The 72089-nt window shown below is 40.1% G+C and overlaps 1 protein-coding gene across 1 annotated transcript; it reads right to left on the bottom strand.

Moving 5' to 3' along the window:
• Nucleotides 1-16055: 16055 nt before the first annotated feature.
• On the bottom strand, nt 16056-62950 carry BACH1 (BTB domain and CNC homolog 1). Its single transcript, XM_079923002.1, has 5 exons — nt 62821-62950; nt 38442-38735; nt 33780-35117; nt 31178-31384; nt 16056-20014 (listed from the first exon to the last, which is right to left on the bottom strand). The coding sequence occupies exons 2-5, from the start codon at nt 38673-38675 to the stop codon at nt 19559-19561; spliced, it is 2235 nt and encodes a 744-aa protein (XP_079779128.1). The 5' UTR covers nt 38676-38735; nt 62821-62950; the 3' UTR covers nt 16056-19558.
• Nucleotides 62951-72089: the final 9139 nt, after the last annotated feature.

Below are 72089 nucleotides of genomic sequence, written 5' to 3'. Positions count from 1 at the left end.
GAAGATATATTTGATCAATAAGGATCACACTTTATTTTTTATTACTAAGAACTCAATTTGGAACAGGCCACCCAATATCATCTTATAACAGTAGCTCCTGTTTAAGGTATTCACTTTTTCATTTACCTCGTGTGAGAAAAATGAGGCTGCATAGCAAGGGTGCCTTTTATTAACGATTACATCAGAATGGTACCAGTCCTTATTAAAGATGGTTTTCCAAGTGAGGTTTTGCATATGCTCCATGCAGATCAATCATGGGTACCTTAGTGAGGTCACATCAGTGTAGATGGATTTTGTTTTATGAAATGCACTGGGTTATAAATACTCTGACCTTGTTTATAAAGGAAGCCGGTTAGTTCACTTAATGAAGACATTAATTTGCCAATCAGCTTGGACTGATTATTCATTAGCTGCTATTTCCTGACCAACAGCTCTGACTTACAAACGCAGCCGTTTGTAGGCAGTGGTGTGCTGCCACCTACGGCTGGAAAGAAAAAAGGATAAGGTGCAGAGAGTTCTGAGAAAGCCACAACTATTGAAAAGAGTCAGAGTATGAATAAAAAAAGGCTAGAACAAAGTATACTACTGTGGACCTTTCCCCATGTTAAAATCATTGTAAGACATTGACTTATTTGCAAGCAAAATAAAACCTAGATGAAGTAAGCCATAAATGTCACAACTGCAAAGTCTTAACCCAATTATTCTTGGTGGGGCTGGTGTCATAAGATCAACAGTACTGATAAGTCAAACAGTGTAAGATCTACTATAATCACTTTCCAAGTAGGCCACTGCTTGTATTTCCCAGAACTCACCTTGGGATCATTTTTTTTTTTTCACTCTTCAGGCCTTTTCTCTACTCTAGGACAGCACCTTTGGCAACACTCCACAAATATTTTTGGATTCCAGGCATTGTCCTGGATACTTGAGATGCAATGTGGACGAGGATTTGTGTGTAAATCTCCTGCCCTTGAGATGCTTACATTCTAGTGGAGTGAGACAGGTAATAAACATGAAGCAAAAGAAATAAGCCAATTCTCTAGTATGTTGGAAGGTGACAGGTGATATGGAAAGAGAAAATGAAGGACAAGATACAGAGGTTGGAGGTGGGATGGTAGGATGGAGGTAGGGTGCAATCTTGACTAGAGGAGCCTCACTGAGAAGGTGATACTGGGTAAGTGTCACCTGGAAAGGTGTTCTTAGAGGTAGCTGCAAGAAGAGAATTCTGGGAAGAGGGACCCCTTGGACCAAGGCCCCATGGAGTGGCAGTGTCTGGTGTGCTGAGAAAGAAGAGGCTTGTGGAGCTGGGGACACAAAAGAGGAGGAGAGCTGGGGGATGAAGCCAGAGGGGAGGGGAGGGAACCCATCACAGCAGGCCTTGGGGACCACCATCAAGATCTCAGCTTTTAGCTGAGTGAAATATAACTTTCTGCTTTTTTTACATTTCTGGCTGACTTACCCTTAAATTTTTCTCTTTCTGGTTTTTGTTTTTAAAATCATGTTTGATAGTTTTATAGTGGTGGTGGTGGTTATTGTCTCAAGATTCATGCGTACCCATGAAAGCAAATTGGAATAAATAAGAATGTGTTCACCTTTCACGGACTTCTTTTCATTATTTTCTATTCTATTCATTATTTTTCTATTCACATTATTTTTCTATTCATATTTCTTATGCATGGCTATAATCATTCTCGATACATGTGTCTTGCTTTTATGTTTAGTATGTCACGAGCACTTTTCATGTTATTCTATGTTTATTATAAACAGCTTATTAGCTTACTAAAACTCCTAAAAGAGGATAATATCTACCTTTTGAGGTTATTGTGAAGATTAAGTGAAAAAATCATGAAAAGAGCTGAATGTAGTGTCTGGCACAGAATAAACCCTCAATAAACTTAGCTTTGAGTAGATGTACAGGGATTCACTTTTTTTCCATTTCTAAAGGTTTATTCACTACTATTTACTAGGCTAAATAATGCTATGATGAACTACTTGGTCCACAGAGGAATTTGTAGGATTAATTTATGGCTAAAGTCTATTAGATCGCAAACTGCTTTCCCAAGCCTTCAGGACCTTGAGAAAATAAATTTCTGTTATTTATTTTTATTATTTATTTATTTCTGTTATGTAAACCTCCTACTCTGTGGTCTTTTGTTATGATAGCCCAAGCTGACTAATACACACTTCTTCCCATTCAGGAATGTGGTACAGTGCTCCATTTATTTAAATTTTCCTTTACAACTCTCTAAAACAGGTTTTCAATTTATTTTGAGTAAGTTCCAGCCATTTCTCACCAGAATTTTATTTCTAGAAATGGCTATTTTGCTTTTATCATTATGTATTGGAAATCCTTTTTATCAGGATATTTTCTAGCCAGTTACTGGAGATAAATAGAAAACCTTCTCATTTAATATATCTCATATCTAGCCAGCCACCTTACTGAACTATTATATGTCATAAATTCCTGTAAAAGCTAACAAGGAATTGGAGAATAAATTATTTAACAGAAATTATATTAAAAGCACATTGCTCTCTACAGTTCTATGTAGTCAGAATTAGGCCTCAAATTTTCTCTTACAAGCAAAAAATATTAAAGGAGGAAACAAAATCCATTCTAAGTTAGTATAACTAGTTGTAATTAATTCTTCCTACTTCTAAAATCTTCCTTACTACTGAAAAGCAATTTCTCCAATAGAGCCTCAATAAGAGGACACAGCTTTCTCATAAAAGAAACTTTTTTTGTTTGTTTATTTGTTTGTTTTTTTAGGTGTTCACTGTGGCATTGTTTAAAATAGAGAAAAAACTGGACACAATTTATATATCCATCCACACAACCGCATAATTTAAATACAAAGTACAATGTAATATTATGAAGCAGTTGCTTAAATTAGATCTCTCTATGTAATATGTATATATCTTTATAATATAATGTAGGGACTTCCCCAGTGGCACAGTGGTCAAGAACCCGCCTGCCAATGCAGGGGACACGGGCCGAGCCCTGGTCCAGGAAGATCCCACATGCCTCGGAGCAACCAAGTCCGTGCGCCACAACCACTGAGCCCAAGCACCACAACTACTGAAGCCCGCACGCCTAGAGCCTGTGCTCCGCAACAAGAGAAGCCACCGCAATGAGAAGCCTGTGCACCACAATGAAGAGTAGCCCCCGCTCGCCACTAGAGAAAAGCCTGCACGCAGCAAGGAAGACCCAACGCAGCCAAAAATAAACAAATTAATTAATTAATTTAAATAAATATATATATATAAAAAATGTAGAATGAAAAAAAGCAACAAGCAGAACAATAAGAAAGAAACTGTTTTTTAAGAGCCCATGACCTAACCCCTTCAAACCAAAGGACTACAGTATTTCTTTTTGAAATTTCTAGTTATCTTGGAGTTTCCAGGGAAAAGCTAAATTCAGAATCTTAATTCAAAACAAAGTTATGGTATACATATACACCACCCAATTTTTCTGTAATAGGAGGTTTTTCTGTAACTTGGGCTCAAAATATTCAACTTACTCAGCTCCTACATAAAGAAATGCCTAGAAATTTTAGCTAATTCCTCTACCAAATCAACTAGTCCACATTTCAGTTGCTTTCTCCTGTGATGATGCAGTTAGTAGACATTCCATCAACTCCCTAAAACTACACCCACACTCCCTCATTCCCCCAAAATGGAAAGCCCAGTCTTACAAACATCATGGTGGTTTCCTGGAGTCATTCAGCTCTCTTCCTCCTTCCAATGTCATGAGTCCATGGGATGGAGAAGCACATCCATGCAGGAGTCTTCCTACAGGGACTTGTCTATGTTTGCAGCAATTGCAGTGCCTAAAAGTGGACACAAATCCCCTCTCCTGAAAGGATGCAGGAGTTAGTGGATAAGAATACATAGCAATACAGAAGTCAATGGAGAAATACACGTAACTGCTTTTCTCCTTATTTTAACCCAATAATTCACCCTGTATATTCATTAAATTTACTCATCTGCACCCCATATCCCCCCAAAAAACTATATTAATTTGGATTTTATTTATAATTCCCTATGAAAGACATACTGATGTTTTTGTTTTGTTATCTATACTTGTAACAGTAAATATATCATAATTTTTTAAGTAATTAATACTAGAACCACCCTTATTTTAAAACCCCATTGAAATAGGAGAGAAATAGGTGAGGGAGATTAAGAGGTGCACACTTCCAGCTACAAAATAGATGAGTCATGTGTATGAAATGTACAGTGTGGGAAATACAGTCAATAATAATGTAATACCTTTGTGTGTTGACAGATGGTAACTAGATTTTCATGGTGATCATTTTGTAGTGTAGGGGAATATTGAATCACTGCTGTACACCAGGAACCGTGTAGTGTTGTAGGTCAATTATACTTCAAAAACAAACAAACTCGTAGAAAAAAGAGATCAGATTTGTGGTTATCAGAGGCAGGGGGCTGGGGGTGGGGGAATTGAATGAAGGTAGTCAAAGGTATAAATTTCCAGTTATAAGATAAATAAGTGCTAGGTATGTAACGTACATCATGATAAATATAATTAACAGTGCTGTATGTTATATATGAAAGTTGTTAAGAAAGTAAATTCTAAAAGTTCTCATCACAAGGAAATTTTTTTCTTTTTCTTTTCTTTTCTATCTCTATGAGATGATGGATGTTCGCTCGATTTATTGTGGTGATCATCCCATGGTGCATGTGGGTCAGGTCATTATGCTGTGTACCCTAAACTTACACGGTGCTGTATGTCAATTATATCTCAATGAAACTGGAAGGAGAAAGAAGGAAGGAAGGAAGGAAGGAAAAAGAAAGAAAGAAAGAAAGAAAGAAAGAAAGAAAGAAAGAAAGAAAGAAAGAAAGAAAGAAAGGGAAAGAAAGAGAGAAAGGAAGGAAAGAAGGAAGAAAGAAAGAAAGAGAAAGAAAGAATGAGAGAGAGGGGAAGGAAAGAAGGAAAGAAGGAAGGAAGGAAAGGAAAAACTCCTCCACTGAAACAAATGAATGGATAAACAAAATGTAATATATACATACAGTGGAATATTATTCAGTCTTAAAAAAGGAATGAAGTTCTGAGACATGCTACAACATGGATGAACCTTGAAAACTTAATGCTAAGTGAAACAAGCCAGATACAAAAGGACAATTACATGATTCCACTTATATGAGGTACCTAGAGTAGGTAGTCAAATTCATAGACAGAAAGTAGTCAAATTCATAGACAGAAAGTAGAATGATGGTTACCAGGGCCTGGGAGGAGAGGAGATTGGGGAGTTACTGTTTAATGAGAAGAGGGTTTTAGTTTGGATGATGAAAAATTCTAGAAATGGATAGTGCTAATGGTTATACAACATTGTAAATGTACTTAATGCCACCAAGTTGTACACCTGAACATGGTTAAAATGGTAAATGTTATGTATATTTTACCACAATAAGAAAAATGAATTTAAAAAGTGAATTCATTGTAATATACAGGGAGTCCCCTATGCTAAGCCCTTTGGCATCCTACCATGATACCACCATCAAATACATTTTTAGCCAAGTGTTTCTAACTAGACCATAACATCTTGAAAAATGTTGTGAATAAATCTTTAGATGTTATCAAAACACCACTAGGAAGTTTGTACCAATTTACCTCTCAACTGGTAGTGTTCACTTCTTCACTTACTTGTTGACATTCAGTTTTGATTGGCAGTCATTTAAATCTTTGGCTGTAAGACTATAGTTTTATTTCAACTTCCCTTATTATTAGTTCAGTTGGAAGATGTTTTCACAAGTTTATTGGCCATGGCAGAACAAGCATTCTCTACACAAGCTGTTTTTGCTTTTCCACCTCTCACTTACCAGGTCACCTAGCCCCCTAGACTTGGTCATGATCAGACTCACCCTGAGCACCTCATCACCAGTGGAGATGTTCGTTCCTTATCTGACAGAAGGAGTGCATCTCCTTCCCAACACCACTCTTCCATGTTACTCTTGTCTTTCGATTTTCCTTCTCCTCTGGTGTTCCTTCTTGTCCCCTTCTTAGTTTCTTCTTTCTTAAACATCATTGTTCCTTTGGGGTATGTCCGGGACTATCTTCTCTGCTCACTGTACACACTCCACTCACATGGCTTCAAAAGTAGATCATATGTTAATGCATAAATGTAAAGCTTGGGTGCAAATCTTCCTCCTGGGTACAAGTCTTATATATCAACTACCAAATCGACCTCTCCACACAGAAGCACACGTTGTGCCTCACATGCTGTACATTCATCACAGAAATCAGCATCTGTTCCTCAAACCTGCTTTGATCTTGTCTTCACCACCTCATTGAATAGCAACATCTTCTACTCTGTTATTCAAGAAAGAAATCTGGGAATAGTACATGATTCTTCTGCCCTTTTTTTACCAATCCTTCTCCCCACCTCAAGTCGGTCACCTTTTTCCTACCTGTTTCATGAATCTGGCTACTGTCTTGTTTTCCCACTAGCACGTCCTTAGTCCAGCCCACCATGATCCCTTGTCTGACTTTTATTTAGCTCCCCAATTCCACTCTTTGACTCTACCATCTACTCTATTGGCCACAGCCAAAGCAAACTTCCTAAAACACAAGACTGATCATATCACATCTTTCAGAAGTTTCCCATTGTCTTTAAGATAAATTCCAAATCCCATAATATACCTAAGGAGGGCTGGACTCTTCTCACCCTTCTCCATCTCATGCCACTCCTCCAACCTAGAGTCATCATCACCCTGACCACACACACAGAGCACTCAATCATGCTAGACACATTTCAGGTCTACAAATAAATCAGGCCCTCTCTTATCCCTCAGCTTTTGCACATGCAATCATTTAGACTCAGGACACTCCTCCCCAACTCTTTACCCAACTTCCTGCTCATCGTTCAGACGTCTGTTGGTTGGCTATTTGCAATCCCTCATCAGCTCCTGTTCCTGAGGGTAAATCTCAGCTTCTTCCTTTTAAAGCTGCCTCACCACCTGGCAGAAGCCCTCTTGCATAGGATCCCTTTGGAAATGACCCCAGACAAATAGCTCTCCCTTGGATTCCACATTTAGCAGCTAGAACCCTACAACTCTGACCCAGACCAAACAGATCCCACTTCTTCCCAAATGCAGCCCTCTAGTCTGCTGCCACAGGTGTTCCATCCATCTTCCACCCCAAGGTTATTTTTGCTTTTTGTTTTCATGAGTAAGATACCAGTCCTTTGCATCCCCCAAACTCCAGGTCACTTATGTCAAGGTTTACCTGGTGGGTCCCTCATAGTCCCTCTCACTAAGCTTAAGATGGTCAGATTCCCAACACAATAATAACATTTTCTAAAGAAATTCTCTATCTTCTCAAAAAAATTCCTGTCAGTCTTCTCAACCATCTTTTTAGGCTGGAGGTGGGTGGTCAGCTAAGGGTACTTAAACCAGTTCTTGGCCAGCTCCTTTCAGATGCTGCAGAGGAGAAGGAGGAAAACTTTGGCAAGTTGAAAAAACAGAGAGAGGACCTCTCACTGAAAGGTAATGACAACAGAGGGGAGTGATATGAAATGTAATCAGTGGGATAGAAAGGATGCAAGACCATGGTAGATATATATATATAGATATATATATATATATATATATATATATATATATATATATATATATTTTAAAGGGAAACCACTGAAGCGTTTTGAGCAGAGGAGAGACATGACCTGCTCATATGTCATAAAAGCCACTCTCTTTCCTTTGTGTAGAATGTAATGTAAAGGAACAAGAGGGAAACTAGGAGACCAGTTAGAAAGCATCTCAGTGCTCAGTGGCTCAGTGGAGAGATGGGAATGGCTCAGGTGAGACTGTTGACATCAGGTAAGAAGACCACTCAATCAGATTAAAGCTACTTTGTGTCGGAGAACTAACAGGTATTGCTGGTGGATTGGATATGAGAAATGAAGTAAAAGGAGAAAAGAAGGATGGTTCTAAGGATTTTGCCTCCAGCAAATGGGATAATTTACTGAGGTGGAAATGACTGGAAGGGGAGCAGGATTCTGGTCATAAAAGAATATGTATTCAAAAGTCTACCTTGGTTATGTTAAGTTTGAGATGATGATTAGATATCCAAGTGGAGAGATCAGGAGGGCAGCTGGAGTCTAGAGTCCAGATGTTCTACCATTCCAGTAATCTATTGCTATGTAACCACCCTCAAACCTTCGTGGCATAACTATCATTTTTCTTTATGCTCATGGAATCTGTGAGTCATGGACCAAGATGGCTTGTCTCTATTCCTTGATATCTGAGACCTCAGCTGGGGAGACTCAGACAGCTGGACATGGCTTGAATGACTGGGGATTAGGATCATCTGGACGCTTCTTTACTCACATATCTGGCACTGAGCCTGGGATGACTTGAGGGCTGGGCTCAGCTGGTACTGTCAATGGACATGCCTACACAGGGCCTTTCCATGTGACTTGGGCCTCCAAAAGCAAGTATCCTGGTAAAAAACAAACAAGCAAAAAACCAAAAACAAACAAACAAACATCCACAAGACCTTTTGAGAGCGAGGTTCAGAAACCTCAGAGAAAGAGTTCTACAGTGTTGTTCTATTGGTGATGAATGCAGTCACAAGTCCACCCAGATTCAAGAAGAGAGGACATAACATAGATCACACTTTTCAATGGAGGAGTGTCAAAGAATCTGTGGCCATCCGCAGGATACTCTCAGAGTCCCTGTTCGATGGTGGAGACCTTGAAGAATAGGGAAGAACAGATAATTGTAGAGTGAATCTGAGAAACCAGTTTCACGAGAGGGAGACGGAGAGAAAAGTCAGACCACAAGGGCTTCCCTGGTGGCGCAGTGGTTAAGAATCCGCCTGCCAATGCAAGGGACACGGGTTCAAGCCCTGGTCTGTGAAGATCCCACATGCCTTGGAGCAACCAAGCCCATGTGCCACAACTACTGATACTGCACTCCAGAGCCCGCAAGCCACAACTACTGAGCCCGTGTGCCACAACTACTGAAGCCCGCGCGCCTAGAGTCCGTGCTCCGCAACAAGAGAAGCCACCACAATGAGAAGCCCTCACACCGCAAGGAAGAGTAGCCACCACTCACCACAACTAGAGAAAGCCCGCGCGCAGCAAAGACCCAACACAGCCAAAAATAAATAAATTAAAAAAAAAAAAAAGTCAGACCACAAGACTATAATTAGGGAAGAGAGAAAAAAATCTGCACATTTAACTAGCAAATGCCTCTGTGCAACAGTATATACTGGACCTTGAAATAGAAACTGAACCTTTCAGTTATATATTGTACATACCTACTGTATTAAATGGGCCAAATCCCATAATGGTTTGGTTTTTCTTCCATTGCTTCTGATAGTCTCTGATGTCTCTTCCCTACCCTCTGGTGGTAGCTCGGGCAAATCTCAAAACTTTACCATTGTTTGTGACTAAAAGAATAGTTTTATTTTCAGGTGTTCAAAAACCAAGAACAGAATCTGTTCAAAATATGTACTGTATTTTGAAAATCGCATAGCTGCACACAAAAATCCAGCAGTCTGGCTTCTTTTGAAAACCTGAAGATCTGGTAACACGGGACCTGCACTGCAACAAATGGTAGAAGCTGAGTAGCACCTGTCCCTTTTTGGACAAGGTGAGTGCCTCTGGCCCACAGCCCTGCTCGTCCTGTTTGTGAATTGCATTAACCTCACCTGCTTGGTCTCATGGCTCTGGGACCCGCCCCAGGGACTGGTCATGTGGTCTGCTCTTTCACTCCCTGGCTCTGCTTCCTCCTCACTGGCCCCTAGTTTAATTTTCTCTTTACTGTTGATCCCTTTCGAGGCAGGCAACCAGATGTCAGCCTTCCCTTGGGAGGCATCTCTGTGGTCTCCTCAGAGATCTTCCACAGCGACATGCCTGAGGCACATTCCAACTGACATCTGACTCCACCCAGACACTTGCCTTCGCCATACAAACAAAGACTTTGTCCCTTGTTATGAAGGCACGTCCTTACATGGCTTTAGCCTACCTACGCACTGTGACACATACTCGGCACCAAGGTGGGCTCCTCTGCTTGTGGTGGCCACAAGCAGCGGGGCAGGCTGTTCTGCTCTCTCTCCCCAACCCATTCTCACAGGCAACGCAGCCAGCCTCCCCATGATTAGACCTCTCCACTGAGGCGCAGTTACCTCTGCGTTCACACAGAACCCCTCAAATTCTTAAGAACACAAACCAGGTTCACCCAAGAACCCTTTCCTACTTGCCTCTGAGAGCAGCCAAGGGGGGGGTCACACAAGTTTCTGCAGCTCAGACACATCTAGCCGGGAGTGGATGTCAGACTCCCCTTCCACCAGACACCATATCTCTGTGTGAGGTTCTCCCGGCAGCCCTTCACTTGACTTGTAGGATCAGAAGCTCCCCTTCTACACTCCACAGCACTCTCTGATGAATTCACTGGAAAGAATCTAGTCTCTCAATGAACCCTGAGGCTTCTCTTATCCAGGCTGGAGACCAGAGATTGTCTGGCCAAAAGCCTCATTTGGCTTCCACTAGTAAGCCCTGCACAAATGTGTCTATGTTAATATCTCTCTTTCATATGTGGGAGCACTTGTCTCCCATTGCCCTCAGCTATGAGGCTTGAGCTGAAATTCTAAGACAGCAGAGTCCCATGACACTCCTGTTATATATAAAACTGTATTTTCTTTGATTTATCAACGTTAGATAGTCTATTTAGCACTATGCCATAGAGCTTTCTACAATGATAGAAATGTTCCACGTCTGTACTGTGCAAAATGTCAGCCACCAGCCACATGTGACTATTGAGAATTTGAAATGTGACTAGTGAGACTGAGAAATTGAATTTTTAATACTATTTAATTTGAATTAATGTAAGTTAAAATAGCCTCTTGTGGCTAGCAGGTACCGTATTGGAGGGCACCAGTCTATATAATAAGACTAAAACTTATTACATGCTAGCTATGTACTAACTGGTCTTCTGAAAGGAATTATTCCATACATTGTTTCATTGGATTTTTACTATAGCCATACTAGATTGGTATTTTCTCTAATTTTTCTTTATAACTTAAGCCAAAAATAATCTTCAATGTATAACCAACTAAAACTCACTTAATGCCCTTCAGTTCTTTTTTCAAATGTCATCTTCTCGGGTAACTTTCCGTTGTCAACCTGTGCAAATCTGCCACCCTGCTCTTCCTTCTGTGCTTATTTTTCTCATGCCCCTTTTCATCATCTAATACACTCTGTGCTTTATAATTCTGTTTATTGTCCATCTATCTGGACTAGAATGTAAACTCAGTGAGGACAGAGGTTTTCATCTCTTTCTCTGATGGATCCCTGGAGCCCAGAACAGTGTTTAGTCATTCCTCCCGGAGCTTTCTAGGTTTTTGTCGGGTGAATGAATGAGCTGCCTTCTAGACGAGACACATCCCGCTCCACGAAATGCCCTCTGTTCTGCTGAGCCCTTGTGTGGCTTTGTAAGTGGAGATGGTCCAAAGCCATCCTCAGAGGCTGAGACTGGAGAGAGCTGAATGGGGGCTCCCCAGGGCAATCAGGAGGAGAAGGAAAGAGAGGGGAGCCAGGGGTGGCATGAGGCTGAGACCCAACATGAGGCTGGGCAGGCTGTGAAAATCCCCCAGTGGTGGGGAAGACCTCAAGACAGAGCTATCTCACAGCGTTCACACTGAAGCTGTCTGTATTGCTGTGAAATAAATGTATTTCCCAAATTTTCAATAAAGCCTACTCTACCCATACAAGTCTAGAGCTAGAGGTAATTTTTTTATTGAAGTATAGTTGGTGTGCAATACTATATGCTACAGGTGTACAACAGATTCACAATTTTTAAAGGTTATACTGCATTTACAGTTGTTATAAAATATTGGCTATAGTCCCTGTATTGTACAATATATCCTTGTCTTTTATTTGATACATAATAGTTTGTACCTCTTAATCGCCTAGCCAAGAGGTATTTTCTTTGTTTGTTTGCTTACTTTACTTACCTGCTTCCTTATTCATTGGGGTGAAATTAAAGGAAGTTATTGAGTTTAATGGTTCCATCAACAACGTGTAAAATGCAGCACAAGAAAAGATAAGCTGAACTATTTGGATGGAAGCAGGTGCCTAAGACAGGGTGACCATGAGACTCTAAGCCAATTCAACCACAGATACCCACGCTCACTCTCCAGAAATCCACCCCTCCTTCCCAATTTAAGGACAGCATTTAATAAATATGTGTTGAATAGCTGATTAGGACTTCCATAGGGTGTGAATGAGTTGGAGTCAATCTGACTTTGATCTCAAGGGCCAGAAGACGCACAGATAAGGAAACTATGGGAGAAATTAAGCGCAATTTCCTATGGCTGTTCAGTGATGAAGTGTCAAAACCAGGCTTCAAAACTATGTGTCTTAACTCCAGGTCCATAATCTTTCTATTCGTCCCCATTGTCATCTTTCTGAAAAGGCCTGGATCTGTGCCTGAGTCATTGCCTAAACTTGTGCAATTCCTTTAGTCGTTAAGTGCATACTTCATTTTTTAGCCTATTTAAAGTATGTTTGCAGCTGTTGGCTTTCCCAGACCCTAGAGAACACAAGGCCAGTCTATGAAGTGCTTGGAGTAGCCAAATTCTCTTGCTTATCTTAGCAGCTTGATCTCCTTAACTTATATGTGCTCCACTACTCATTCTTTTAAGTTTCAAACCCCATCCTTGATTCCACAACAAGCTTCCCTCCCAGAGGCTACTCATTTATCTGGTTGGCTGAAACAGGGATGTCTGAGCAGATACCCAGATTTCTAGGAATGGTATGGAAGACTTCTTGGCCGGTTAAATTTTTCACAATTTCCCACAACAGACACCTCAAATATCAGGTGTTGAGCACAGTAGGTGAGGTCTTCTAAAAACACAGATAAAAATCTCTGACAAGCCCAAAACATGGTGTTTAAAAAGTTATTTTTTTTAGAAAAATTTATTTTAAAGGCACTAGTAGTCGCCCTGTTCATTTAAGGTTATCATTTAAATCAAAGCAAGCAAAACAGAGTATACTTATTTCACAGAGGAAAATTCTTTGAAATTAATAGTCCAAAGCAAAAAGACTCTAAGTTTCTGAGATGGATCAAAGAGGTCATTACTTTAGGAAGATTAAATTATAGTGGATAGTTCCATATTTAATAGTGCTCTGGGTATTATTCACAGGATTTCCTTGCAAGAGATTAATACCACACCAGAAACCTGCTTAACAAGACAGTATCTAGAAAATTATTTAGGTCTAGTCCCCTGAAAGAAGGAAATTAACTGTTTAGAAAACAGCTGGCTTTCTGGACAGTGAGTAAATGTAAACTAAGCGGGGAGAAGGAAAACAGTGTCTGCTGGAAAGACAGTTATTTTTAAATGAAAAAGAAATATGCGATCATCAATTTTTAAAATGTTTTCCATTCTCTTTTCTTTTAAACTTCTAGAATTGTGCAAATAACAGAGGTGAAGGAGAGGAAAAAGAAGTGTTTGGGCTTAAGCACAAGGTAATACTTTGTTTTTATTTTTTAATTTTTTAACATCTTTATTGGAGTATAATTGCTTTACAATGTTGTGTTAGTTTCTGCTGTATAACAAAGTGAATCAGCTATACATATACATATATCCCCATATAATACTTTGTTTTTAAACCTGAACCTATGTTCCCACTAGGGGTGGAGTGGGAGGCTGGGAGGCTGGGAGGCTGGGAGGGTGAGTTCATGACCTTCATCACAGCCTGCTTCTCTTTTGGATACCTTGCTGTTTCTCTCCTTGTAAGCTTTCCAAAGCCCAGACTCACTGCCTCCATGTAATTCCTCTCCACATTTTCCCGTTAACCTCCTACGCTCTGGCTTCTGGGAGACCCTCCCTTAACCTCTTTACTCACTCTGTCCCTGGAGAGGTGGGAGCTGATTGATGAATTTGGGAAAAAATAACTGGCTGTTCTCCACTCGGCATGGCCCTTCACCCTCTTGGGGTACACCTGTAGCACCACTTGTACTCATCCCTGCCACCATGCTGATAAGAGTAGAGGCAGTATAGGTGATGTGGTGCTGCTTAGAGGAAAATCTCTCTTCATGGAAACCAGGAGTAGGGAAACGCTAATTCCCTCCAACAGGAAACAAACTGATAACATAAACGTGCCTCACTCTGGAGTTCACATCAGGCTCTCTAAGCTACTCCTTCGACTACTCTTTACTGAGGTTTTATATTAGTTTTCCACCCACCATTCCTTCATTTTATTGCTCATAACCCAGGAAGGGAATATGAAATGTTCCTCTGGAAACCCAGAGGAGCAGGGCAGGGGGTTGGAGGGGGGGAAGTGTTTAGAGATACTGAGAAATCAAAACCATAAGAACAGAATTTGGTAATGAAGCATACATGTGATCTGGAACTTCGTGGCCCCATGGTACACACTGGAAGCCAGGGAATTTTAACTTTGGTGTTGCCTGGAGGCTTGGACTAGGACCAGTGGGTTTTCACAGTAGCACAGGTGGCCTAGGTGAGAGGTATTAAACCAGCCCGTGAGCCTTTTGAACCTGGAGGGTCATTGTGGCTTACGGTATTTTACTCATAAAACGTGACTTTCTGTGGGGTCCCAACTGCCCTTCTCGGGCTTTTGAAAAGGCTGAGTGGGCATCTTTAAGCCACAGGCGCTAGGGCCTCAGCAGAGGTGTGGGTTGCCCCTCACAGGGTCAACGTCATTCCTTCAGGGACTCAGAAGTAATGGCTCCATGCCAAGAGCCTAAAGTGACTCAGTTAATAAGGACACACACATTATCACAGTACTTGTGCCACCTGGTTTGAAAACAAGCCAACATCCAACCATCAGAGCAGTTATCCCAGGAAAAGTCACATGCCCAGAACACAGAACCCAGTGTACCCAAAGGCCGTGGAAGATGCTCAGTGGCCCGCAGAGATTCCTTGCGTCAGTTTTCCCGATTCCAGTCAATGCCCACTTGCCAGAATCCCCTGCCTATGACCTTAAAGTCAGTTGGCAGAAACACCCTGGCACACGCACTCCGGTGGACTGCAAGAGGCCTTGGAAAATGGGCGCAATGTGGCATAAATTAACTTGCAGGCAGCAGGCCTGTGAGTTCCTCTCCAAACAGCTGCAGCACTGCAGCCTTACAAGCAAAAGCCCAGCAGCAGCCAGCCTTCAGCCCAGGCAGGTAGCCTCAAGGCACCACTGCTGAGTTTCCAGGGAAAAGGACTCCACAGCGCTGTTAGGCATAACTGGGAAGAATATGTGTTGCTTTCCTGCTTTTTTCAAGGCATCTGGGTCCCAATGCCCTAGAGAGTACTGGTAAGGTTCTAGCTTTTAACTGGTAGTGCCAGGCCAGTGTCACCCACACTGCACTTACTGCCCCAAATTCCATTCTACATGCAGGCCCAAGGAGGGAATGCAGAGGGACCAGCTTTGGATCCACGTGGCTTGTCTTAGTTGCCTCTGGATTGCTTAAGTCCACGTAAAGGAAAAAATATCCCTGGGAGGCAGCTTTCTTAGGTCTAAACATTGCTTTGCAAGGGGCAGCCTGCACATCACTGAGGCTCAGGGCTGAAAATGCTTGTTCACACAGGAGTACGGCCCCGGAGCCCCTAGAGGGAGCCCTCACTCAATCCGTCCTGGGTGCCAGAAGTACCACTGGAAGGGGAAATGTAAATGAAGGCATTATGCAATGGTGAAGTCTCTCCCCCAGAAACGATCAATGCATAAGGCCAAAATTAAGCCTCCACACAGGATGCAATATCACCCCCAGATGAGACTCACAATTATGGGATCAGAAGACCCTGATCTGGATGCAGATAGCTCTGGGCAGTTGCTCGAAGCTTGATTACAAGGGCCTGGATAGAAGTTGAATGTAACATGGTAGAACTGACTCCACAGATAAATTTTTTAAAACTGAGGACTGAAAAAGATACTACCCCTTACAAAAACCCTACAGCTCTAGCCAAAGACTAAAATTAAATCAGAAGCAAGGCTAAAATCTGTGCTTCCTTCAACACCCAACTGCTGGGAACTTTCTTTTCATGCATGATTATCAACTAATGAAAGACTCTCTCATACAAATGCCAGAGTCATACTGTTTATTGATCAAAAGACCAAAATTAGTAAACTCATATGAGAGATGAAAAACTGGAAATGGAATGTACAACTCTAGTCAATCAGAAGCAATTTCAGAGAATTTTATTGAACTGTCATTTTATTACCAACATCTAACATTTCTAACTTTGCTACATTTGGATAAGCACATTAGGAAGAAAATGTAAATTAAATACTATGAAAGTTCACTTTTAATGAAACATGATCTTAACAGATATGGATATATTAACTTAGTGGTTTCATTGCATCGTTAGAAAATTATATTATGAAAGATACAAAAAAAAAATCAATAGCCGTTATTATTTCTGTTTATTTTACAATCAGTATGCCATCTTTGCCATTACGGCTTTAAAATTTCATTCTGCCCAACAAGTTTCAAAGAATAGTTTATTACATGCCTTAATAAAACAGTTAAAATATTTACAAATTCAAAATAGATGTTCCATAACTGAAAAAAGTTCACCTGAGAATTCATTATAACATTGCCATTTTTAAATTTTTTTTCCAAGTTGTTAATGTGGCTGAGTGTCCACATGCAACCTGTATCGTCTACTGCACCAAATATATTTGATTCCTTATTTTAAATTAGTTAAGCATTAAGCTATAGTAAATTATGTTATAAAATGTACAGATGGAGAACTTAGATTTATATCCATATTTGTCTTGAATATAACAATTTAACGACAGATTATTTGCTATAGCTGCAGGATTCAAATAATGAAAAAAACTTTAAGGTATGGTTATTTTATCAAGTTAGACCTAACAGCTTTTGAAAAATCATCAAGCAGTGAGAAGGCTAACTCATAAAATAAGGAACAATGATCATGTAAATATGCAATATACAAACTGAAAAACACTTCGCCAAAATTCTGCATGAAGGAAAAGATATACACTGTATACACATAATCCTGTCATTTGTCTTCGGCAGCCTCAAAAAAAAATGAACTTAAAACAAATTTTCTTAGAAAAAACTTCTTTAGAAGTTAATGTTAAAATAGGCATAAATGCGTAATGCTATGCAATATATAAAAACTTCCCCACTTTATGGCCAAAAGACAAAGATAAAAAATTTTTTTATCTATCTGTCCCTCTGGATTACAACTTGAAAATGATATAGGTATGAGGTAGTGTAGTTACTTGTATTACATGCTGGCTATTAAAAGTAATGCTATATTTTACAAAACATTACACTTGGCCAATAATCAGAATATCATTAAAATAAACCCTTAATGCTAAACTTTATATGTAGAGAGAAATTTAAACCAAGTGCCTTAAAGATCGTATTTAAACTCTGGAGACAACTAGGTTTATAAAATAGAAAGTAATCTTTCAAAGCAGTTATTTACAGTAGCAATTAAAGCAAAAGATTGACATTTGCACATACACAAACTGATGTGACAAACAGTTGAGTGTACACTGAGGTAGGAAATCAAGGAGTCCATTGGCTTGTATAAGATTTTGCATTTTGTAAACCAGAAAAGGTTTTATATTATATTTTGAAGTTAAAATTTAAAATTACAAGTATCAAAGAAATAGCTACATGGGGGTATATATATATATATATATATATACACACAAACACGTACACATATCATTCTTTTGTAGTACGGGATGCATTACCATTGAATTATCATTCTCCCTGACAAATTCTTGAGTGTACTTATAAAAGCCTCTAGAAAATAAACAAGTCCAACCAGTTTTCTCTTACAACAACTAAGCTGATAACAGAGATAACATACAAACCACTGAAGATACTAGCAGTATCTTCCCAACGCCACCCGCCCCCATGAAAAAGGGTAACATTTGACAAATTGCTCTGAAATATGAAGTCTGGTCCCCACATCCCCTCACAGCAGAGGCCTACTGATTTGAGACCCATTCCTACACAGCAGATGACGGTCTCCCACATCAGCTACACAAGCCCTTCACTAGACTCAGGATGCAATCTACAAAAGTCTCCTCTCAGGTGTCTCAAATTGGTGAAATGAAGTACTTTCTAATCCAAACACTAAAAATCACTCTCTGTACCCTTTCAAACTGGATTCTGCAAATGTTTCTGTGCATGTGAATATGAAATTTTGTTTTCATCATTGAGAGGTCCATAGCTTTCGTTTGACTCCCAACCAAGCCTATAACAGCAGCAGAATGGCTAAGAACCACGGTAAAATGTTATGGGGTAGGGGCTCAGATTATCAAAACACTATTGTAAAACAGAATTGAATAAACACAAAGACTGATTTTAAAATGCCCAAGTCCAAAATGATTTGTGCGCCCTTATATACTAGATTTGGGAAAGAGAACAAGATTAAATCTGGCTTCCAAATTCAAACCCACAATGGAACAAGATCAAGTTTCATCCTATTTCACAAACCTGCATGGTTGCTGTAGATACATTTTTATCTATCATAATGCTTTTACAAAGAAACCACAGGACTTCAAAAAATAGGATGGAAAATGAACTGCCACTCCGGATCAATGTAGGCAATCTTCTTACCCCACGATATCTGGTTTCCTTGCATGGGTGACTTATGGTGGCAAGGCCGACAGCCTTGTATCTGAGGAGCTAGCTCTCCAAGATTCTAGGGAGGCTAAGACAATGCTCCCAACACATGAGCTCATGCCACTGTATCCTGAGTCTTATTTCTTCTTCCAAAGTGACAAGAATGTCAGGAAACAGAAAGATCATGATGGACTCAGATGTGGAAGAGACTGAAGAGAAAAGAGGGAAATGACACTTATCTACCGCTGACGCAGCCAGACCTCCTTGAGAGCCGACACTGAGGAGGAACAGAAGCCTCTGCCTTAGCCCACCGTTTGCCCGTTTCCTAACCATTCCCAGCGTAGCTCAGGACTCACAGTGCAGGCCAACCAATCTCTGGTTTTAACAGGAGCTGAAGAGCAAAGTGCTGGGATTCAGGCAAGAAGATTACGTCATGTTTTCACACTGTGGTTCTACACCAATATTCCCAAGGAGCTGACACCCTACTTCTCAGTAGAACTGAACCCTATCAGCATTACTTGGGGAGACATTTTCTTTTAAACCAGTATGTTGTAAGAAGGTCAGATTATTAAACTTTTGCAGGCTACTTCTTGATAGTAAGAACTATCTGCTGACGTTTCAAGGTGTTTAAATGTTGTCTGATATGCTACAGTTTTCATTTTCTTATTTATTTTTAATACTGGGAAGAGTCATTACTAATAGTTATTATTCTTTAAAACATGTGAGTTTTCAAAGCCTTACTACATTTCCACATATGATTTTTCGGTATCCAGGAGGCAAGTCATTTCTGCATCTCCTGCGGAAATCAAGGAAAAGTCAAGGGTTGACTTCAGAGGAATTCCCTTAACGGCAAACCACAAGGGGAGAAAAACGATATTGTTAAGAGACAGATGGCTATGGCTATGTCAGGCTTTCAAGACAATGTCAAAATTTCAGTAGAAAATGAGACGGTCTGAAGGAAGTGGAAGCAAGTTTACTCATCAGTAGTACATTTGTCGGTCATCTGCTGACAGAAATCGGAGATGCCACCACTCTGGCGACACTGCTCCCCGGGCCCGGCCTGCTCCGAGGGGGCGCTGGCAGCTGCCCGGGACTCCGGGCCCCAGGCACCACCCGCCTCACCACCCTTGGCACTGGGATAGCGAGGGCTCTGCTCCCCAGCAGGCGGCCCAGCTGCAGGCCCTTCAGGCAAACTCAAAATCGACGGTAACGTGAGCTCACCATCAGGAGTACTCTTTCCTTTCTCAGAAATTAAAAAGGAAAGTGGGCAATCGGAGGCCGAATACTTGGCGAGTATCTGTATTTGTTCTTGACTTAGAGCTGCTTCTTTACAGACTTGCTGGCAAAGTCCAGTTAGGTTCTGCTTTGTCTCGCCCAGAGTGGACAAAATATGATCCCTTTCCTTCAACAAGCTCTCCTTTTCGTTTTGCTGTGAGGGTGAGAAAGAGAATACAGTGAATTGTGTTTATGAGCTCAATCAACATTCCTAAGGTGAGCAAACATTGATATCCACAGTGTCTTCTCATTATATAAGGTCATGTGGAATTTTTCCTGTCAATTCAATTCAAAAATATATTTAATACCTCAGGTCCATAAGCCCCCATCCAAAACTCTTAGGCCTACATGTATCTTGGGATTCAGAATTTTTCAGATTTTAGAAAGAAAATAGATGCACAGTAATTCCTCTAGCAGGGTCTGAGGTAGCACCCCACTATCAAATGTCTTCACATTTCTAAATAAAACACATGAAAGTATCCATGCACAAAGTAGGTTAAATAAAGACTCTACATACCCTGTCAGCTTGTGTCAGTTCTTTGGCCAAAATAGTTTGTGACAAACTTACATGATTTTCAGAGCTTTTTGGATTTGTGGATTGCAAGTAAATGAGTGTGAACTTTTTGGATGGAATGCAACCAAAAGAAGTACAAACACAGTGATCATAACTCCTGCAAGATTCTAGTAATGACTGACATTAGTTGGGCATTTACTTTGTGCCAGATATTGTGCTGAATGTTTTGAAATACGTAACCTCAGCTACGTAATCCTCACAATGACTCTGTTGATTTCAGTAATACCAAACCTATTTTATAGATGGGATTCAGAGTTTAATATGCCCAGAGTCAGAAAGCTAGTGGGTGAGTTACTAAAGTGTGAAGAAGGGAGAAGGGGAGGGGACTTGTGTTTGTTAATTATTATTACTACTGGTGCTGTTATTATTTTCATTTAAATGTTTATCCCTACAGGAAAGTCAACCATGGAATTTTGTTCAAGTTTTCCTGGTTCCGGTCTTTCTGTCTGCCATCACTGGTTGCTGCTGATGGTGTGTCTTTTTTCTATCATTGCCCCACCTCATCCTTCCTACTCTACCACTGCATTGCTCCTAATCTAGTATGAGCTAGAAAACCAAATAATCAAGCTGTTTATAAGGTAAGAGTAAATAAATATTGATAGAGAGTCAAAGATTTCTCCTGTGAAATTTATGACAACTCTCTTGGCCTTCTGCTCATTGGCAGCTTCAAGAGAGATGAGCTGTTAAATGTTGCCAGCTAACATTTAGACAGGTTATTTCATAGTAATCATCTACAGTGGTCAACCTTTAAATAGATGCTTTTATGGGACAAAAATAGCTAAAAGGTTAGAAAGAAATCTGCTTTGCACAAACGTACTGTTGCGGTTTTAGGTAAAAGTTTTTCTACAAAACTGTGACTCCAACTATTGGTAGGTAGTTTTTAAATATTTCAAGGCCATCTAATATTTTGAGAAAATCTGCAATGAATACAAAACACTAAATTTTTATACTGCAAGGTATTCTCCAATTTGTTGTGGTTTGAAAAAATAGGTATACGCCAAGAAAAGATATATATATATATAAAATAAATAAAAGCAAGATCAATGTTCAGGAAGTACATTTTTTTCTTACAGAAGGTTTGTCAGTTGTAGCCTTGTGATAAAATGAGTCTGCTGGTACCTACAGGGAGAAAACAGTGCCTACCACCTGACCAGAGAAAGAACACATTTAAAGCAATCAGCACCCACTTCTCTTTATGGCCCTTCAGAAGCCAATCCAAATGAGTATGGAAACAAAGCTTCCAGAAGAAAATGAGAAACCTTTTTCCTTAGTCATAACAATATCAGCCACCGACTCCTCTATCAAAGTTAAGATAAATCTCTGTTCTAAATAGCAGCAGACAAAATTTCAACTGTTGGCTGGTTTTTTAAATTAAATATGGTTAAGGAAAATAATGAATATTTGACCTTCCTCCCAGAAATCAGAACTACTACTTGACCTACAGATACTATGAAGATGACAAATATTTTATAACTTCCATATCTTTTGATAAATATCAATACAACCTTAAATATTCTCACTATTACCTCACTAAATAAAGGATGACAGGACTATAAGTATGTCCCATACAAGATGGCTTGCTTCTTTACAACAATTAAAACCAATAGGTACAACCCTGAAACTCTACCATGATTATTTCTAGAAATTAAATGTTCCCTTTCTGTTCCTCCATACTTTAAGCTAACTCTTACATGGGTAAGTTTCCAGGAAATCAGCTGATTTTTCCATTTCACTCTCATTTTAAAACACAAATTTACTTCAATAGCACTCAGTTTAACTAAAGCAATTCAACTTAAGAACTTCATGATATCATTATTAAAGATACCTCCCAAACCTACTACCAGTATCCTGCTACCTATTTCTACAATATACTTTAATTTTCTTATAATGCAACTCTATAAATCCTAAGTGTGAAGTGCTATGGCTTTAATCACAGATCTATTTTTAAAAAATGAATCCTGGTATTATTCTGAATTTTATGGGAAGAAAACAAATTTACATCCAAATCCACATTTTCAACAGCTAGTGTACAATATTCATTCAATATAAGAAGTTTAAAAAAAATCAAAATATAACTCACCCAGTAAAGATGAGGAGTGGAAGAATTTGGCACCAAAAGAGCCAGGTGACAGTGACAATTAACTTTATTTTATTTATTTATTTATTTATTTTGCGGTACACGGGCCTCTCACTGTTGTGGCCTCTCCCGTTGTGGAGCACAGGCTCCGGACGCGCAGGCTCAGCGGCCATGGCTCACGGGCCCAGCTGCTCCACGGCATGTGGGATCTTCCCGGACCGGGGCACAAACCCGTGTCCCCTGCATCGGCAGGCGGACTCTCAACCACTGCACCACCAGGGAAGCCCGACAATTTACTTTAGATTAAAGGGTACTCACTGCTAGAAAATGGTGACTAATGGTCCCTTATGATGCAAAACCTCTGAATAGACAGTTCCTAGAAATATAAAAATGAGCCTTAAAAATATGAATACAAGTGCTCAGTTTCACTCATAAGAGACAGAAAAATAAAAGCTACCATGAGATATCAATTCTCACAATTAGATTGGGAAAAAAACAAAAGCTGACAACAAACTCTCTGCTGAGGTTGTGGGCAGACAGACAGACTGCTGGTGGGAAAGCAAAATGCCATAAACCGCTACTGAAGGGAATTCAATAATATCTAACAAAATTACATATGTATTTACTCTTGATCCAACAATCCTACTTCTAGGAATCTATCCTGAAGACACATCTTCTCAAACATTAGAGAAAACAATGTTCAAAGTTCTTAACTATGGCATCCCAAATGTCCACTAATAAGAAACTGGTTTGGATTAACTGTGTATGCTACAGACAGCCACAACTGAGTACTATGGAGCTTTAAAGCAAAATGACAACCACTGTGAACTAAGGAAAACATTTCCTGGAAATCACTTCTTGAGCAAAAACAGTAGAATACAGAATGGTATATACAGAATACTGCTCTGTAGCAGAAAGGGTAATAAAAACACATACAAAACATGAACCTGTTTTTAGAAAAGAAACACAAGGGAAAAAATCTAGAGATTAATGGTAATAGTTACCTACAGGAAATAGCTATGAATAGGGTATAGGGAGAAAATGGGATCAAGACTTTGGAGTAGCTTTTTTAAAACATAGTTTTAACTTTCAAACTAAACAGATGTTTTTACATATTCAAAAATTAAACTTAAAAAATGTGAAGAGTAAATCCCAGAAACAGAAATAAAAACAAATTAAATTAATTGTATATAAAATTGCTAACATAAAGAACTACTCTGAATAATTTTTAAATTTTAAACTTCAGTACTATGGTATATATTTAAGGGCAAAGAAAAAGCAAAGAAATTTAAAATTTTACTTAATCTCTTTATTATTGATAGTAATATTGACATTATAATTTTATGACATATATTTCATATGTATGTATTTATCAAATAGTAAATATAATTGGAAGCCAAGATTTTCCCTATAATGAAAAAAGATAAAATATAAATACAGGGACTGCCCTGGTGGTGCGGTGGTTAAGAATCCGCCTGCCAATGCAGGGGACACGGGTTCGAGCCCTGGTCCATGAAGGTCCCACATGGTGCGGAGCAATTAAGCCCGTGTGCCACAACTACTGAGCCTGCGCTCTAGAGCCTGCAAGCCACAACTACTGAGCTCGCGTGCCACAACTACTGAAGCCCGCATGCCTAGAGCCTGTGCTCCACAACAAGAGAAGCCACTGAAATAAGAAGCCCGCGCACTGCAGCTAGAGAAAGACCGCGTGCGGCAATGAAGACCCAACGCAGCCAAAAATAAATAAATAAATAGGGCTTCCCTGGTGGCGCAGTGGTTGAGAATCTGCCTGCTAATGCAGGGGACACGGATTCGAGCCCTGGTCTGGGAGGATCCCACATGCCGCGGAGCAACTAGGCCCGTGAGTCACAACTACTGAGCCTGCGCGTCTGGAGCCTGTGCTCCACAACAAGGGAGACCACGATAGTGAGAGGCCCGCGCACCGCAATGAAGAGTGGCCCCCGCTTGCCACAACTAGAGAAAGCCCTCGCACAGAAACAATGACCCAACACGGTAAAAATAAATTTAAAAAATAATAATAAATAAATAAATTTATTTCTTTTAAAATATATCTATATAATCGAAGCAAAAAGACAAAAGTTCTAAACTACTAAATTTTGACTAGAAATATCTGCATGAACTCAAGATTTCTAACATACTTTTATTTATTGAAGGATAATATACATCCTGAATGCACTCATGATTTTACACACACACACACACACACACACACACACACACACACACACATACACACACACACACACACACACATATTTCCCAGAAGAAGCAACACTCCAGCGGCAAGTATGCTTTCTACAATCTAATACTTGCTATAAGAAACCAGGGATTTTTAGAGAAAGGGGTGATTCCCAAATCTTCGAACAAGAGAGGTACAAGGTGAGCCTATGACATGCTGTTCTAAATGGCACAGAAGCACTAATGGGGTCATGTCAAAAGCACACAGCACCTGGCAGAGGAGGCTGGCTCTCCCCACGCAAGTCTGAAAAAATGTCAACATCAAGAAGACCAATGACTACTATGGGTTCTAAGAAATTAAATTAGAAAAAAAATAATCCATGAGTCTACAGTGATACTAAAGAGTTGTGGGGGGAGGGAGGGAAACAGGAGGGAAGGAAAGTTCTTTTTATAGAGGAATACCAATAAATGTAAGTGCAATGACAGAATTAGAAAAATCATGATTTTGCAACCCCCATTGCAAAGGCCATCAAAGTATGCTTAAAACCAAAGGACACAGGAGTGTTGGGGAACTGGATATTCGTAAAGTGCCTAATAAACACTCCACAGATTGCTAAACAATTACAAAGGCAAAAAAAAAATTTTGGAAATGATCTGGCAATTCCCATGCACTCAGGTGGGACACCCTGACATTGCGCCTCCCCAACTGATGCAGAATGAAGGACACAAGGATGAACGTTTAATCTCAACCTAAGAACTCACACTTCCACAGTTTACGTGAAATACAAGGAGTGAAGGAAGGTGTTAAATAAAACCAAGGGGAAACAATCAGACTTTAAGAGTAGACATTTTATGAGAACACTGGCCTAGACTCTTCAAAAAGTTACTGTCATTAAAAAAATAAAGGAGGGGGCGAGAAGGAGTATTTGTTCTAGATGAAGAGACTAAAAAGACAGAACCAAACGCATCATGTGAGGATAGGATCCTAGTTTGAAAAGGAAAAAAAAGCATATAGATGAAATACGTTTGGGGAACAATTAGGGTAATCTGAATAGGAACTATATATATTGTTTAAGATTTATTAATTTTCTCAGGTGTGACAAAGATATTGGTAAATATATGTGATAAAGATATATAAAAATGTCTATTTCTAGAAGATTCATGTTTAAGCATTTACGGGTGAAATGTCATAATGTGGTAGGTTTCAAATGATTCAGAAAATAAAAGTAGAGCAATAGAGACAGAAAGGCACTGAGACCAAGATAACCCAACTGCAGTTAGAAAGAGTCCAAAACTGACTAAGAGGGACAGAGAGAGAGAAAGACCTATAGACCAACCAAGCGGAGCCGGGGGACACACACCTGGCCAGAGAGACAGAGACTAAGACCCACAGAAACAAGGAGACAGCAAAGGTGGCAAAATGTCAATAACTGTTGAATCTACCCAGGGAGTACATGGTTGCTTACTGTACCATTCATTTAACTTTTCTGAAAGCTTGAAATTTTTAGAATGGGGAGGAGGAAAATGAATCTCAAGAAAAAAATGAAAACACATAAACCTGGCTTCCTATGACACTACAAGCATTTTACTGACAAGGACTATGTCTCATTGATCTTTGATTTCCTGGTACCCAGTACATTTAATATGGAGTGACCAGCAGATGCTTATAGAAAACACAACTACTAATATTTCTTGAGCCCTGAACACATGCTGGGCAGTACAAAGAGCTTTCCATCCTTGAAGGTATCAGATCCTCACACCACACCTGAGGGAGGTACTATTCTTATCTCCATGTTATCAATGAGGGAATTGGGTATTGGAGGTGAAATTATTTCTCCAGGCCACAGAGCTACCAGTGGCCAGGCAGAGTTTCCAGCTGTTTGACTCCAAAGCCTCCAACTGACTTTTGTGTGCTAGTGCAGTAGGTTCTCAAAATTTAATGTGCATAATAAAGATTTACCCAGGAAACTTTTATAAAATGCATGTTCCTGGGCCCCTCCCACAGGTCTGGGATGGGGCTAAGGCAGGTGCATTTTGAGGGGGCACCCCCGGGTAACTGATGCCAATGGTAAACAGACCACATTTCAAGACAGGCTGCTAAAGGGCCTTACAGAGTGGCAGAGGGCAGGTTCCAGAAACCCATGGGAGGGTTTGGAGACAACAGTGCACACGTGACTAGAGCAGCCAGTAAAATGTGACTAGAAAAGGTTTATTTTTAATAAAATACAATCTTCACAACAAAATTCAAAACACTAAAGACAGATGAGGTCATTTTACTCCTACACCATCATAATGGACAAGGGCAATGAAACAAAATGGTGTGTGATCACCTCAACCCTGAGTTCCAGAGCTTTGTGAATATTGTGATTTCTGATCACTTATAAGTTGATATCAATCAATATTTGATATCTTCTAAGAGAAATTACATTTTGGTAATTTAATTTTTTTTCTTTAAAAAGGAAGTTTCATTTCAAGGTTATCTTTGTTTCAGGCTAACTTCTGAATTAATCTTACAGAAAAGAATAAACATGGACCTTGTAAAGAATCCTACAGAGACAAGAGCCTTGTAAGACAAACACATAACAGAAGTTGAATGATTCCTGAACTTTGTTCAAGATCTTATATTTATTGGTAAAAAGAAAAGTTATGTTTTTGGTTTATAGATTATGCATATTCAATCCTTATAGTCAAAGCAATACTGAATTAATGCCTAACCTCTAACATATTATCAAATTTCAAATAAACATTAAAAGTCAATGTCATCGATTTATCAACCAAATAAATACACACCTTTCCTTTTCTTCAAAGGTTTTGTTTTTGATTCTGATAGAACTTCTTGTTGAGAAATACAACTCATTAATTTATTGAATTCGAACTAACATCTCCCTTTGGCTTTCCCAGCACGTAAAGACTATAAAAGCACCCTTTACACATGATAACTATACTTTTTTTCATGTGCTGATCCATCCACAGTCTATTAGGCTATTACTTTTAGGACCAACTACAAAAAATTCAAAGTCAATAGGCCAAAGACCAAAGCTTACAAAAATAGGGGACCCTTCACCTGAATATAAATACCAAATGGACATACTGTGAATTTACTAATATTTAATTCAATCAATCATTGGCTATATTAAAATGGATGTTTCATTATGAAACACGTAATTTCCCTTAAATAGGTCTGCTAATTCCACCCACACCATAAAGACTGGGAAACACTGCTTGTCTACTACTTCCAAAAAGTGACATCCCGATAAAAAAATTAAAAAAACCTGTCCCACTCTACCATATTGTTAATTCTCCATACTACTAAACAGGAACATGTGATGGAAGCACGGGGGTAACTTCTCTCTCTACAAAAGACAACAAGGTCCATAGTATCACCCAAAAACCAGGGTCTAAGTTCTATGTAAACTTCTTAATGTAATAAGTATCTTAAGCATTAAACTCTTTTACTTCTGGAAAAGGGCCAGCCAGCTTGTAATTCTAATTAGCTAATAAGTAGCATATTTTCTGCTTATTTTCATCTGAGACAAACATCTGCGGCAGGACAGAAATTTATAGCATGCCTCTTATAATTTGCAACTGGAGTTTGCCTGTATAAATCACTAGAACCGAGAGCAGTATGAACGACGGAGCAGAATTCAAGGAAGCCGAAACACAAAGTAAATCATTCTGATTAAAAAAAAAAAAAATTACTGTGTCTCCCCTGGGGATATTCTAGAAGAGGAAAGAGACCGAGTTCAGCCTGGCGCACATCTGGGTAATGAGACCCCTGTCGGGCTATCTGCTCTACCTGCCCAGATGTGAGCTCCTGGCAACCACATTTTCTGTTTCTGCTGTTTGTCCCTGCCCTCTAGTCACAGAAGAGGACACCCAAACCCAAAATAGGCCAACAGGCTAACTCCTTGGGAATTTAGAACTAACTAGAACTGTAGTCTCTGCCTGGACTGGTCTCTGGAGGAGAGGGAAACTATTCTTGAGCTGTGCTGTGGCCACTCTTCTCATACACACTTGGTGGCACACACAGCCAGAGAGAAGGTTCTCTGGGTTCCTGGCAGTTTTCTACTTTCTTGTTCTACACTATTTACAAGGCCTGGCTCCATTCTTTGGCTTCTAATTGAGACACACGTAAATTCTTACAACAAATTCAGTAATTCATGTTTCAGATGGTTTCTGTTTCTTGCAACCAAAGAGTCCAAATTAATACAATAGGTAAATAGGGTACTGGTTTCTCATTTCATAAGAACTGCAGGAAAACCAAATATTCCCTTCTCTTGGAAATTAACCAAGAGTTATTCCACTGACCATATGAAAGGAACCTTTCCATAATGAGAGAGGCAATATAAGGGTGAGGTCCAAACCCAGAATTTACAGTTTAGGCAGAGACATCAGGAAAGGAGCAATTAAGGGAGAGAAAACTGAAAATTGATAAATAACAGTATAGCAATAATAATAAGAAGAAAAAGGTAATATTTATTGAGTGCTTATTATGTCCAGGCACTCTTCCAAGTGCTTAGATGTATTAACTCATTTAATCTTCAAAAATGAATACCCACTCTATAAAGTAAGAATTAGTATTATCCCATCGTAAAGAGGAGAAACCTGAGGGACAGAGAAATTGAATGGCCTGCCCAGAGTTACAAAGTACCACAGACAGGCACAGAATCCCACACTTTTAACCACTGTATCTCCCACTGCTCTCTGTTGAAGCAAAGGCAGAGGGAGCAGAAAGTCCAAAGAAAGTCGCAAGACCTCTTCATCCTAGATACCTGAAATTCAGTAAAAACATCAACTGTCCAGCAATCCAACATCTGACTGCAATCAAAAAATACAAATAAGACCTATGAGTCATGAAATAGACTAGTTCTAAAGGATAATAGCTACTCTCCAACATATTTGCATAGTACATGTCTAAAATAAAGTTACTGATGAAACAAACTCAATCGATACAAAGGGGTTTTTTGTTTTGTTTTCATTTTTGTTTGTTTTTAGGAGGAAGAAAGCCATATAAATTCTACTGGCAGATAAAAATCATCACTAGCTGAGGGTGAAGACAAAACTAAAAGAAGCAGGTATAGTAGTACTCCAGTAGTGCAAGTTTATTCAATGTTGATTTCAAATAGCACTATACAACCCAACAGTCTAGAAAGCATCTCTGTATTACAGTACAGAATAAAAACTAAAGCTAAAATGCTGTACTCTGTCTAAAGGCAGGTAAGTGTTTAATCCAAAGTTGGATAATAAGAAAGGACACTAGTGCTTACAGGTATGGACGGATACACACCCTAAGAGTACTGGGTAAATGTTACTGAATTTGTCACTTTTCTTCTTTGGTCTTAACAACTCTAATCATTCAGCAATATCATATAGGTTTTTTAATATCTCTCACGCCTCTATGTGTAAAACATATGGTTTCTTTTTCATCTCCTTATACAGTTTGCTTCATCTTTTTATATAGTTAAACATCTTCATCTTTTTGCCTAAAGTATATCACAATACTATACAAATAACAAATTTTTATTTTTCCACTTTTCTGAAGGCATATAAAGGCAGTGTCTTTTTTCTAAATTGTTGCTGTTTACTTAATATTCATAACTAGGAACATTCATGTTTAAAGATTTGCTACAATTGCAATTTTAAACTTTTACCAATAATTAACAAAGACCCAAAACCGAACATTCAATGAATGTTTTTACTACTTCTAGGCACTTTTTCCCTGATGTCTCTAACCTTATTTTTAGCTTTAGCTGGCCTGCACTATCAGTTATCTTTTTTCATACAATGTTTCCTTCTATCAACCACTAGGGTGCAGAAAACATGGGTGGAAATTAATCTACTTTTGGGGTTAATTTGTGTTTTGATGCTGGAATAGAAGATAAGATTCAATAAAATAAGCATTCTTCTCACTTAGGATCTCATTAGATCTTAAAATTTTCAATTTATACCAGCACGTGAATTCTTTCCCTTAGATGAAAGATCCAAGTTGGCTGGTTTGTTTTGGTATCAACCAAAACAAGTTACTAGTTATTAAAACTAACAACTGGAACATCAGCTTTTATAGACACCAAACACAGCACAAAGAGATTAAAGTGCTTTATTAATATCTTTAACCCTTACTCAACCACCAAGAATTAGGTAGATGGTAAAATTATCCTTAATCTATAAATCATTTTTTTAAAAGCACACAGAAATAGTCCTCAACTTACATATGGTTGTATATCATGCTAAATATGTAGAACACTTACTCAAGTAAAATAGTCTATGAAAACCCTCATTGTTTTTTATTTCCTAAGCTTTCTGAAAATGTCATATAACTTTCTTAGAATGATAATTGGTAAATTTTTAAATTAATGTATAATTGAGCATTATATCTGACTTAGGAATTGAAATAGCTATTTTCTGTCTGAAAAAAAAAGAAAGAATGAATTGTTGGAATTATAAGAAGAAGAAACTTGCATACTTACCAGCTTCTCAATTTCTGACTCAAGATTCTGTATACAATCAAGTTTTCTCTTGCGACAGCGCTGTGCAGCAATTCTGTTTTTACTTCTTCTCCGAATATCATGGATGCAATCCAGTTGTTCTGGAGTCAACTTGTGCATTTTCAACAAGGATTGAAAATCATTTCGAGAGAGCGAAATTATTCGTTGTGCATTAAATGGTAGTTTTACCTAGAAGGTGAAATAAACGTTAGTAGTTGCTGTATTTTGTAGTTTCTACTTAAATCTAGGAAGAGAAAGATATGTACCTATGTTTTCCAAGGAACTTCATTTAGATGTTAAAAAGAAAAAAGATCCCTATTTCCAATTTCTATACAATCCTTTACAAAAAGACTGATAATTTAATTGATATTCTGATTCTATTTTAGAGAGAGTTCAGAAGACAAATTGAGAAGCAGATTTTTTTCAGCAAATCAAACATTATCAACACAAATATTAATGTAGTTAAGATGAAAAAACAATTTATTTTACTAGGGCATGTTAATAACCCATAGATATCTTTATCTTTAAGGCTCTTTCTAAAGTATTTTTAATGTATTTTTATCCAAACCAAAAAAAGAAATCTATTTTATTCTTTGATTTACATTACTGTGTACCACTGATTTAATACTGGTATATTAACACTAGTAATTTCTAAAGCATTTCAGAAAATTTATTTTTCTGTCAGGAAAATGGCAGTTTCACATAACTCATTTCACTTGCCAATGCAGAAATGGTTAGAAAAACCTTATGAATATATATATATATTTTTGTGTGTTAACGCGGGCCTCTCACTGTTGCGGCCTCTCCCGTTGCGGAGCACAGGCTCCGGACGCGCAGGCTCAGCGGCCATGGCTCACAGGCCCAGCCGCTCCGCGGCATGTGGGATCTTCCCGGACCGGGGCACGAACCCGTGTCCCCTGCATCGGCAGGCAGACTCTCAACCACTGCGCCACCAGGGAAGCCCAAACCTTATGAATACTTTAAAGTCATTTTCAACATACTTAAATTTGAAAAAAATAAGAAGATAATTTAAAAACATAACAAAACTGTGGGACAGTTTAATTGTATTAATTATCAAAAACACAAATGAAACATTGGTCAGCTTCTGTGGTAACTTAGTTTTTCAAGCTAACAGAAATTAGTTACACAAAACACTCTCAAATTTCTTAAATGTTTTATTTTTAACATTCTTTTAACAGTTCCAAACACTGGATTTATAAATATCATATAAAAATCTATAGATGTAACTCATGCATACATATTACTTCTTAAATTAAACCACCAATCACCTCCTTCCACAGCCAAGGAAAAAAAAAAAACCTCTTTCATTGTTTCAAACTATGTCATCCAACAGCTATCAAACCAAAGAACATGATAAAGAATTAACATGCCCTTATTATTACTGGAACTATAGTAATGTTTTACAAAAAAGCATCTATCAAATACAAACATTTGTATACAAAGTACACAGATCAAGCTTAGTATGATTAATACCATACCATCTACACGTAATTCATGCTAAATTATTAAGACATTCTTTAAATTAATAGGTGAAATAACTAAGGGAAAATAAGAAAACAATTCATAGCTCTGAGAAAACAGTGTAAAGAAAACTCTGTGGGGAGAGGGATAAATTGGAAGACTGGGATTGACATATACATACTACTATATGTAAAAATAGATAACTAATAAGAACCTATTGTATAGCACAGGGAACTCTACTCAATACTCTGTAATGACCTACATGGGAAAAGAATATAAAAAAGAGTGGATAGGGCTTCCCTGGTTGAGAGTCCGCCTGCCGATGCGGGGGACACGGGTTCGTGCCCCGGTCCAGGAAGATCCCACATGCCACGGAGCAGCTGGGCCCGTGAGCCATGGCCGCTGAGCCTGCGCGTCCGGAGCCTGTGCTCCACAACGGGAGAGGCCACAACAGTGAGAGGCCCACATACCGCAAAAAAATAAAAAGAATGGATATATGTATACGTATAACTGATTCATTTTGCTGTACAGAAACTAACACATCATTGTAAATCAACTATACTACAATAAAAATTAATTTAAAAATTGTTAACTAGTTCTGTACTCAAATAAAAAAGAGGGACGATAAAATAAAAAAAGAAAGAAAACTCTGGATCAGAAGCCACATTCTTATAACCAGCCACTGCTAAGTTATTGCCAAGTGACTAGTCCCACGTCTAGACATCCATGTGGCAGTGAATAAGACTGAATATATGCTGTATTTAACCAGAAGTTATCACATAATGTTACAGAATCATTTTTCTTTTTCCTCTCGGGACCTGGCATTTGATTTAAACAGTTAAACACCCAATGTGTGAATCCATAACCTGGTTAACAAAATAAATACACCTACTTGAAATAAATGAACACAGAAGTCCTTCAAACTTCATCACGCACTCCTGGTATTTATCACATGGTTGTATAATTAACTGTGTATGGGCTTCCTCCTCCCTCTCTGAGCCAGCTCACATCCCCAGTGATGCAACAGGAGCTGACACATTAATCCCAATTAACTGTGGTAAAATAAAACAATGACTTAACAACACACTCATTTTCCGCTCACCTCACATTCTTGTTCTCTGGCTGAACAGGGTTCACTGTCTCCTTCAGTATCCGTCTCAGAGTCATCTCCCAAGCTAATCACACAAGCATAGGGACAAGGTTCCTGTTGGGGCTCTGAAACATAGTCATCGTTTCCAATTTCCAAATTGCTAGAACAGCCTTCGGTACTCAGAGTACTTATGAAAGGGCAATTGACAGAACTCAACGTTGTGAAAGTCCTCTGACCCGGTTCTGGGCTCTCACTAATCCTGATACCTAACCAGGGACACTCAGACCGTTTCTGGGAGTAGATCTGTTCTGAGCCATCTTTGGCCACGGCAGGTGATAACTGCATTTGGCAAGGAGAGTCCGTGCTGCAAATGTCACTCCAGAAGCCTTTCGCTAGGTGTTCGGCCACTTCTCGTTCCACGCTACTCAGATCACTCGAGGCGAGGCTACTATCTTCCCTGGGGCCAGAGTCAGATTTCAAATCTTGACTCTCACCGAAAGTCTTCTCCTCTCGAACATCTGAACCTGACAAAGGCTTTTCTGTTAACACTGTCGTGTTTTGCATACCAGCAAAATTCAAGTCACCATACTGGTCATACGTGTGTAAAAGAGACAGAGAATAGAGCCCATGGGGATCTGTAGAAGTGGGGGGAAAAGGAGTCGCTTCTGTTTTTCCTGATGGGCACTGAGAAGCAGGATCTTTCTTCTTGGCTTCTTCATGTTCCATTGCTAATTTTCCTTCTTCACATTTTAAAATCACCTGCAAATCTGCACAGTCCTGGATTCCTCCCAGACACTCATTTTCAGACGTCTCATTTGGCTGAGCAGAAGAAGTGTGAATGTCTTTGACACTGGATTCCACAGTGCGGACTCTGTCAGTTCCAAACGCTTTTTGGAATTTTCGGTATTTGGGGCATAAAGATGGCAGAGCCAGAGCGGCATCCTTTGCTAAGCACATGGATTCACATGTTTGACTGGCACTGTCTTGTAGAGGGGGAGATACTTTTGCACTGCCTTGATACCTACGCAGTTTACAGTGAGGAGTCTGAACATTTTTATTTTCCAAAAATTCCTCCACCTCATCAATTTCTAAATCCCTCTGGTCCAAAAGTGAAAATCTAAAATCTGGTTTCTGACAGGGTGATGAGAAGCATTTTTTTCTTGGGCATTCTTGCTGGTCTGCAGTGGAGTCCAAAAACTTGTATTTGAGAAACTGAAAGCAGGATTCCTCAATATCAGGTACACCTAAAAATTCCACACACTTGTACACTTCATCCACATTGTCCTTACTTAGTATCAGTTTAGCAGTGTAGGCAAACTGAATTAAAGGTTCAAATCCTTTAACTGTCACCTGTTAATATACAAAATAAAAATAAATGCATCACATGAAAGCCATCTAGTAGATAAGTACAAGAGAAGTAGGAGGGTGGCAAGATGAGTAACCTCTTTACGATATTTACAAAACGGGTATTTTAATTTGGTAAGAAAAAATATTCTTCTAGGAAATGTAAAGCTAAGGGAATCTAGAAAAGCATGCTTCTCACATCTTGTTCATTGGGACCACACCCTTCACTTTATAGACTCCACTCTTAATGACCCATGGAGTATGATTTACTCATATGAGGTAAAGATATAAACATTACCACAATTTTCCACATTAGCTGAAAGAAATCATCTATGGAATAAAGCAGCATGGATACAATCTGCAACACACAGTCAAGTGCCAGGTGTCTGTTGCCATCCCAGCCCCATGTGGTCACTATATTCCAAACAACTATAAACTACAACTGCTATAAACTACAAAAGTGAAATTTTTAAGGATGGAAAACAATATATCCAAGGCACTTAAAGTAGTCCTGGTCCATGGTGAATGCACAGTAAATGGTAATTATTATCTTTATTTCATGCCAAAAATTTCTAATAAAACTTTTAAAGATTCAGATTTAAAAAATGATCTAAGTGAAGGTCTAAAACTCATGCCCAGTACTGTTTTAGCAAAGATCCATGGACTCTAGGTAATAAAACTTTTCAGCAGAAACTTGCACATTTACACTGAACCTGCCTCTGCAAAGTGAGGGGCAAATGAAACCAACTGTAGTGCAGGGAAAGCCTCATTCTGGGCACAAAATACAAAATTAATATTAAAACACTGAATTCCCATAAGAGTGATCAATATATAATTTTTTGTGATCTTCTTAAAATACTGCTAAACTGGGAGTACTTAATTAGCTTTTACATAGCTAAAATAAAAAATAGCAACACCAAATACTGATGAAGATGTGTAGAAACTGGATCACTCATGTATTGCTGGTGGGAATGTAAAATGGTGCAGCCACTTTGAAAACCAGTTTGGTAGTTTCTTTTAAAACTAAACATGCAACCACCCTATGTCCCAGCAACTGCACTCCTGTTCTTTTATGCCAGAAAAATGAAAACTCATGTTTGTACAAGTGCTCACAGCAACTTTATTTGTAACAGCCAAAAACTGGAATCAGCCTGATTTCCTTCAGTAGGTATATAGCTAAATAAGAACTGGTACACCCACCCTATGGAATACAATAAAAAGGAACACACTACTGATGCATACAACTTTGATAAATCTCAAAGGAATTATGCTAAGCGGAAAAAGGCCAATCCCAAAAGGTCACATACTATTATGATTCCATTTATATAACATTTTTGAAATGACAAGACTTTAGAAAAGGACAGATTAGTGGTTGCCAGGGATTAGGAGTGGAGCAAGGGGGTAAGGGAGAGCAGACAGAGGGCAGGAAGGAAGTGGGTGTGATTATAAGAGGGCAACACAAGGGATCCTTGGGTGGGTGCTGAAACTGTTCAGACTGTGGTGGTGGATACATGGACCCACCCAGAAAATGAAACTGTATAGAACTTCATACACACACACAATTTAGTACAAGTAAAACCAGGGAAGTCTGAATAAGATGGGTGAACTGTATTACTGTCAGAATCCTGACAGTTGTGATATTGTACTATAATGTTGCAAAATGTTACTATTAGAAGAAACTGGACAAAGTGCAACAAGGGATCTCTCTGCATTATGTCTTACAGCTACATGTGAATTTATAATTATCTCAATAAATATTTCAATTAAAAAATTTTTAAATAAGTTAAAATAATCAAATTAGGCTTTTAAGACAGTGAGTTACACAATGATCTTTTCAATTTGTCACTATGATGAAACACTTCAAATATCTGAAAATTTGATTTACATTCAAATTAGAATGAATGAATGCATATACACACACATGCATGCATATACCTTTCCTTCCATGCACATGAATCACATTTTTCTCTACTTGGAAAGTCATATTAAGTAATTTGAAACTACAGACCATAATAAGGATATCTCCATTATGATACGTGTTGCTACTTTTTAAAAAACAATGGCTAACCTATAGTTGGCCCTTCCTGTCGTTGTCTTGGTTATCATATTATTTGCTCTGACCTCTGCCACAGAACTGACAACCTTTTGCTTCCCCAAACTGTAGCTACAATTTCATGTATGTACGCACGGCCAGCGATAAGGTAAACTGTAGACTTAGTGTCATCACAGAGCAGCCCCCACACACCTGTCGTACACACAGAAGTTGTACATACTTTGTCCAAATTCCTTTTAACAGCTTCTAATGTGTGTCCCAATGCCACAAGGCTCAGCATTCTTCTAGCTGTAGTTACTAATGAAATCAAGCAAGCTGTTATAAGAATCAGTGTATACCCAGCACTCCTGCCCCAGAGAGAGGTCTCTTGCAGGCAGGATGGTAACAAGGACTTAAATATCTAGGTGCGTGAGCTCCACAACAGCTGCTGGGCGAAAGGTGTGTAAGGGCAAGGCTCTATAAGTATGACACAAAATCACCTTTCTTCTACCAACGCACAGCCACAATCTCAAGAAGAAAGGGAGAGAAAGAACACTTCTGGAGTACCTAACAGCCACATGTAGACAAAATGAGGAGGCTGGAATGCATAATCTTTTAGGTTTCCTCCAAATTCTAAAATCCTTAGCTAACAGCTGCTTGAAAAACTAACAGATCTGACAACTCTGACCCATAGTGAAAACAATAAAACTAAGCATCACAGGGAGGCTGTCACCTGCAACTCACTCCCAACCCATATCCATGAGGGCGGGTCCTAGAGAAATGGATGTTTTAGAGAACCCTAATCCCTGTCAGTTTCCCACCACAGAAAAAGGTCCGAAGGGAGAGAAGAGCACATGGTATGGCCTCTCCCAGCATGGCCTCTCTGAATGTCTGTAATCCACTGGCTGGGTCGTTTCATTAAAAATAACAATGGGGTGGAAGTTCCCTGGCAGTCCAGTGGTTAGGGCTCTGTGCTCTGCCGAGGGCCTGGGTTCTTTCCCTGATAGAGGAACTAACATCCCACAAGCAGCACAGCACAGCCAAACAAACAAACAAATAAATAAAATTACAGGGGGTCAAGTTATTCAACTGCTCAACAAATATTCACGCACATCCAAAGTTAATCATTTTACGTGTAAAACGTCATCATTTCTAAGAAGAAAGTTAAAGCAATGTGCTGTTGCACAAGCCGGGAACTGCTCCTCGGCCTGAGGACGGGGAGACTGGGTCTTCTTTTAACTTTATAAACCAGGAGAGATTTAATTAAGTTAAATTGAAATCAGGACGACCTCTCCTACCTCTTCCGGCAGAGTGATGCGCAGGTCGGCGTCGGCCTGGCCCGCGAGCCTGGAGTGGAAGTAGGCGCTGCAGGCAGCCAGCACGGCGCGGTGGGCGCGGAAGGGCTGGCCCTCCACCAGCACCGTGACGTCACACAGCACGTCCTTCCGGCGCTGCTCGTCCAGGCTGCGCAGCACGTGGCCGCTGTGCACCGACGACTCGTAGGCAAACACCGCGTTCTCACCCAGCGACATTCTGCGTCACAGGTGGCGTCGGGAGGGTCCGAGAGAGCATGCTTCTGACAGTCATTAATCCTGCCAAGACACAGGCCAAGTGTCACTTGCAGAAAACCTTGGTAAAGAGGTTTGTTAAAGTGACACTAGCAAATAACGATTAAAATACTCATCACTAAAACCCAAGTGAAAACAACAGCCTCTCGAGAGCCTGGAAGCATTTATTCACTTTACCTCATTTAAAATTGGTTCTTGATAAGGAGTTTTCCTAACTAATTTTAGGAAAAATGTTCTTAGGGTGAGGGAGGGAAGACCTTTCCTGAAGCAAGGATTTCAGGGCTCTCTGAAAATGAGACATTTTGTACGGAGAAAATAGCTCCAAAGAGCAAACAGGGCAGCCGAGAAATTTCTAGGTGGCATCCCAATCCTGTTGCTTTAAGACATTAATGGGCGTGCGTACAGATCACCAGAGGTCACACTTTGGGCTTCAGAACAAGGGACATGTAATACAAAAGGTAAAGTCCCTCCAACATGAAGAAGAAAAGGACTTCCCTTGATTGAAAGCCTCAAATCTGTCAGGCCAGATCTTAGTAATGAGTCTTTTTCACACAACAAGTCTTACTTGACATGACAAAATGTAGGCAACAAATAGGACTACTCTACCGTTAAGAACATAGTTTACCATACACAGAAACTCTTGGTTTTCTCAAAATGCTAAAACATAAGAGAAAGTTATCAAAAATGTATATTTTTTAAAATACATACTAACATACAGTAGCCTCCAAACTTTTTTTGATCCATACATACTACTGGCAAAAAAAAAGGGCAGCCCCAATATATGTATGTTTGTCCATATATTTCAGACATGTGCCATTCTTATATATTACATATGTTATAAAACACACAGAGGCTGAATGTAAGAGGTTGAAAGAGAAGCTCTAATATTTTCTTCCGGCCCCCAATGGCCAGCAGTGAGCACCCCGAGGTGTGTGTGCACACCCCACCATGGCATGGCAACCACAGTGGAGGCTGAAAAGCTCCTCACAGGGGTCATCCCTGTGTCGTTCACTTTTGCTCTTCTGACACCTTATTCACTGCCTGAAACGTGAAGGTCCACACATGTTCAGTGACTGAATAAATGTTACTGTTTTCAGTTGCTATACTCCAAACAAAAATGAAAGGAGAAGTAAGAACTACTAAAGTTCAGACAGACCAGGCCCAAATCAAGGGTGAATTCCACCTCAAAGACAGGGTGTCTTAGTAACAAACACATGAAGTGCATCCATGAATTCTATTTCACTTATGTGTTTATTTTTAAGGTGCTCATTATAGCTGAAATGTTGAGTTCCTCAGAAATAGTCAACTACAGTAAAATCTCTCACTATGTGGTTAAACTCTACCGAAGGTCAAGAATCACAACCTATCATTTACTGATTCAGCATACCACATGAAATCATAGCAACTCTAAAATCATGTCCTAGGACTACCTCGACTTTTGGGTTGTGCTCATAGGAGAGGGTAGTAAATTCCCTTTAGCAATGGGTCTTAATATTTCATCTATCAACACAAGGAATTAGTGTTAGGAGTAGTGGGGAGGAACCATCATTCAAAGAAATTATGTATCTTGTGTGTGTGGTACCACACAGACCACTGCCCTCCACTTTATCTGAAACTGTATACCCTCCCCAGGCGAGCCAGATTCAACAGCTGACCACATGCCTTGCTATGTCCCTGCACAAGTCCCCAGCCTCCCTATTCTTTCCTATCCTCTGCCTTGCAAACCCTTAAAACTATACAAATCTTACCCTCCTACTCTGTTGGTGGTAATGTAAATTGGTGAAGCCACTATGGAAAACAGTGGGGAAATTCCTCAGCAAATTAAGAATAGAAGTACCATATAATCCAACCATTCCACTTCTGGGTATTTATCCAAAGAGTACGAAAACGCTAATTGGAAAACATATACACACCCCCATGTTCAATGCAGCATTATTCACAATAACCAACATATGGAAACAACATAAATGTCCATCAATGGATGAATGGATAAAGATGTGGTATATATATACAATGGAATACTACTCGGCCATAAAAAAATGAAATCTTGCCATTTGCAACAATACAAATGGACCTTGAGTGTATAATGTTAAGTGTAAATAGTCAGATGGAGAAAGATAAATACTGTATGATCCCACTCATATATGGAGTCTAAAAGAAAACAAACAAAAACAAAATAAAATTTGTATATACAGAGAACAGACTGCTGGTTACCAGAAGGGAACAGGGTTAGGGATGAGCAAAATAGATGAAAGAGGTCAGCTGTATGGCTGGTGATGGATGGTAACTAGAGATTTAGCAGTAAGCACTTTGTAATGTACACAGATGTGGAATTATAATGGTAAACACCTGAAGGTTATATAATGTTTATATACCAATTTTACCTCAATTAAAAAAAAACTATATTGAAAGACACTGAGGAACACCTAAATAAATGGAGAGATATGTTCACATAAAACAAAGACCAATTCCTATACCTTCACTCTAGAGCTGCTGTTAGGCCACATGTGTTTGTGTGGCCCACTGCCACCAGTTTGCTCACTACTTGCCTCAAATTCAAGAGAGAGAATTTACTCTCGGCTCAACCCTCCTGTTGAGCCGTTTTCTGTGACAGGTTCGCTCATAAGTTGGTCAGCTTGCAGATCTGGGCCATATGCCAACACCAAGTCCCATCAGCTGCAGCTCAGAATCGGGCAGTTAACAGCCACCCGGGACGTGGGACTCATCGCTGACACCTCCCACTCTCGGCCCCAGTGTCCAATCTCTTACCAAGACCTGGTGCCTCGACCTCTTACAGCTGAGACCCATTTGTCTCCGTCTACACTGCCACAACTCCAGTCCAAGCCATCACACTGGCTCTTGCCTAGACAAATGCTGTTTATCCTCTTGCAATGTCTTACAAGCTCACACATGTACAAATATATAAAATGAAAAGTGGCACAAAATTTCACATATCAATATTTTATCCTTACTAGTGCAAAGTAGTCTAATTTCTACTCTGTTCTATTAAAAAAATAATTCCAGTTGTGATCCACTCAAATTTCAAGAACCAATAATGGACCATGACCTCATACATTGAAAATACAAGCCCACTGGCTAACAGAACAGGGTCTAGAATCATACGCTGTCTGCGTTCAAATCCCAGCTCTGCCACTTACTCACTATACGGCCTTGGACAACCTGCTTAACCCTTGCTGGGTTGGGTCTTGTTTTCCTCACCTGTAAAACAAGGATAACAGCAACACTTCACTGGGTTGTTGTGAGGTTTACATGAAGAAAATGAGGGTAAAGCGTTGAACACAGTGGCCCAAAGCAAACAAATTATAAATATTAGCTATTAATTATGATGATAATACAAATAACAAAAGCCTCAGCCCCCTCAAGCCCCTCTTGATCCTCTCCAATTTATTCCCCTATATCAGTGTCTCCCTTGCTGAAAACCCCATGTCTTCCAAATTTCTTATGATCAATTCTAAATCCTTAGCATGCCCTCCAGACCTGCCTGGTTGGGTTTTCTATTAATCCAGCCTTGCCTCAAAAGCCTTTGTCTCTCTCTCTCACTATTCTCCAGCCTGACCTTCCTTCCTTCTCGCCCAAAGGCACCAAGCTCCTTCTGACCTCAGGACCTTTGCACATGCTCTCCCCACTCCCTGGACTTCTACTCTTCAGCTGACTAACTCCTCACCTTTAGATCTCAGAGTAAATGTCAAAACCTTGCCTGACTTGTTCTCTGCCATAACTCAAGCATGTAACAGAGTACCTGGCCCAATGCAGGTACTTGCTTCTGAACAAATGACTTGGCATTTTTAGTATAAACCCAGAACCCCAATCACCTACATCTTCCAAACACAGCGCAGTCAGCTATCCCAATACATAAGGGAATAATGCCGCTGAGCCACGTACTCAGAGAAGATTCCTTGGATAGGTTTTCCAGAGTCAGGAGGAGCAAAAGGGAGGCCCAGCTCTGGGAGCAACTGGCCAAAGAAGAGCAAAGGTTGGCAACTATAAACACAGCCAACACAACTACCCGAACTTGGCCTCATTAGCATGGAGCACTACAAAAAGTTGTTCTGAAATTCCATTTTCCTAATTCTGAAAGCCATCCAAGTGGTCAATAATCCAATTTTACCAAATAACAATAACTAAGTAATGACTAAACCAGGTAAGAATGGCACACATCCTTCTAACATCTGTCACCTTCTATCATTTTTCAAACCTAAACAGTAAGATATAATACCCCCCCAGAGCCTGCCAGACCTAAAATTCTGTTAATTTCTTAACACCAAATTCAGATTCCTATGTCACACATGAATTTTTCTATATTCTTGGAAATAGAAACTATTGTTACAGTTCAAAATAAAGTTCACGGACCTGAGCAAATTGCTGATTCATTCAGTAATGCTGATAAAGGATGAACAGGCATTTTAAAGCTTCCTGCATCTCAATTTGGAAATAACTTCTACTCTCTGCTCAATATACACAATATAAATTTAAGTTTTAATAGTTACTTCTTAATGTTTTTGCTTTCAAAATCATTTTTTAAAAGAAACAAGATGATGTTGCTTTATCACATTTCAATAACTTTAAAGATAATGTACTTAAAAAAAAAACTTTTAAAATCCTAAGGTGAATATTGGATCATGGAGCCAGACCTATAATGCTTCATAACAGAAATTCAGAATAAAGATGAAGTTCCACGTATACAGAAAAGCTGGACGTTTATTCATCTCAAGTCTCACAGGACTTCATTGTTTTTTAATTCTCAATGTAGCAGGGCACAGGGAGTAACCTAACACCAAGGATTCATATAAAAAAGACTATCACCTGAACATCCTTCATCTTCACTGAACGATGACAAATGTTCTTTTGACAAGTGCCTACCTGTGCCACGTAATAAACTAGATGCCGTGAAAACACTAACAAAAGACAGTCCCTACGTTCAAGAAGAACACAACCTGGAGATGTTCAAAATGAAAATGGTACTTTGGGGTGAAAGAGACGACAATGATCACTATAAACAACTTCCACAGGAATGTAGGCATTCCTAAAGGTATTTGCAGTAAGACTTCAAATAAAAACTACTTTTTGGTCAATTCTCATTTAACCATAATATTCAATTAATGAGAACGACTATTTTCAAAATAGTTGTTAGCCAAGGGGGTGCGTGTGTATGGCTGGGCATGAGAGACTGGTGACCCTGGACATCAGAAATGGCACAACAGGCAAATGTCTCGGCCTTTATATAAAGGCAGTGCCCTTCATCTGCAGCCTGGGCGAATTCCTCCCAACTCTCCTCCTTCTTTCTTGTGGCCATTTGGAATTTCTCCCTTTTTCTCCTTATTGCTTCTGCCTGCCACCACCCATTATCCTGTCAATTACTTTTGCCTCACTCAATTTCAGGGCAGGGTCTTTGAAAAACAGGCAAATTCTTCCTACCACGCCACCCTTCTTGGCTCCCTCTTTAGCTTCAAAATCTGCTAAGCCAGTACCTGTTACAATATACCCAAGATACCAAGAGTTTAAGTGTTCTTAAATTAGGTGAGCCTTATCTTCTGTTTTTCAAGAGGATGGCAAAGACCAAACAGTATCGTGTGTTTACACCCTCAGTCCTTTATCTTTTCTTTAAAGGCCTTTAAAAAACTTTTTTTAATTTAAGGTGGAGATGCTCATAGGAAAGAATCTTCTTAAAGATAAGGGCTCTTCCTGTTATTATCCCCAATTTTGAAAGAACCTTAGCATCAAAAATTCTATGGGAGCTGAAATCACAGACAATAACTTAAATCTGCATTCTTCCAATGTTCTAAGACCTGACTTACCAGCCAGAAAGAGCCAGTAGGAATAAATCAGAACCAAGATTTGCTCTTTTCTTTAATCATCTGCAGATCCTAAATATCACGCTTGTTTAAAGTGTATCTGATAATCACATTTTCTAAATCCACTTCTCTCAGCCTTATGAAAAAAATCTTAAGTATGACTGGATAAGGTACATGGATGCACATACCAAAAAAAGCTAAAGGAAAACAGAAAACGTAAGTTTGAATTAAGGTAAGTAGCACAAGTGCTTATAGCAGCACCAAAAACGATGACATTGTGTTTTAAGGACTTCTACAGTGACATATGGGAAAACAACCTGACAATCTATGTTAAAATTATGTAACAAAAGATGCTATAGCTTTTTTAAAAATGGAGGTGATGGGGTGAGGGAATCACTACAACTTTTGCAGCTCATGGTTATTACAACAAATGTGAAGTTCCATAGAGAGAAAGTTGGATTTTTTTCCATTTACTTTTCCTATTATTGAAAATTACATATTTAATCATGGATCTTGTTATACTTACTTGGTCTAATTCCATATGTGAAATTATGAAGCTAAAATTATACTTAGAAGGGAGAAGTTTGAATGGTTACAGAAGTTTACAGTTGTTTATGGACTCACCTGGTAACAGATCAGAAACAAAAGGTTTTTTTACTTCCCAAACAAATTCAAATTTGTTAACTTCTGGGTAATAAGTTTAAAATAGCTTGGAAGGGAATAAAGGAAGAAAAAAGGAACACAGGAAATCCAAGTACCAGAACTAAAACAAGAGTAACAGATTGTTCTGTTATACCTTCTTACTACAAAAAATTTAAGAAACAATGAAGTCTTTTATTTGTTTAACAGATTTGGCAGCGATGTGATTCTTAGTAGGACTGTTACACCTCAATGGAATATGACTATGTTATGAAAACATGAACTAGCAACTAGAATTGGCTTATACCGGTACAGCTTATTTACTGAATTATATATTTTCTAACATGCACTTGTCAGTCACTATTTTATTTATCAACTTAGAGGTATGATTTTCCTTGAATGAACTGCACTGTTTAAAGCAGAGCATTTAATGAGTTTTGACACTTGTATATGTGAATAAAACCACCACCACAATCAAGATAAATTTCCATCACTTCTCAAAATTCCACATGCCTCTTTGAGGTCTCTCCCTCCTTGTTCCCCTGGCTCCAGGTAACCAATGATTTGCTTTATGTCACTGTCGATCAGCATGCATTTTCTATGATTTTTATATAAATGGAATCACACATTATGTACTCTGGCTTCAGGTTTCTTTCACTCGGCTTAATGACGATCAGGTTGCGGACATTAGATGTTTGGGTTTTTTATTGCTGAATACTATTCCATTATATGTATGTACCACCATTTGTTTATCCATTTAATGGTAGATGGACTTTTTATTGTAATAAAGATGGAGGACAACTACATTGTTTCCAGTTTGGGATTATTGTAATAAAGCTTCAGTGAACATCTGCATGGACATTACTTCATTTCTCTTGGGTAACTAAATACCTAGAAGTGGAGAAGCGGAGTGATATGGTGGGTTTCTGTTTAACTTCTGAGAAACTGCTAAACACTTTCCAAAGTAATTGTATCATTTTCATTGCTACCAGCAGTGTATGGCAACTCCAGCTGCTCCACATTCTCACCAACCTTGGTATTGTCTGTCTTTTTAATCTTAACTAACCTAATAAATATACAGTGGTATAGAGCTGTGGTTTTAGTTTGCATTTCTTGATGGCTAATGATGTTCGGCATCCCTACATATGCTTACAGCCCATTTGTATATCTTCTTTTGTGAAATTTCTGTTCAGTTCTTCTGCCCATTTTTAACTGGGCTGTCTACTTCTTGAGTTGTAAGAGCCAGTAGAATTTTGATTAGAATTGCAATGAATCTACACAGCAATTTTAGGAGAACCAACATCTAACAAACTGAGTCTTCTGATGCATGAACATGGCATATCTCCCCATTTACTTAGGTCTTCTTTAATTTCTCTCAGCATTATTCTGATGTTTTTTTAGTAAAGAGGGCTTGCATATCTTTTGTTAAATTTATTCCTAAGTATTTTACGGTATTTTGTAGATACTATAAACGGATTTGTTTGTTAAACTTCATTTTCTGGTTTTCTGCTGCTACTATGTAAACATAGTTTTTTTTTAATATTAACCTTAAATTCTCTGCAACCTTACTTAATTCTTATTAGTTCTGACAGTTTCTTTGTAGATTCCTTAGGATTTCTATGTACACAATCATGTCATCTGCAAATAGAGACAGTTTTACTTCTTTCCCATCTTTACACTTACTTCTTTTTTCCCCTTATTGCAACGACTGAATAGTGAGAGTGGTGAGAAAGGGCATCCTTGCCTTCCTGTAAGGACATTTTTCAATGTTTCACCATGAAATATGATGTTAACTGTAGGTTTTCTAAGCTGAGCAACTGATGGGCAGAAAGGGGGGTGTACTAGTTACTATCCCAGTTAACTTAGGACTCCTATAAGAAACTCAAAGGGGAAAAAAAAAAGCAGAGTGAAAACTTCCAACAATTCCCCTGAAGAGTAAAATTCCCCAACTCACTCAGCACCCGCATTCCCACACCACTTTCAAAGTATTCACCCCAGACATCTATAAGATCCCACAATCAGGGGCTAGAGATAAGAAGGACAGAGATTAATCATCAGAGAGCACACCTAAGACTGACTCTCTCAGAACCTCACAAACATGGCAGCTGGCTGCTCTAGAGAGCTCGAGAGGTGGACAGCACATAATAGTATTTTACAGCTTGATGGCAACCCTGCCAGTTGGGCAAATTACTTTACATCTCTCTGACAATTCCTTTTTGGGGGGTGGGGAGAAGTAAGGGACAAGAATAGTACTTTTTGTTGGGAAGATCAAATGAAATAATATACATAATGTCCTTAAGACTGTGCCTGACACACACACGTGTAACTGTTAACTATTATTTGAATTTGATGTTAGAAATGTTTCTGGAAACACAAAAGATCCCAAATAGCCAAAGCAATCTTGAGAAAGAAAAACAGAGGTGCAGGAATCAGGCTCCCTGACTTCAGACTATACTACAAAGCTACAGTAATCAATACAGTATAGTACTGGCACAAGAACAGAAATATAGATCAATGGAAGAGGATAGAAACCCAGAAACAAACCCAGGCACCTATGGTCAATTAATCTATGACAAAGGAGACAAAAATATACAATGGAGAAAAGACAGCCTCTTCAATAAGTGGTGCTGGGAAAATTGGACAGCTATATGTAAAAGAATGAAATTAGAACATTCTCTTACACCACACACAAAAATAAACTCAAAATGGATTAAAGATCGAAGTGTAAGAACAGATACTATAAAACTAGAGGAAAACACAGGCAGAACACTCTTAGATATAAATTGCAGCAATATCTTTTTGGATCCATCTCCTAGAGTAATGGAAATAAAAACAAAAACAAACAAACAGGACCTAATGAAACTTAAAAGCCTTTGCACAGCAAAGGAAACCATAAATAAAACAAAACAAAATGACAACCTACAGAATGGGAGAAAATATTTGCAAATGATGCAAACAACAAGGGATTAATCTCCAAAACATACAAATAGTTCATACAGGGCTTCCCTGGTGGCGCAGTGGTTGAGAGTCCGCCTGCCGATGCAGGGAACACAGGTTTGTGCCCCGGTCCGGGAAGATCCCACATGCCGCAGAGCGGCTGGGCCCATGAGCCATGGCCACTGAGCCTGCGTGTCCAGAGCCTGGGCTCCGCAACGGGAGAGGCCATAACAGTGAGAGGCCTGTGTACCGCAAAAAAAAAAAAAATAGTTCATACAGCTCAATACCAAAAAAAAAACCCAATCAAAAAATGGGCAGAAGATCTAAACAGACATTTCTCCAAAGACATACAGATGGCCAAAAGGCACATGAAAAGATGCTCAACATCGCTAATAAATAGGGAAATGCAAATCAGGATTATAATGAGGTATCACCTCACACCAGTCAGAATGGCCATCATCAAAAACTCTAGAAATAATAAATGCTGGAGAGAGTGTAGAGAAAAAGGAACCCTCCCCTTCACTGTTGGTGAGAATGTAAATTGGTACAGCCACTATGGAGAACAGTATGGAGGTTCCTTAAAAAACTAAAAACAGAGCTACCATATGATCCTGCAATCCCACTCCTGGGCATATATCCAGAGAAAACCACAATTTGAAAAGATAAATACACCCCAATGCTCACGGCAGCACTATTTACAATAGCCAAGACATGGAAGCAACCTAAATGTCCATTGACAGAGGAATGGATAAAGAAGATGTGATACATACACACACACACACACACACACACACACACACACACACACACACACACACACACAACCATGGAGTATTATTCAGCCATAAAAAAGAAGGAAATAATGCCATTTGCAGCAACAAGGATGAACCTAGAGATTATCATACTAAGTGAAGTAAGCCAGAGAGAGAAAGACAAACATTATATGATATCACTTATATGTGGAATCTAAAAAAAAGAAAAGATACAAATGAATTTATATACAAAACAGAAATAGACCCACAGACATAGAAAACAAACTTATGGTTACCAAAGGGGAAAGTTGGGGGGGAGGGATAAATTAGGAGTTTGGGATTAAGAGTGTGTATCTACACACTATTACATATAAAACAGATAACCAACAAGGATCTACTGTACAGCACAGGGAACTATACTCAATATTCTCTAATAACCTATATGGAAAAAGAATCTGAAAAAGGATACATAGATATAGATGTATAACTGAATCACTGTGCTGTACACCTAAAACTAACACAACATTGTGAATCAACTATACTTCAATTTAAACCAAAAAAAAAATGTTTTTGAGTAGCACAGGGTGACGGTGAAACCGTAAAGAAAAAAGTGTAATAGCATGTTACTTAGCTTTCCAGTGCCCAATATGGACATAGATATAATAATATTAACACTGTTAACTGGTTTTCAACTTTCAGAACAAATAATGGAAGACTTAATTATGGTTATTAAATGAAATGTAATTATTAACCTTAGTAAAATAAAAGTGGCCAGTTGAGAGATGGAATCAGACAGAACTGAAAGGAAAGGTAGTATTTCTATATAACTTATAATGTACAGAGTCAAACGATACTGCCTTAGATTAATGAGACCAAATGTTAAAAAAGGTGGAGGGGGGATTGTAGAGGTGACCAAGAACAGAAATGGAATGATTATAAATACAGCTGATGGGATGGCAGAAGCAAACAAAATCAACATCTATGGTAACAGAAAGTAAACAGATAACATCTTAGGTTCATAAATAAAATGAGGTATAAAACATCTTAGAGACACAGAGGTCTGTGTCTCTAAAAAATTAAATAGCAGAAATGGGTAAAGATGAATATTATCTTTGAAGCAGAATTAGGTGTGCAACAGATGAAGGTGCTTTATGATAAATTTATTGTTTTTAAATCAAAATATGTAATACTTCGTAAAAACATAACCTTAAAAGATGTTTAAATAGACAGTAAACAAAAAATAGTGAAACTCAGTTAAGTCTAAACTGTTGACAACTTGGCTGTAAGTCTTAATGCAACTTTTCAAAGATTCTTCAAATAGAAAAGGAATTTGATAAAGAGAAAAATCAATCGTTAACCAAAATCTTAGATTATTTTAACAAAACTAGGTGATAGGAAGGGTAGAAAAATATAGTAAGATTTCTTCTTGTTTGGGAACAATGCTATACATACTGTTTAACATATCATATTGACAAAGATATCAATTCAGATAGAATCTTTAAAAATGTAAGGGTATCTTTTAGGGAAACAAGCTGTTAAATCTTCCAAACTGGAGCGTTCGTTCTCCGACTTACAGAATCTAATGAAATCTACTGTATTTACACCAAGAAAACCACTCACATAATAAAATTTTGCAGCTATTTTCGATAGAACTGATGACTTAAACCATGAGCTGATTTTTTTTAATTTTTATTGGAGTATAGTTGCTTTACAGTGTTGTGTTACTTTCTGCTGACAGCAAAGTAAATCAGCTATATATATACATATATCCCCTCTTTCTTGGATTTCCTTCCCATTTAGGTCACCGCAGAGCACTGAGTAGAGTTCCCTGTGCTATACAGTAGGTTCTCATTAGTTAGTTATTTTATACATAGTTTCTATAGTGTATGTATGTCAATCTCAATCCCTTCCAATCCCCTTTTCCCCCCAGGAGCTGATTCTTTAAGGAAACCAATAAAATTGACAAACTTCTGCAAAGTCTCACCAAGCAAAATATGAGGAAAAAATGAATACATACATTCCCATTGGCATACAAAAATACTGTAATGGCTCTTTTCTTGAAATAAAATTTCTTGACCCTCCCCACATCCTTCTAACTACAGTAAAATTCACTGCTCTTCTTTATAGTAGAACTCCCCAAAAAAGCCGTTTATATCCACAGCATCTCCACTTCCCTCTCTCCCAATTTCATTTGAGCCCACTGAAATCAGACCTTTTCCCCTCAACTCCATGGGAATTACTTTGTGAGGATCTGCGGCCTTCACATTGCCAAATGGCAAATTTTGGGTCTTCTTAGACAGCATCTCAGCAACATTCAACAGGGTGATCATTCCCTCCCTGAAATCGTTTCTTCACTTGGCCTCAGATTTACCACCTCACCAGCAGCCCCCTGTCAATTCCGTGGATCCTCCTTCTCCTCCAAACCTCTAAATCCTGGAGAGCCAGGGCTTGGTCCTCAGATCTCGCCTCCTCTTTGTAACACTCCCTACAAGAACTCATCCAGACTCACAGCGTGGACACGATCACTCATGGACTTACTGTACACTCTCATATTTATATTTGGTCTAATCTCGACTATTCTCTTGAACTTCGTACTCATGTATCCAACTGCATACTCAAATTACTACTTGTTTGTCTAACAGGCATTTCACATTTAACATGTCCAGAAACCTTGGTTCCTCCACCTCTAGTTAGGATATGTATCAAAATACTAACAATGGTTACATCTAGGTAATTTTTGTTTGCCTGTTCCTGCATTCAAATTATTAACCATAAACACATATTACTTTATAATCAGAAAAATGTTCAAAGAGACAACAAACCATAAACAAAAAAATACGCCTTCGGAAAAAATGCAATTCACATTTCTTTTGGCTGTCTTGAAGGCTCCCAAAGGATGTCAATTACTTTTTTCCCCCTTGATAATGGATACTTCCTCCACTAGTCAGGATATTGGTTTGTCACTATCTAGAAAATTCATGGGCAACTCTAAAACACAGCAGCCTCCACTGATATCTTCAAAGTAAACACAAAAGAGTAAATTAAATTTTATAGAAATTTAAAATAAAAAGATGCTGTGATGTGGAAAAAGAGAACCCTGTTACAGGAAAATAAGGAGAAAAAACCCATCAAGTCAGGTCTAGCACTGTGTACCCTTGAGACTTAAGGAGGGAGCCCCTGCCCTACTTATGTCACAAAGCCCTTCGAAAAGGATAAAGTGCTAAACACCAAATATACATAATTATGAAATGCAAAAGAAAATCAATTTTAGGTATTTTAAAACAACCAGCAGCATGATATTGGAAAGAACGGGAAGTACTGGGATATAATTAAGGTTCTACAGACATTACCAACGGTGTGATCTATAAGATACCTGACCTCACCCTTTAGGTTCCCCATAAGGAAAACAACATCAACACTTACTCTAAGGATTGAATGGCTGGGCGCATTTAATAGCACAGTGCCTGGCATGAGATCATTAACATTTTATTATTATTATTGCCATCTTTATCCAAAAGATGATGAAAAGAATACTGCATTTGCAAAGGTTCTACAAACCCAAGAGTTAAACTACAAAATACAGAGATTCCTGAACCTTTAAGAATGAAATGTCAGTAAGCCTAATAAAGATCTCAACAAGATAAAAAGAAAATATTAAAATTATACAAGTCTGCTCAAGAAAATTGATAATTTCACAGACCCAAAGAATTAGCAACTGAAAGAGCACACTCACCCAATACAACCCACTTCCACACTTTGGTTACAGATGAGGAAACTGAAGCCCTTAGAGGGTCAGTCACTTAGAGGTTAAAAAGTTCCTCTGCCCCAGGTCCAAATATTACATTTCAATTCATATGACACGGCCTGAATAGCAAGGTTGTTTTGAGGGTGGGGGGTAAAAGTGAGGAGGATAAAAAAAACAAGACTAGAGGGAAATGTCTCAAGTATCCTGTGTGTGTGATGAGAACGTTAGACAAATTAAAAGGGGATTTATGGAATAGAAATTTTTCCTTATTACTCAATATTTAGTTTATTAATTTCTGATTAACACTTCTTGGATTACATAATCTCATATATCGTTAAAAAGAATCTGACACCAAACTATGCTGAACTTAAATCAAAGTTTGTAGTTATACCCAACTACATATGGAAAATTAAACGAAGGACACACAGCTCGAGATATTTCACCAAAAGTCACTTTCCATATAGAATAATAAGTGTTCATATTCATAATGAAATATTCATAATGAAATATTCATATGTTATTTTGTTTTCAAACTGTAAAAATTATAACCGTGATTCACATTATTTACTTCTGATTGCCGAGAGGAAGTGAAAGCCCTAAAACTAGATCTAGGTCAGCATGATCCTCTGTAGGTCTAAGACTTGACAAATATAGCATGCAAAGTAACTGAAAAAACAAGCAAACCACCAAAAAGGTGCCCTTCAAATTCCCAACCATTCCTTAAACACCTTCTCACCCCAACTCATAATAAATTTGAGTCAAAAAAAAAGGATTAAGAGGAAAAAATGTTAAGTAACAATGTTAATTAAATAAGGCAGCAGTTACAGTAGAGCAATTAGAATATGAATCACAGATATGAAACTTTTTAATTTTAGTAGAGGTACTAAATTGAAATGCTTTATTTAAAGATAACCTAATCCACTAATCCCTGGTAGGCACTATAGTACTAGGTATCTCAATATACATAGCTAAAACTAAAATTTTAAAATCTATTTCTTGTTATTGATGTTAACTTGGAAGTCAAAATTACCATCTCTAAAATGGAGATTAACGAGCTGTAGACTTTCCACCTGAGCCCTCAGATAGCTACTTTCCAATATACAGTCACAAGATTTAGTCAAATAAGTAATAATTTGAGGCCTGTAAAAAAAAAAAAAAGCTGAAATATTTCTCAGTTCAAATATTATTTGAGGAACAACTGAGTAGGTAAATACTATTGATTTTTTACCTGAGATGAAAATTATTTTGGCAGTATTGTCTTTCTAAATTCTATCCAAAAAAGTAACACCATTTCAGAAGCCTACCCTAACCATCTATCACAGCTATTCGTTATTCTCAAATAGAAAAAAAACTATTAGTAATTATTTTCTATTTTATGAATTTACAACACTAAGTATTTATGTATTTACATTATTTGTTTGCCTTTCTCATCCATACAAAGCACCAAAACTTAGGATTGAGAAGAAGGAACAAGAATGAAACACAAGTCCTTTGAACATATCAAAGTGCAGTAAACAGTTTAGGAGTGCTACAGGAACACTGTATAAAATTAAAGTGGAATTATTCTTGAAGTCTGAAAGGAATGGCAAATAAACTAACCACAGGACAGCTTTCCCTCCTAGAAGAAGAATGAGTGTGTAAAGAGGGAGTGATGTTCCTGTTTGTATCCCAGATTCAAGAATGTGGGTTCCAAAGAATGCTGGCCTATCCAGGCAATGAATCAACCATTCCATTCAAACCAGACTAGCCTCACCACTCACTGAGAGCCACAGACATCACAGATGGGCATGCCCTACAGAGTAAGAGAGAGAGTGGTCCTCTTGGTATAGACACAATCAGAAGCTACAAGATATTATTATGTATTCTTCTTTCCCTGAAAGTATTAGGAGAATAACAGAGAACCTTAGAACTATTTAGAGTAGCAGTCCCCAACCTTTTTGGCACCAGGGACTGGTCTCATGGAAGACAATTTTTCCACGGATGTCAGGGAGGATGGTTCAGGCGGTAATGTGCACGATGGGGTGCAGCAGATGAAGCTTCGCTCACTTGCCCACTGCTCACCTCCTGCTGTGCAGCCCAGCTCCTAACAGGGCCCAGTACCAGTCTGTGGCCCGGGGGTTGGGGACCCCTGGTTTACAGTACTGAAAGAAATGTATTCCTACTACATGTAATTTTTTGGATAGAACAGGCAAATTTTTAATTTTAAAATCATTTTAAAATAAAACATTTATTTGATCTGACTGTAAAAATAATACTTGATCATAGTAGGATACATAAGAGGAAAAAAATCACCAAAAACTCCAAAGACAATCACATTTTCTTTTTCTACTCAGAAGTATGTGTCTGTGTGTAGTGTTGATATAAGTAGCAGGCAAGGATAACACTGTTGGCCATCCAGTTCCATTCGCCCCCTCATTTTCTAACCACATCCTGATTGTGCCCACAAATCTGCTCTCTACCTGAGGCCATGAGTTTCTGGGGTAGCAAACCCTAGTCCCAACCCAAGATGAATCCCAATCCATTTAAGCCAATCACAGTGGTCCCACTTCTCTTGACGTTGACTGATTTAGGCGTAAACTTATGCAATGCTGGCCCTAGTCCCAACCCAAGATGAATCGCAATCCATTTAAGCCAACCACAGTGGTCCCACTTCTCTTCACGTTGACTGATTTAGGCGTAAACTTATGCAATGCTGGCCCCACAAAGGAGAGGCTAGGGTGGTATTCACTATGAGGTCTTTGGGAAAGGCTTTTATCACTAATAAAGAGACATCACAGAAAAAAAAAAGTCTTCTTCCAAGAACCTCAGTTGTATTTACTGGTACACTTGAACTTGTGCCAGTCATCTTGCAAACATAGGAGGAACTAGCCACAGACAAAAGAAAGACATATCCTGCACTTTCAACCTTTTCCCACTGACCTTATTTTTAAATACATACAGATGCAGACACACAACCTTCTTGACCCAACCTGCCCCAACTAAAATCTCTCTCTTCCCTACTCTTCATTGCTATGCTTCTTCAAAGAGTGGTCAAAACAAGCTGCCTCCTCCACTAAATTATGCATTCATCACTGACATTCCTAAGGCTTTCTTAATTTCCCAAAACTTAGGCTTCTCATATCCTATGGTTTCAAGCCACATCTTACATGTTGCTATTTTAGCAATTAACACATGCTATAGTAATGGTCTGCCTGTCAGACTGTAACCTCTGAATAATTCTGTATTGCCAACATCTAGAAAAGTTCCTGGCATATCAAGGCACAAATATTTGTTTCATAAACCAAATGTACACCCAATACCTAACACGTAGGCATACCATGAATGTTGAAATAAGTTTAGCAACCCTACTATCTACTCACACCAGAATATGTGTTTGAGTGTAAACTGGGGAGAAGAACAACATGCACAGGAAGATAAGAGACCAAAGTGCCTTGAAACTTAAAAACACAATTATTCTTTACTCCCCAGGGATCAGAGAGCTGGTCAAAGTTAACTCAGTAGGAGAGAAGAGGATGTTTCCACACTGGTGTATGAGAAGCAATGGCAGGGAGGTGTGCTAGTATCTGAGCAGCTCTGCCACTGGTGAGCACTGTTGCCAACTTGCTCCAGAGAGGAAAAGGTGTCCCAGACCTCCTGGGGTCTGGAACAGGCAACAAACCAGGCCAGTGACAACAGACATGCGCTCAAAGGCAAAACACGTTTTTTTTAAAAACCCAGAGAAATATATCTAGAGCTTGAACAGTACTTGCAACAGTCCAAGAGACAATGAAGCAGGCAAAGTTGGTCGTAGCTAAGACTCATCCCTAAGCAGCATTTCCTTTGATATCTCTGGATGACAACTGGGAATGAAGGAATGAAGCAAAGATCCCTATTCAGCTGGGCAAAATTCTTTTCTACTTCAAAAGTCTCTTACTAATGTAGGAAAACTGATTAAAAGGGCAATGTCTTTTTTCTTACTTCCCCTTCTAATTTTAGTAGTAAATCCTATCTAGAGGAGCCCTGCTGGGAACACTCCTCAGAAAAACAGAGTAAATAGAGACATCAGGTACTCTGAAAATGTAAAATGTCTTGGGCCAAGATTTGACAACCACTTTACATTTTATAAAATAACAGTTCAGTGCAAAATACTCAGTAATGAAATTACTGATCTTACCAAAACGCACTTACTCCAAATTTACAAACTAATAATTACAACCTAATAAGTTCATTGAAAGACTAATAAATCTTTTATAGCCACCTATTTTATAGCAAACTCTCTGATGGATAAGTACATCTCCTCACTGATTTAACTGACTTCCAAAAGACGCTGGCACATTTTAGAGAAGGAATAAGGCATTAAGGATATGAAGAAACCAGCAAGTAGGGTCTTCCCATTTTTTCAATAAGACCCTAAGAGTTCATCTCCTTAGGCCAAAAACATCTCCCCTGGGAATCCTAGAGGATGACCAGTCAGTAAAAAGAAGAGATTAATGACAGGGGAAAAAAAAAAAAGGCAGAAGAGGGAGGTAAGATATTCCCCATACCAGGTTTAGTCTATAACCTTAGAGGTGGGATATTGACAAGGTCCAGGCACAAAGGAACTGAAAAAATGACCCCACTATATAAAACACTTTTTAATGTAATTCCACTTTAATGGGGGATGGGGAAGTGCAGTAAAGCTAACCACTATGACTCTGATTCAATCTAAGAAATGACCAATTAAAAAAGTGAAAATGACTTTACCAGATAGAAGCTAAGAACAGTTATTTTCTTACAAAAATATCCTTTGGGGACTTCCCTGGTGGCGCAGTGGTTAAGAGTCCACTTGCCAATGCGGGGGACATGGGTTCGGGCCCTGGTTGGTGGGATCCCACATGCCGCGGAGCGGCTGGGCCCGTGCGCCACGGCTGCTGAGCCTGCGCTCTGGGGCCCGCAAGCCGCCGCTGCTGAGCCCATGTGCCCCAACTGCTGGGGCCCGCGCCCCTGGAGCTCCTGCTCCGCAACGAGGGAGGCCACTGCGGTGGGAGGCCCGCACCGCAGCGAAGAGTGGCCCCTGCTTGCAGCAGCTGGAGGGAGCCCACGTGCAGCGGCGAAGACACAACGCAGCCAAAAGTAAATAAATAAAATACATAAATTTATAAAATATATATATATCCTTTGATTACTAACTTTCCTAAGGCATTAAGAAAATGACTTAAATTTATTTTTAAAAGAATATGATTTGCACACAGCTTCACCTGCACTGATGTAACATTTTCTAAACGGTGCCAGTACTGAGAAAGGAGCCAGCAGCCCGCCAACTCCACTGCATGCCCACAGTGCTCCTAGGACAGTCATTAACAACCAAGATCCTGGCAACTACTATTTCTTTGTTCCTTATATTTGCTTGGGGACAATTTTTATGATCCTACTAATATTCTATAAATTGTCCCTGATCCTAAATAAAACAAAGGATCTGTTCCCGAGGAGTGATCATATTAAAGAAAAGTATTAGATGTATAAGAGGTTTAGCATCTAGACAACCCAAATTATATTTTGCTCAATCCAATTCTAAGTCAATTACAAGGAAAAAGAAGTCAGAAGACAAATTTTCTTTCTATCTCAGGAGATGAACTAAATGATTTAAATCCAGGTGCTTCCTCAATCCTCACACCAATGATGGAAACAGAAAGTAGAATTCTAAATGATCAAGGGTTTCAATTCGGTGCATATTTAAAATAACTTAAGAGGTACAACATATACCGTTTTCTCTTTCACTCTTTAAAAAACCCCAAGTTTCAAAACCACAGAACTAAAATGAATCCCTATTATACTAGTGCAGCAACTGACAGTTTACTGAACAAACAGCCAAAGCACGTTCACTGTTCCATGGAGATAAACAGAAGACATGTATCTTCATTAAGAAACTTACACTTTAGTCAAAAGGATGGTCAAAATGTTTGACACAACCTTTCTGAATTACTAACAGGTGCAAGAAGCCACATGACAAACATATTTACTGTTTATCATGGATAATTTTTCTATATTAGCACAAACATGTCATTTAAAGAAAATACAATACTTAGAAGTAACTGGCAGGTAATTACATTCTAAATGTTCACTGCAAGTCAGTTATGAGAATCAAAAAATGAGTTCTGTCCTGATGTTAATAAGCAGGAAGGGGGTAGACAGGTTACTAACCCTGCTGGACCACAGTGCCCTCAATTATAACATGAAGAATAGATTAGATGCAGGATGGCAGATGTTATTTCTTCAAAAGCCAATTCCAAATAACTGGTGAAAACTGCCTCTAGAGCATTTTGCTGGGACTGTTAGATTCCTTTACTAAAAAGCCATGTCCTATGTTACTTGCCCTCAGAAGTTGGGTGTTTGAGATGCTGCTACTGATTTGTCAGAATGTTCACTTGAGTTGTTTTCCCAGTAGCAGCCACGTGCTGTACACCCACGCTTCTCCTCACTCTCTCCTCTGATCAGTCCGTGCAATGCAGCTCAGGGAGGCTGCAAAATGTGGCTGTGTAACCAAGCGCTTCCCTGATTCTGAAGAACAGACAATAACAACTAATGCGTACTGATGTTTAATATGGAGCCAGCACTGTTCTAACTGCTTAACACATATTAATGCACTTTACAACAACCCCTATGATATAGATTCTATTATCATCATCCCATTTTACAGATGAGAAAAAGAGGCACAACTAAGTGAAGTAACTTGTCTAAGGCTTCACAGCAGGTAAGTAACAAAGCAAGAACTTGACCTTCGGCAGTCTGGCTCCAGATGGCCCACTTTTAACAACTTTGCTTACTGCTTCTCTGTCAACTGTACAGTGATCAAATCTACAACTTCAGTTTTCTTAATGCTATGCACTAAGCCAGAAGCCCAGGTTTCATGGTGGTATAAGTCTATATTTTATCTGCAGTCTTGAAATGTTTACTTTCTCCAAGGGGCCTGGATTCTGGCAAATAATGCTCAAATTACCCATACCTTGAGCTTCGGCATATTATCTTGTTTGGCATATTTTAAAAAATCGTAATAGTTTTCTAAGTCACCCATTCGGCCACACAAAATACACCCTCCATTTAGTAGAACCCTCAGAAAATGGAGTTTAGGGTTAAAGTAATTCTCCCATTAACAGAACATTAGTCAGAAAATTGGGAGGACGAGATGATTCTTAAAACGTAAGTCTGGGAGAGGATCAGCACTGTGAAGAGAAGTAGCCAGGGGAATGCCACTTCCCAAGTGATTTGCTGGATGTGAAGTCTTATTAATCCTTGTTAAAGGGGCCCCTTGTAAACCTGGCCCCCAAAAATGCAGACTTCAAGGAGTAACAGTGATCTTTCAAAGAACTTGTTATATACAAACTATACTCCAATGTGCAGATTATCTTCTGGTGGTCCCATTATACCCTTTTTACCTATTACTACACTTCAAATCATACCCATGAAACAAACCAACCGTCTGGCTTGTCTCCAAATTCAAAATACACGGTATTATATGTAATAGGCAACAATGTATTTTTTGTTATTTCCATTCTCCACATCAACAATGCAATAAGAAATTTACACTTAAGCTTCTAATCTTTAAAATACAGCATAAAAAGAATAGAACTACATGTGAAATAAAAATTAAAATGAATTAAGAACATGTGAAAGAATGACAGCTTTCAAGAGGAAATCACGTTTTAAAAAAAAAGTACCCCAGTTGTTGAAAGAGTGTTACTGGCAGTGGTTAACAAACTCTTTATGTTCCCCAACAGAAAAGGGGTGGCATAAACCCAAGTTATATAACATGCAGGTACTACTGTTACCCTATATCTTGAAGATGAATGTCTTTCTGATTTTATATAAAAGTGAATTTTCAAAAAATCAAGGGTTTATTATTTTCTTCCAAATGAATCATCTTGCACTCACCTTAGACGCCCTAATCCCTAAAAAATTCATGATTTTTAATGTCTTCTAGTCCCAAACGTAAAGCATCTTTTTCTACTACAGAATGTTTTAATGAGCTACCGTCAATAAGAATCATTCTTCTGACCACAGATAAGGGTCAGATCCCCCCCACTCCACATTTCCCTTCCCTAAACTCTGTTAGCAATAGGGACTGTATGCTTGGGTCCTGTGCTCATTTTTAAAGCAAGAAGTAATGATCCGAGATGGAAAGACACCAGCGCCATCACTAAGACAATGATCCATATGGTTTGCCTTTCACCCGACAGTGCTTTCAGACAGTGCTTTCAAGACTTGACCCAAAGAGACTTGTTAATTTCACCCACATTCTCCCTCCCCTCCTCTCTGCCACCAGAAACAACTAGTGTATGTATGAAAAGCCAGGGGCCATGAAAACCACGAGGAAGGCTCCTTTTGTGTTCTCCTAAAGAAATCTTTATGAAGAACAAATTAAGTTCACTTTCTGAAATGTATAAACCACAAAACAACAAAACCACAAAAGGGAAACTAAGTACAATAAGAAGAGTAAATATTTTTGTTACAATACTATTAAGAGGTGACTCCTAGCTGCAAATTTCTTCCTCAGTTTTAGCTCTCTCCAGCACAAACTTCTCAGGCAGTAGGTCACGAGGCTGCTCTGTGTTTACCCACCACCTCAGCGCTCCTTGGCCACTTCCTAAGAGCGCTGGCATCTCACCCACTGATTACCTGTATCAACACAGACAACCCCAGCTTCAGGCCTCTGAAGCAACCCCTCTTGAGTGCTCCTTGGCCTTTTACAGTGGAGGCATGTGATGAGAGTATCTGCACCAGCTGTTCCTAATTACCTCTCAGGCTGGGGCGAATGACTCAGCAACCCAACTTTTTTTAAGGAGTCATCTACCTTGTTAGCCAACCAACATATTGAACAATGGTAAACCACTTGACAGAGCCACAGGTTAAACAACAATAATGCACGATGCCATGCCATCACTTAAACCAAGGCCATCCTACTCCCAGCTGACTCACCAAGTGTTTTTTCCCCAGGCTTCTTTAATCCAAAGGCTGAAGTGGCAAGCGCCTTCAAGCCCAGCCCAGCCCTTGCACCACTACCCAAGACCAGGAAGAAGCAGCCGGCCTCTTCCCACTTCTCTGCTTGACCATGTGAAGCGCTCAAGCGCTCTGACACTAACACCTCCGGTGTTTCCACCCTTTATCTTTCGGAACTGCTTGAAATGCAAACCCTCCTGGATATAAGCAGTGTTATACTACATGAACAAAGACCTAGTCGTGGCACCCTCCAGACCCAATACTGATAGAATTCTCCCAAAAGATAGGCATCCCTACAAAACAGCCTTTGTTCCTTCAAGCGTGACATTGGAGCCTGTTTTTCCCACACACGTTCTTTCACAATCACTACTACGCTATACCTTGAATCAGCCCGAATTCAACGCAGAAGGCTCACTGCACAAAAACCTTCTGTACAATTCTACTCAGTGACATTAAACTACCGTGCAAGAAAGAGAAAGCCATGGCACTCGCGTTTCATTAGACAAGCACAAAGCTGGTGTCTCTACGATCAACACCCACTCTCACCCGACTGTGGGAGTCTTTAATTACAACGCGCGGGCAAAACTCCAACAAAGGGAGCCCTGGGATCTCCGGGCCCCCAAACCAATCTTCGCTAAACCCAGCCCCGCAGGGTGGTATTTTTTGCTCCAGCCACGAACTCGGCCTTTCTTACGTGATTACACGCGCGACCTACACCCAGGCTGGGCAGACGGGAGGCAAACAGCTCGCCGGACGCGGCGGCTAACGAGAGTGGTGGGAGAGGGCGGAGGGACGATACTGAGCCGGGCCGGCCGCGCGGGCGGTGCTGATGTGTCACAGCCCCGGCGGGCCGCGCGCCGGCTGGGGATTGGGGGGGGGGGTGCCGGGCTCGGACCCGGGTGCCCGAGAGGCGGGGGAGGGGGAGCGGGCGCCCGGGCCCCAGTACCTCCCGGCCCCCCGCCGGCCGGCCCGTGATAAAGTACAGCGCGGGCCCGTAAACAACGGCGCCGGCCGCGCGCGGGGCCACGGGGCGCCGACCCGTCGCCCCTTCCGGCGGACGAGGCCACTTCCAGGAAGGGGAGCTGCAGCCGCCCCCCGCGGGCCCCGCTTAATGCCCCCCGCCCAAAAAGCAGCAGCCCCGGTCTCCCTCACCGCCTCCCCAGGACCTGCCCGCGGACCGCCCCTCACAGGCCGGCGGCCCAGACCGCGCGCGAGACGCCGCCGCGCGGACCCTGCCGGGGAAGGGCGCCCGGGACAGGCGAGCCACTCACCAGAGCCGAGGCGCGACGCAGCCCGACTGACGGCAGCGAGCGAGCCTGGCGGGCCGCGCGGGCAGCTATCAGGTGACTCACTCCGTCTCCGCGGCCGGCCGCCCCTCCCCTCTCCTTCCTTTCCCTTTCCTCCCTCGCCTCCCCTCCCTTCCCCTCTCGTTCCTCCCCTTCCCTCCGCAGCCGCGGCCTCCGCCCCCTCCCGGCGCCCAAGCCCCGCCCCCCTCGCGAGGTCCCGCCCCGTAGGCCTGCCTCGCGAGACCCCGCCCTTCCCGCTCTGTAGCGCCTAAACCCCGCCCTCACTAGAGGCCCCGCCCCGCCAGCCAGGAAGCCTCGGTACGCGGATCCCTGCGGCTTCCTGCGCGTAGCCGAAGCCCACACGAGGGGATGCAGGGAGGTATCGCGCAAGCCCTGGGCAGGGCAGGCCTCGAGGAGGCGGCGGCGGGGTCCCGCAACCTCCGTGGCAGCGCCCCTGTGCGAGCGCAGGCCGCAGCCTGAACGAAAAAGCCACCCGAGGACCACCTCCTCCTTTCCTGCTGAAAGCAGAAAGGAAAAGCCTGACGGCCTGCTCGCTCTAAGTGTTGCCGGGATACCCGGAATCGGGTGCCAGCGGACACCAGGAGCGAGGACGAGAGCCGGCCACGTCCCTCCCCAGACCAGACCCCCTCAGGGGTAGCTTCTGGCAGCCCCCGCAGCAGAGCTTCTCCTCTGCCTTCTCCTGGGGGTGGCGGGGCGCCCAGGTTCGCAAGGTTCTTGAGCTTCTTGATAGGGATGCATCAAGTGCATCCAGGATTTTGTAGAAAGCATCTGGCAGCCCTACTTTTGTCTGACAGTGAAAACAGTGGCGTCAGCTAACAGGTGTTCCCTTTACGTGGTGGCCGCCAGGAAACCTGGAACCAGGTTGAGTGCCCAGTGGTGTCAGCCGGCTCATCTTAAGCCCAGGTCAGGCTTTCATCTTCTGCTGCTTATTCCGGTGTTCATCCAATTGTTGGTGTTAAAATTAAGTTCCCAAGCCATTTAGCATCTCTGGAGTTCAAAGCACTGACTGTGCGAAAAGATGTGCACCTGGCAAAGCCTACGCTTATCAATCTAAAGGGAGACCCGAGCGCTCTGGCACTGTGCCAGCCGACCTGATTGGAGTTGGGATCTTGTGAAGGGATTTTGCCGTTGGTTTTTGAGTTCAGGTCGAAAGACAGAAAGAAGTCGATGGCTGGACAGCATCAGCACCAAGATGTGTGGGCTCATTCTTGCACACCGGAAGACAGCCCTGGACCTCTCAGGGCAAAAAAAGACTGCCACGTTAATGAAGTCAGGTATTATCACTAACATGACTGCGTTTGTATTCACAGGCGGTGAGACTTAGGGACATTTGAGTTACATCCAAAATACACGAGAAAATAATGAGTGAAATCGTGTGGGAGTCCAAGGGGTAAAGTGATTCACTGTGACCTAGAATTTGGGCAGTAGGTAACATTTGCATTGGGTCTTAACTGGGAAGAATGGGGCCCTGCAGTCCAGGGAGGGAAGAGCGTATGCAATAGTCCAGACGTAGGAAGCAGATGGCATTTCAGGCTACCTGAGTTCATGGTGGGGTAAAAATATTTAGTTAGAAAGGAGGAAAGAACAATTGGAAATAGACATGGAAGGACTGGGGTTCTTACATGCACCTGAGCATTTTTGAGGCTTCACTCACCTTCCACCCAAAGCCAGTGGAATTCTAGTCTTCCTTCATCCCACACCTTTGCAATTTCTTCAAGAGGAAGAACAGACCCTTCCTCTTTGCGAGGAACTCTTCCTTCTGTACTCTCAATAAATGGCAGTGAAAGTTTCTAGCATATGCTCTGATATGTTAAATTATTTGAAAAGTCTTACAAAGGTATATCAAGGTGTTGAGAATATCAAGGCTGTTAGGAGTTACTCTCAAACTTTAGTGTTCATAAGAATCTCTGGATAGCCAGGACACGGAAGCAACCCAAATGTCCATCAACAAAGGAATGGATAAAGAAGATGTGGTACATATACACAGTGGAATATTACTCAGCCATTAAAAGGAACAAAACAGTGCAATTTGCAGAGACATGGATAGACCTAGAGACTGTCATACAGAGTGAAGTAAGTCAGAAAGAAAACAAATATCGTATAATATCGCTTATATGTGGAATCTAGAAAAATGGTACAGACGAACTTACTTGCAAAGCAGAAATAGAGACATAGATGTAGAGAACAAACTTATGAATACCAAGGGGGGAAGGGGGATGAATTGGGAGATTGGGATTGATATATATACACTACTATGTATAAAATAAATAACTAATGAGAACCTACTGTATAACACAGGGAACTCTACTCAATGCTCTGTGGTGACCTAAATGGGAAGGAAATCTAAAAAATGAGGTGATATATGTATATGTATAACTGATTCACTTTGCTGTACAATAGAAACTAACACAACATTGTAAAGCAACTATATTCCAGTAAAAATTAAAAAAAAAAAAAAAAAGAATCTCTGGGGTACTTGTTAAAAATGTAGATTCCTGGGCTCTGCCCCCAAAGATTCTGGTTTCATAAGTCTGAATGTGACCCAAGGATCTGCATTATTTTTAATAGTTAAAATCACATCACTTGAGAAGTACTGAGTTAAAGTTTATGGTATATATTAGGTACAGGGCAAAAAAACAAAATTAGAGAATGATATAAAACCAAGTCAGAATGGGAAGGGCCTCATGCACTGTGCCTACAGTTTGAACTTTATCCCATGGGCTGAAGGGAGTGTGTAGAGGTATTTAAGTCATGTGATTGTTTTTAGAAGCTAATTCTAGAGAACCTCATTCACTCCATTTCCATTGCCTTAGCTCCTTCTGTCTCTAAATATTCATTCACTCATTAAATCAACGATATTTGGAGGTTGAACAAATTGTTTTAAACTGTAAGCAATTACCAAGATAAAAGGTCGCCACAAGTTGAAAAACTGCCAGTTCACACTTCTTCCCTCAAAAATGATTATGAATTAAAGCCCTACCACCCCTAGCCCTAGGTTGAAAGATTTTTGTAAAAAATGAACATATTTCATTAGAAGACAGGCTTCCTTGAGCAGGATGGGCAAACATACCCCAGTGTTTACCTGCTATCTGAAATGAAAGGTAAGGTGAAAGGAATGTAGCCTCTGACTTGGGATATTCACAGCTTCTAAGATTTAAAAAAGGCAGAAATTATAAAATAAGCTACAAGGATATATTGTACAACACAGGGAATATAGCCAATATTTTATAATAACAATAAATGGAGTATAACCTTTAAAAATTCTGAGTCACTATATTGTACACCTGTCACATATAATATTGTACATCAGCTATACTTCAATTTTTTTTGAAGGCAGTAAAAGAGAAAAAAAGAACACAATATTGGAGCAGTAGAACTTAACGTGACAGGGGCCAAATTGGTGAAAGAGGTGCTACTTGAATACCAGATTGAATGACAACCAAAGTGGCACAGTGTAGGGTCCAAGTAGGGAAAAATTCTTGTGCCTCCAAAAACCAACTGGAGTAACTCTTTTGTCACTCTCCCCATTGAGAAGGGGAATCTGTTGTCCATCCACTCGAATCGGGGTTGGCCCTGTAACTGCATAGCCAAGAGAACACTGCAGAATTGATGCTCTGTTAGTTCTGGGTCTAGTCTTTGGATTGGCATCTCCCACTTCCTCTTTCTTGGGACCCTCCCTCACAGACAAGTCACCATGCTGTGACAAGCCCAGCATGGGACATGTGTAGCCTCTCCAGGCAACAGCCCTAGCAGAACAACCAGCCAATAGTTGGCATTAAATGTGTCATGTGAGCGAGCCACCTTGGTTGTTCTGTTCTAGTCAAGTTCATACATGTACATCCAGCCCCAGCCAAAAGGAAAAAAAAAAATACTCCGAATGGAGCCCAGTCAACTCATAGACTTATAAGATAGTAAAATGATTGCTGTTTTAAACCACTAAGTCTTGGGGTGGTTTGGTTAAAGAAAATATCTGATAATGAAGTAGAGCCTGAAAATGTAGTTAAATTTTGTGAGAAGACCCACAAGCGCGATGGTCAAGGCTTAGAGGAAAGTTCAGATAAATAAAACAAAATATGTAGAAGAGACTGGTTAATTTTAAACTGTGTTAAGCTCCTTGATCTGAGGTGACACTTGAGATTTTCCTCAATTACAAATTAATTGTGCCCCCAATTTCTCTCACTCTGCTGTATATATTTATCTAATGAAGTAGAGAAATTGTTATTCTCTCAGAAGCTAATGCTAAAAGTCATACTCAAAAAATATATATATATGTATATGTATATATACATACACACATATAAATGCTTATGGGTAGAAGGTGAGACCCTCAGGATTCTGAGCGTAGCCTGACTTCTCTGCACAACTGGGGAGATAAGAGAGTTGGAAGCAGCAGACTGCACAGAGTTTGATGTAACCAGTCCCTCAAGCCCAAAGTTAAAGTCACTAAATATTTGGTGCACGTGCCCTTCCTGTGGAGCCAGTGATGTTTGTACTTGGTACTGAGTCAGAAACAGCAAGTTGAGCCTTCAGGCACAGTCACATGTCTGCAAAGGGCAGAAAGATCCAGCCTGATAGCTTTGTTACCTGTATTTGTTGAGGTTTACACTCAGAATTATACCTGCAGCTCTTGGTCTTTTATTTTCAAAATTCATGCAGGTGTTAAATTATACTTCATAATATATTTGTCTTCACAAAATTGTTCTCAAAAAAATTGTTTTTGGGCTTCCCTGGTGGCGTAGTGATTGAGATTCTGCCTGCCGATGTGGGGGACACGGGTTCGTGCCCTGGTCTGGGAAGATCCCACATGCCGCGGAGCGGCTGGGCCCGTGAGCCATGGCCGCTGAGCCTGTGCGTCCGGAGCCTGTGCTCCGCAACGGGAGAGGCCACAACAGTGAGAGGCCTGCGTACCACAAAAAAAAAAAAAAAATTTTAAGTAAAACTGACAGCACTAGCAGAGGTGCCGTATTTTAACTCATAGTCTCTTTCACCTCTGACATGCACTGTTTCATTCACCTAGAGCAGCGGGTCTCCACAGCGGCCGGTTTTGCCCCCCAGGAGATATTGGTATTGATATGGGACAGGGGAGGCAGGGAGGAATGCTACTGGTATCTAGTGGGTAGAGGCCAGAGATGCTGCTCAACAACCTACAATGCACCAGGGAGTCCCCATGGATAAACTGCACTGTGAATATAGACTCCTTATTCTCCATTCACAGCAAAGAATTCTCAGACCCAACACATCAATAATGTCAAGGTCAAAAAACCCTCAATTAGATGTACTCATGCTCCAATATGAGAAATGTGTACATAAATTAAAAGAAGGAATAAAGGGAAATAAATAAGTAGAAAGAAAATACAATGAAACCAGGGAAGAAGCTAAACGTACATATCACAAAACAGATATCCTTGACAAAGATGACCTCCAGAATTCTCTGCCGTCTCCTAGCAGTCAGGTAAAAAGGGAAACCTGTTAAGTCAATAATGAGCTACCTAGGGGTTGGATAGGAGTGATCACCGTGGGAGGAAGAAGTACTGAACTCTGAGAGAAGACGAAAAAATGGGCACGGGCTATGACCCCCATCACAACAACACATTTCCTGGACTGGGGTGCCAGATGTAGGAAGTGCTTTGGAAATAGAGTGGAATGAGTAACCTCTGAGGTTTAAAAGTTATCAAATAAGATGGACCTATGGGGTCAGAGGAGAGATACACATACTGCCATAAAGAGATAGAACCGTCACTCGGGGGTGCTGGATTTTCTCCACTGGACACTCCTGATTCCCTGTACTGTCTTCCCCACCCTGCTCTGTGCCCCAGGAAGCTGTTCTCTAGGTGCAGCATCCAGAGCGTCCCCTGCTTCCTCACTTCTGATCGTACTTGGATAACCAGAGGTGTCAGCAGGAAGGCAACTGTCTCCCATCCCAGGCGGTAGGTTGGCTCTAGCTATGTTCCTCTAACAAAGTCCCAGCGGCTCTCAGGCAACCTCTACGTAGAGCTACAGCCGAAGCAACACCTTTCTAGGGGTGGTGATAACTCCCCACCTTGGTTAACCCCAGGGTGCGTCGCTGTCCCTTGGCAGGTTACTTGCCCAGTCCTATCTGTTTCTTGCCACTTCTGGGACTTATTCACCAGGTCAAGACTTGGGGATAACCAGAGTGAATATATTAATACATACAAGGAAAGAATGTGACTGCCAAGAAGAGGAGTTCATCAAAATCTGAAGCCAACAAGAGGGGAGCCAGAGGTGCAGACACAGGCAACACATCCCTGGCACTGTGGTGTGAGAGTGAGGGTAGGTCAGCCAAGGACACAGTAGAGGTAGACCCTGCTTTTCAAAAGTTCATTTTACACCACTTTGGTTTTACAGAATACCTACATTAGTACTTATTTTTGTTAACAAAAAGAAATCTAAAGAGGATTTTTATTTTTGCAAAAAAGGAGAAAAATGAAAATAGCATTCAGCTTCTGTTTTGCAGTGAGCCTTTATAGAGGCAGTGCACATCCTGAATGTCAAGAGTGGCGCCACCCAGCCCCTTCCCCGGGAACTACACTCAGCCTCTCAACATTAAGCTACCATAGCTTGGAACTATGTCTGAGCATCTGTGTTTTATCTCAGTTTATTTTGTGCATTCATTAGCAAGATGTGTCCTAAAGTAATTACTTCTTCACTTTATGCCATTTCAGCTTATGAAAGGTTTCATAGAAACACTCAACTTTCTCAGAAAGTGAAGAAACCTGCATTTTATTCCCAGGCAGGACATGGGGAGGATGGAAGCTGAGGGCTACCCGTGTCTTGGTTCCATTAGATTAGGCACCTAGGTCACCCCATTAACATCACTCTTTGATTTCTTTCTAATGATTTGCTTTGCATATACATCTGCCTACAGAGAGAGATCATCTGATTAGTGAGCATCAACATTTGGTACATTTGCTGGCAATACTCTCTTCATAAACTAATAAATCATCTTTCTGGTTATCTTCCTGCCTCTGTAGCTTTGGGTGGGTGTGCATCTGAAAGACAGATCACCACTGATATGTCCACAGTTCAGGTTTCTGATCTGCAAGTACAGAATCGTACTGAATGTGACAAGGTAAAGCCCCAGGTGACCTGGTCTAGGTGGTACCTCCTTCACAGGAACTCTCCTGGTATTCATCACTAGTACCCTTTAGATAAGGGGCACTTTATTCCCCCATTTATGTCCCTTTCTCTAAATCCCTTTTTGACAAACACTGCTAGTTGTCTACTCAATATCCATTCCCCCTTCTTCCTTTCTATTATAATTGAATGTGTGCTTAAAAACACTTGAAAACACCTCCCCAGACTCCCTTAGTCATGTGACCTAGTTCTGGCCAACCAGATATAGGTATATATGCACTCAATGGAACTTCCAAGAAAGCTCTTACTTTCCTGATAACAAAAGACCAAATCAGCCAGTATGCAATTTTGCCTTCTGCACTCTCTGCCTTGTATGATTGAGGTGGGGCTCTTTTCTCTCATCCTTGAGTATGAGAACCACACTCTAAGGATAGCAGGCCAGGAAGCTAGGAAACAGCTCAGGTCCTTGACAGCTTCCTTGAGCAGCTGACCAGCCCTGGTTGTGGGGTTCACATCTCTTATCATACAGGGGAAAGAAAACCCTAGTCAGTTAAGGCTTTCAGAGTTGGGTGTCTATTACATGAAGCCAAATGCAGCCTTGACTGATAAGTTTTCTTAATTTCAAGGCTTTGCCAAGTCCCCCATATCATTCTGTTTAAATGCATGAACTGAGAACCCTGAAGTCATGCATCCTAGGTTATGTGGGAATAAATGAGTTGTTATGATCATAGGCAAACTATGCATATGACCCCGGAAGCTAGAACAAATAGCAGTGAATAGCAGTATAATCATGTTGAGAGTATTAGAAGAACAAAGAATTGATATTATTATGAAATTACAAAGAATATTATATGTTATTGACTTCTGGATTGCCATATCCTATTAGGTATAACTAGGTCACAAATAAGAAAACAGAGATGCAGTTAAGTCAGTAAAAATACTCTGATAAAATTCCAGGAAATCGCTCTTTTGAAACATGGGACAGCTGCCAAAGGGGGGAAAAAAAGGAAGTTAAAATCTTTCAAAACAATTTCATGGATTTTAGCTCTGCAGAAACATTGGAAAGCATAAGAAATTGTATGGAATTATTCTGATAATTTAAACTCTTCCTCTTTTATTATGCATTTTATAACTGGATGATCAAAGTCTGCATCATAATTAGATTACACGAATTGAAAGAGACATATCCACTTACAGCAGCCAAAATAAAGAAGTCCAAGCACTGCAAGCAGCATGAGGGGTAGAGACTCAGGCACTCCAGGATCATGACAACTTGCGGTGGGGATACAGGAGGATGGGGGCTATGGCTGCTGCTTCTAGACACTAGGGAATGCAACTGGACCTGGATCCAAAGCAGGCTCTCCATATCGACCAGGCCCGGAGGACAACGCCCAGCTGGAGGACAAAGCGGAGTACAGAAGGCTGACCACCCTGTGCCTTTGGATTGGAGAATTTAACCCCTTTATATGTAAGCCATATAGCTGACAGGGTCTGTGCTCCAGCCAGGTATCAGGCCTGAGCCTCTGAGGTGGGAGAGCCGAGTTCAGGACATTGGACCAACAGAGACCTCCCGGCCCCACATAACATCAATCGGCGAGAGACCTCCCAGAGATCATTGTTTCAATGCTAAGACCCAGCTCCACGCAACAACCAGCAAGCTCCAGTGCTGGACACCCCATGCCAAACAACCAGCAAGACAGGAACACAACCCCACCCATTAGCAGAGAGGCTGCCTAATATCATAATAAGTTCACAGACACCCCAAAACACACCACCAGATGCTGTCCTGCTCACCAGAAAGACAAGATCCAGCCTCATCCACCAGAACACAGGTACCAGTCCCCTCCACCAAGAACCCTACACAACACACTGAAAAAACCTTACCCACTGGGGGCGAACACCAAAAATAATGGGAACTATGAAATTGCAGCCTGTGTAAAGGAGACTCCAAACACAGTAAGTTAAGCAAAATGAGAAGACAGAGAAATACACACCCAATGAAGGAGCAAGGTAAAAACCCACCAGACCAAACAAATGAAGAGGAAATAGGCAGTCTACCTGAAAAAGAATTCAGAATAATGATAGTAAAGATGATCCAAAATCTTGGAAATAGAATGGAGACAATGCAAGAAACATTT

This window comes from Stenella coeruleoalba, assembly GCF_951394435.1.
Source record: "Stenella coeruleoalba genome assembly, chromosome: 5".
Lineage (NCBI taxonomy): Eukaryota > Metazoa > Chordata > Mammalia > Artiodactyla > Delphinidae > Stenella > Stenella coeruleoalba.
This window is presented reverse-complemented; position numbering and strand designations above follow the sequence as displayed.

Coding starts and splice junctions, on each gene's coding strand:
- BACH1 (XM_079923002.1), bottom strand. CDS start 38,675: ATGTCGCTGGGTGAGAACGCGGTGTTTGCCTACGAGTCGTCGGTGCAC. Junction 31,385..33,779: donor CCAGAGAACAAGAATGTGAG/GTGAGCGGAAAA, acceptor TTCACCTTCTAG/GTAAAACTACCATTTAATGC. Junction 20,015..31,177: donor AGTCAGAAATTGAGAAGCTG/GTAAGTATGCAA, acceptor TCACCCTCACAG/CAAAACGAAAAGGAGAGCTT.